This window comes from Cydia pomonella, chromosome 3 (assembly GCF_033807575.1).
Source record: "Cydia pomonella isolate Wapato2018A chromosome 3, ilCydPomo1, whole genome shotgun sequence".
In the NCBI taxonomy this organism is placed as follows: Eukaryota; Metazoa; Arthropoda; class Insecta; order Lepidoptera; family Tortricidae; genus Cydia; species Cydia pomonella.
In genome coordinates this window covers 20,131,950-20,189,442 of record NC_084705.1, presented here as the reverse complement: position 1 = coordinate 20,189,442, position 57,493 = coordinate 20,131,950, and the positions used below count along the sequence as shown (strand labels likewise).

Genomic DNA, 57,493 nt, shown 5'->3' with positions numbered 1-57,493 from the left:
CTTGAAGTTAGCACATCAGATTACATTTATGACGTATAAGAAAAAATAACCGGTCAAATTTGAGTCGGGCGCACGAAGGGTTCTGTATTACCATTACGCAAGAAACGGCAAAAAAAATCACGTTTGTTGTATGGGAGCCCCACTTAAATATTCATTTTATTTAGTTCTTAGTATTTGTTATTATAGCAGCAACACAAATACATTTTACAGCAACAGAAAATTTCAACTGTCTAGCTATAACGGTTCATGCGTTACAGCCTGGGGACCGTCAGACGGACGGACTGACCGACAGTGGAGTCTTAGTTACACGGTCCCGTTTTTGGGTACCAAATCTTAATAAGTTTTCAAAATGTATCCCCTTAATTACTTAAGAATGTGTTGAAAGTTTGAATCAATGCAAAGCCGCTACTGATATTATAAAATTAGTATTTTAATAAATATTTTGCACCTACTAAAGATGTAAAAGGTTCAAGATAAGATTCAACGCGGACGAAGTCGCGGGCAACATATCGTTGTCTAAGTACCCACAACATCACAATTGAGCTTACCGTGGGACGTCAATTTGTGTAATATTGACCTATAATATTTATTTATTATTATTTATATCAAAGTAATATCACAGGTGTGGTCAATTGTGGTTCCAGAAGAAGTACCTTGTCATACCTCATTGACGTGCTTTTGTGTTCCCCACTGACTGGCGGTTTCCATTTCCAATTAGTCACTATCCTCGCATGAAGGAAGGAAGACACCCCTAGTTTATATAGAGCGCGCGCAGACAGCGCGACCAGTGGGCTGAACGCAGCCGCGCACATCACATCGTCAATAGTGGTACAATTATATTAATAATAAATAACAGTAATACAATAATCAAGTGAGCAAGATGATTCATAAACTGCTGCTGCTTTGCGCAGTAGTGGCTTATGCGCTGGCGCATCAACACCACGAAAATTCAGGTTATTATTGAATAAATTAAAAAAAAAAACTGATCACCAGAGGGCCAGCTGCAAACATTGAAAAATATAAAATCGTTATTTGTCTGTCGCTCGTATATGCGAAGAACGTTAGAATAAGGCAGATAATAATTTTTGATTTTTCGATATTGGTGGTAGGCTTTATGTACCCGGCCGTAACTTACACCCTTCAGCTTCCTCAGTCTCCGAATCGAGGGTTTACGTGCTCTAACTGTATTTCACATTTTGTTTTAGGAACCCTAGCTTCAAAAACCTGAAGTGGTAATTAATATTGGAGCTGATCTAGAACCCCATAAAATTAAAAGTTGTCTCAAGTAACCGTACCGCGTTGTTAACCGTAGTATAGGTAAAAAACTTAAGTAAGTCACCTGTTGTATGTAGTTGTGACGTGTTCGAATAGACAATACATGTTTAAAAGACACACACAAACAAAACAAATGTCTATTCGAACACGTCACAACTACATACAACAGGTGACTTACTTAAGTTTTTTTACCTATAGTTATATTTACTAATTGTAATTATTATGAGGCAGTTGTCCATACATGATTTTAATACAATTCTAAAATTCAAATTTAAATTCTATAATGAACTGTCGCCTGCGGTATTTCCGGACCGATACGACCTACAAGAAAAGAGCGTACTCCCATCCTAAATGCCGGCAACGCACTTGCAACCCATCTGGTGTGGTGTGGTGGGCGGCGGTAATCGCTTACCATCAGGTGATCAGTCTGCTCGTTTGCCTCCTCTAAAAAAAATTGTTTTGAGTGTTATGCAAAATGGGTTTCTTACCCGATAAGGGAAAGGGTCTTCATTATACTGCTAAGCTATGCTCTATGGTCATATGCGGGTATGTTATCTTATGTTATGATTTTCGGGGGCCCTTCCGAATACACTTCAACCCATAGCAATATTTTCGATAATTACCCCCTTAGGAAAGATACGTCAACTACTCAAGAGCTTTTTCTACCATCTCCCTATATATGCCGGATGATGGGGCATTTTAAATTCCTTTGGTTCCAGATAGCTCGCTCCAAAGTCCTTCATTCTTTGTCTGGCGAGGGCGTGACATTCACACATTAGGTGTTTTACTGTCTCTTCCTCGTCGCCACACATTCGACAATCGGTGTTGTTATAGTGTCCCATCTTGGTCACTTGGCCAGTAAACACCCCTGTTTTAATTTGGAGTTGTCTTTTGCCAAGTTTTTTTTTGCAATTTCACCCGAATGTTAGTGTCAATGTCATGTGTTATATACCGCTCCGTAGTATCATAACTGGGCACTGAGCCGATATTAGTGAATGAGGTGTATCCGTATTTTTATAATACGGGTGATAATTGGGGTACTTTAGTCTTCTTCTCCTAATCTTTTTTCCCATCATCAGGGGTCAGCTCTCCTTGTCTGTCTTTTCCATTTTTGTCTATCCTGCGCTGTTGCTGCGTCCATCTCGGCCTCCCTCAGATCTCCCTGGTCCGTCGTCAGCCAGGTGGCGGGGGGTCTTCCGCGGAGACGCGTCGTGGTGGGAAGGCTTAACGCTTCGTTTACCATGTGGTCTGTAGGGCGGCGGAGTATAGCGGCCATACCATCGCAAGCGACGTTCCTTGAGCTTTTCAATGATGGTATTAGGGTACTTTAGTGTTTCGTAATTAGTCACCTAGAAAAGAAACCCTTATAGATTCGCCATGTCCGTCGTCCGTCCGTGGCCTTGTTCCGTGATCGTTAGTGCTAGAAAGCTGGAATTTGGCATGAATACATATATCATGCATAAAAACTACAAAAATATGTTTTAGGGTACCTCCCATATAAAATGTTTTTTTAATTTTATTTATTTTGTGCTTTGATCCAATAGTGTGGGGCAAGTGTGGGGAATCTCGTTGGATATATCTTTTCTTTTCAAAACGAATAAGGATCTCCAAAAATTATTTTGTGATAAAGTTAATATTTTCGGAAATAATCCCCCCAAAAGGTCGGAAAATCGGTCAAGCGCGAGTTCGTTTTACTCGCGCACCGAGGGTTCCGTACACACTTTGAATTATCTCGTGTAACTATAAAGGCGAAAGACTTTTGATCAGAAGTATAATTGTGTACAGCTACAGCGTCATGTAAAGGCGAATTGTCTAACTAATTTGCGCGATGTGACGCATGTATGTAGGTTTTCGAAGATGAATCTCTAACATGTGAACCGATTTCAAAAATTGATCGTTTATTTAAAAAAAAGTTGTCTTTAATGTACCTACCTAATCTCATAGAAATTTCAAGTGAAATAAACAAACGTAAAGTTGATGAAAAATTCAATTTTTTTTTGTAAATAAATAAATAAAGTTATCAAGACAGAGGTCTGATTATATTTTTTCTCCAATATGCTCGGAAATGTTCACCTTGTTGTAGCAAAAGCAGTACGGGAAGTTCTTCGTTATGGTCAAACTCAAATTAAAAAAAATCAAACGATTATTGTCGTGTTTTAGCGGACGGGAAAGTTTTTACCGTATTGTTTTTTACTTTTTAAAAACATGTATCCACTAAGACAAACGCAAACAGCCAATTAATACAGCCGCAGGCTGCGTCTACACGACCCGGTCAGCGTCATTTCAAGCTATAGGATAGAGTCGTGTCGTGTAAGATCGTGCGAATATTGCTAAATCAAAGACTATATAACTTTTATTGCCTGCGGAAAAAAAAAGTACAGTCAGCGATAAAAGTATGTACCAAAAATGAAATTGTCGCCAAAAAATTATGTTAATATTATGTAAGTTTATCTTCGTTAAACTTCGGAAATAAAGGGGAATGGTATTTTTTTTTTTCACATTTTCCTTCATATTTTTTTTTTCCACTACTAAAAAAATTATCTCCCCCTCTTCATACTGGGCATTTCCCATAGTTAAAATAAAAAATAATAATTTCAATCAATGTGCCTGCCAACGGAATACTTTCAATGTGTCTGGGTTAGCGTTTTTCATAACTATTCCAAAATTCAAATCGATAGATTAAGTGGTACTCGAGATATTTAGCGATGTGACAGACATACAGACGGACGGACGGAAAGAGTCTCAACATAAGGGTTCCTTTTGTACCTTTTCGGTACGGAACCCTAAAAACCTGTTTTTTCCCATGGGTCCTCTAACCATGGGTCCAAAAATATGAAAAAAACCGTAAAACAAAAGCTTAAAGGGATCTCTAACGCCAATGACCATCAACCTGAATCCCTTAGTTTTCTAATGTTTTTTGTAGCTTATCGTATTAACAGCAACCATATTTACTTTAAAGTCCACTGTCTTCGTGATATTTGGCATCAAAGTTAAACAATTTTAGGCCAAAAAAACTGGTTAACTGGCCATAACTTTTGTGTCAATTAGTTTAATATCTCTGACCATCAGTTTTTAGAGACGTCAAAGACGAACCCAAATGTGTAGATTTCGTACATTTAAAATCCGGCACAGCAATCTAGTAACGAAAAAAGTGTTCATTTCATTCAAAATCCGGCAGACTAGACTGGAGATAAAAGATTGAAGAACCCATAGCTATTTGTCTTATAATTCTATCTAAAGTGCAAATGAAGAAGTAACGACTCAAAACTAGTCAAAAATCGATGAAAACCGCGGGGAACCCCTTAATAAATACTTTCAATTAAAACTAAAGCGAACATGATCGGTCCAGCCGTTTGTGAATTATTGCAAAAAAATCTTCTATTCTTAGCAAAAAGACACAAACCGCTGCGAAGCTCGAAGGTACTCCCTTAGTCCCTTAAGCTTGTAATGTACATGATACTTAATCATAGCCCCCGTTTGGCCTGTTCTGAAAGAATGGTAACTACGATAGTTGGGTTAGGTAGACGATAATCTGTTCTTAATTTAACGGCCTGCGTACTACTTGTTAAAATTATGAAAAACTTTACGTTATCATTAAATTCAATATGACAAAAGATGTTATATAATTGTACGTTATTCCAAAATATAATATTATAAAAGTCATTATAAAACATGATAGTCTACATAATACTTAAAAATTATATTACAATTGGCATCATATCAATGACAGCTTAGATGAAATCACAATAAAACAAAATAAACGTAGGTATTATTATTCATTTTTGTTTATTATTTTCTTAATATTTTATTTACATTTTTAATTTATTATTATCTTATAATAATACATGTATTGAATGGTATTATAACAAATGTATGCTAGTTTTTTTACAATTATATTAAGCATTACACACCCGGCATTAAGTACTTCTGCCATCTCTACATTGTTGTTTTTTATGCAACAAAAGTTATACTCGTATGATAACTAAATTAGAAGTTGTGTTGTGTTAATATATTATTATATATATATATACATAACAGTTCAGATATATTTTTGTATACTCGCTACACTTAGTACCTTCTTTAGAGGTTAAACAATAAATCTTTGTTTTCATTATTTACCTACAAGTGTTTAAACAATGGGCAGTCTTATTATTATTTTATATGATTTATTGATATTGGATTAGGTATTATACCTATACAGGGTGTTTATTAGTCACCTGCAATAATTTACGGGGTCATACTGAGCAACTTTTACTATGGGACCAGTTCCAAAATCGCGAAAAAATTTTAGCTGCGTAACCTTGACATTTTCTATGGGAGAGTAAATTTATTTTCACAATTTCTGAGTTGGTCCCATAGTAAAAGATGTTCAGTATGACCTATATAATCAGCCCGTAAATTATTGCGGGTGACTAAATAAACAACCTGTATATTTCGAATTTCCATTCCCTTGTTCAATGTTATGCAATATTTTCCAGCCTCTTCTAAGACCGAGCCCGCGTGTCCCACCAAGCCCCCGGCCCCCGGCCCCGTGACCGTGACGCCAGCGGGTGCGGTCCGCGGCTCGTGGATGGACTCGCGGCTCGGGCGCCGCTTCCAGGCCTACCGCGGCATCCGCTACGCGCAACCGCCAGTCGGAGAGCTACGATTCCAGGTTTGTTCTCCTGCGGTAGTGGTAGTCAGTGTAGATTTACAACCTTTTTGATGGCTGGCAACTCAGACCTCTGGCCGGTGTTCCGCAGGGTGGCGTGTTGGCTCCTCTTCTTTTTTATAAATTCAATTGAGTAATATCTCATCCTCATACCACCTTTATGCCGATGACCTTCAAATTTACTCTCAAGGTACCATTAGCGATCTACATATGATTACCAACTCCGTAAATCGTGACTTTGGGCTACAGTTTGGATTGGAGTAGGCGTTACGGACTTCTAAATTCTTCTTATCTTGTATTTGTAGGTAGTTCCAAATCTATTTCTTCGATTGATTTTTCTGTGCTTCCTTCCATAAGATTTGATGATGTCCACATTCCATTCTAAAAACAGGTAAAAATCTCGGGTTCATAATAGACTGCACTTTATCTTGGATTCCTCAGATTAGCGAGGTAAGCAGGAGGATGTTTGCCTCAATGCATGGGTTCGCCGACTTCGTAACTTCTTGCCTTTTGCCACCAAAATTGCGCTATCATAATCTCTTCTTATGGTAGACTTTCTTAATGAAAGACAAATACTAATTCTTATGCCTATATTAGATTATGCCGACACCTCTTATCTGGATCGCAATGAAGACCAGCTTAATAAACTTGAATGCCTTTGTATCAGATTATGTGTGGCCTGCGTAAATTTGGCCACATTTCTAACTTTCGTGCCCAGCCCAAGTGACTGTCTTCGACGTAATTTTCACTTTATAGCTCTTCTCTATAGCATTTTTACAGCCCCGCTACTCCTTCATACCTTAAAGCGTTTTAGTTATCTTTCCTCCGTCAGACCTTCACTGAAATACCTACTCGTTCCCCTTCCTGCTACGAAATGTTGTAATGACTCATTCACGTTTCGAGCTATTCGGCTGTGGAATAGCCTACCGTTAGACATCAGGTGTGCTAAAACTCTTCATAGCTTTAAAAACCTTCGGACGAATAATTACTTGTCTCTTCCGTAGTGCGCCGCTGTGCATATATCTGATTTAATTTGTACTGTGTAATCTTCTTATTCCTGTAATTTATTCGTACACTACCTGTTTCTAAAGTTATATGTTCTTTATTTCCTGGTACCTTAAGGTAGTCTGCTCACAGCGATAAGACCGCCTGTGGCTACCTTTATTTACATAATTATATTATTGATTTTTTTTTGGTGCAATAAAGTGTAGATATTTACTTTCCTTACTTACTTACTTACTTACCTCTATCGCCGGCTGAATAGCTGCCAGGTGTCAAGAAACGTAGTAACATAAAAAATACTATAGATGGTATAGTAATCTTCAAATTAATACTACTTTTTTCTGGGGCTAGCGCTCCGTCTAATTTTCTTGGTAAACTCCGTTATTAATTCAGTTGAAATAAAATAGGTAGGCTAAGTATGCAGGTAACGTAGTCCTTATAGATTGTTTATAGAAAATCTTTATATGTAGATAAATAACAATTCGCCTAACCGATAAGAATACTTTTATTATTCACTTTTTTCCTACAATGACGTCACGCATGAGACACCTATCCACTACTTATCCTATTCTATTCTTCACATACTGTAGCGTATGGGAGTAGACTGCTTAACAATACGCAAGGTGTGGATTTTTTGTTGTTGTAAGACTGTGTCACCATCAATGACTTTACAATGTACAAAATAAAAACTGTAAGATGGGATTATACGCAATACATACCTAGGCATAATGCCCAGGAAGAACACTCGCCAATAACCCCGTCAATCCCCTTTTCCTTTGCCATGAAACCCCTCTTATAATTTAACCTTGCTTTCGCAGCCCCCAGTCGATATGACGACATACCTATCAGAAGTAGATGCCAGCGCAGACGGACCGGCATGCCCATTGCCCGTCGAACCCGGCGAGTACTACGTCGACGAGGACTGTCTCCGGATCAATGTATACACTCCAGAGAACAACAGGTAATAAAGAACACTATCTTCTTACCAAAGGTTCGTGCCTTTCTTTATAGAACATAGTTTATTAGGGTTCCGTACCAAAAAGTTACAAAAGGAACCCTTATGATGCGAGTCTGTCCGTCCGTCTGTCTGTTACATCGTTAAATATCTCGAGTGAAATAAAGAGAAGAGATTTCAAATTTGGAATAGTTATGAGAAATGCTAACGCAGACACATTGAAAGTATTTTTTTTTTATAACTATGAGAAATGTTCAATATAAACCTTTATAAAAATTTCAAAGTCTAGTGACTAGGTCAAGTGGGGTATCATTTGAATGAGCTCATATTGGCCATTTCAGAATAAAAAATTTTTGTGATGGAAAAAAATTGATTTATGAAGGAAAATGTGAAAAATAAATACCGCCCCCCCCCCCCCCCTCTCTTTATCTCCGAAGTTTACCGAAGACTTTTTTACATAATATTAATATTGCAATAAATTTTACAGAAAAATATCTATAAGACCTCAATCTTGATAACTTTTTTATAATTAACAATAAACATTCCCGAATTTAGTTTGCAATTTTACTAACTTTACGTGTGTTTGAAATTTCTATGAGATTACATTAAAAACACCTTTTTTCAAATAAAAGAATAATGTTTGAAATCGGTTCTCATGATAGAAAATCCAACATACACGTGCATTACAGGGCACACAATAGTTAGACAATTTGCCGCTAGATGGCGCTGTACACAATTATAATTAGTATATCTGATCAAAAGTCTTACGCCTTTATAGTTACACGAGATAATTCAAAGTTTGTACGGAACTCTCGGTGTGCGAGTAAAACGGAACTCGCGCTTGACCGGTTTTTTATGGATTCATTGAAGCGATTATTCCGCTAGCTAGGCTAGGCCATAGCTTTCCTGAGTTGAACTGTTAATCTGGTTGTGCCTGTTTCCAGTTCCTGTAAGCTACCAGTCATATTTTTCATCCACCCGGGAGGCTTCTACTCGATGACGGGACGCTCCGACCTCTTTGGGCCTGACTACCTGCTTGATAGAGACATCGTCTTGGTTACCATCAACTACCGACTGGCCTCTCTTGGTAACCACAATATTTATTAACAATTTATTTATGGTCAATAAATTTAATGTATTGTGTATTTGTGGCAAGAACTCATTGCATTGCTGAATTTTGAGGCCTCAGACCAAAAGAAGTACCTACCTGAATAAAAGAAAGAAGTACCTGTATAAAGGTAAGGCAAGGTAAGATGTCTTAAGGTATCTTAGGGGTAAACGCACGCATTGTTAAGAGGATAGTGGACGACCGCTTCCATATACCTACAAAAGTAGACCTTCTTTTTCCTCTCTGGATATAGACATTATGGAAAATATTTTTACACAATGTATTGTAATATTAACCATAGCTTTGCCCCTTCGTGCAAGTCTTACAATAATAAAAAAAAAACAAATGAAGGGGAATGCTGTGCTCAATCGAACAAAAAAGTGAAGCGCGAAGAGTTCTACATTCAACTTGGAATACCTGGCTGGCTAGGGGCACGTCCCGGAATTTCGATGTTTTTTGGCTGAACTGTAAGAGGATAGTTTGTTCCTCGATAACTTTAGTAAATTTGTTGTAATTTAATTGTAAGTTGAGGGCATTATATTTTGTTAACTATATTTTATTTAAAGTTCTGTCTAACATGAGCACGATCGGGGTTATGGAGCTAGATCGTCTAAAAGGCCCAAAATCTATTTGTGCAGGGTCTTGTTATACAGTTCACCTCTCCGGCAAAAAAGTATGCGTAGTCACGTCTTAGTGTAGGTACGGTCAAGGAAACTGATTCTTCAGCAATTTACGGTTCAAGTAAATTTGGTTGTTAATACTTATGATAAGAACTGTCCAATGTAAAATGAACCATAAACTGCTCAAGAATCAATTTCCTTGACCGTACATAGATAGATTAGGTGGACAGTTATCTGGTTAATTGTGGAGGGTATGCGGGAAACGGCAGCCATTTTCATTTTTTAACCGACTTCAAGATTTCAAAAGGAGGAGGTTATCAATTCGGGGTTATCAATGTTTGTTACTTCATAACTCGGTCATTTCTGAACCGATTTTGAAAATTATTTTTTTGCTTAAATTTATATAATATAGTTTGGTCCCGTTTTTGTCAAAACTCAGTTCTGCTGATGGGACCCATGGGGAATCGAGGGAACTCTTCAAATGTGAAGAGCATACCTACATATAGTGATTATTGTATTTTCATTAACAAATCAAGCATTTACATTTAAAAGTGACATTTGATGAAGTGGAACTGCTGATGATGATCAGAATGGAACTCCTTCAACGACGCATAGTTCACGTTTGGCGATTTGTCCTTTTCGCTGTGTTTGTAAAGCAAATTAGATTTTTAAGACAAATTTTTGTCAAGTTTGAGTTTTGACGATGGGGTCCATGTGGCATCTAGGGAACTCCTCAAATGTTAAAGGCAGATATATAGTGATCTTAGTATTTTCATCATCAAATCAAGCATTTACATTTGTAGAAGTGACATTTGATAAAGCGGCACTGCTGAATGGAACTCTTCAACGCCGCATAGGTAGTTTGGCACTTTGTTCTCTTCGCATGTTTGTGAAGCAGTTAGGTTTTCAAGATACATTTTTGTCAAGCTTGAGTTTTGATGATGGATTCCATGAGGAATTGAGGGTACTTCTCAACTCTTTTAAGCAAACTTATAGCCATTTTTAGGGTTCCGTACCCAGAAGGTAAAACGGGACCCTATTACTAAGACTCCGCTGTCCGTCCGTCCGTCTGTCACCAGGCTGTATCTCATGAACCGAGATAGCTAGACAGTTGAAATTTTCACAGATGATGTATTTCTGTTGCCGCTGTAACAACAAATACTAAAAAGTACGGAACCCTCGATGGGCGAGTCCGACTCGCACTTGTCCGGTTTTAATATTATTTCATGCATGGTGTGAAATAATTTGTTTTAAATATAGTCGAATACCCTATTGCGGGTATTTTACCAGTCTTTTTAATTTAATTTAATGAAATACAAAATCAACAATAATCTTTCTTTCACAGGTCTCCCTCATTGAAGTCGGTTTTTATTCTTAAAAATTATATTCCATCGCATCGAAAATGAAATAGATGTCTATGAATCTACTCTATATAGTTTTTGCCGAACCGCGAGTTCTTAGTTCGGGGCGACCTACTAGTATAAATAACTATTTTCTATAATGTTAATATCCAAAGCGGAAAATGGAGACTAAGATTATGTGGAGAAGCGGTCACTTAACTTCGCCCCCTTTTGTCTTAACTTTAAACTATTGGTCGGTGGGCCCTGGCCTCATAGGGATGATATGGTTTTTCCATTTCAAACCCTTATTTTTTCAGGTTTCCTGAGCACTGGCGACGCAGTAGCACCTGGCAACAACGGTTACAAGGACCAAGTGTCGGCGCTTCGTTGGGTAAAACGAAATATTGCTGCGTTCGGCGGTGACCCGGGAAAGGTCACCATCGCTGGATGCAGTGCTGGATCCATTAGTGTCATGTTACACATGATTTCTTCAATGTCTAAGGGTACCTGCCTCTTATTGATATTATTTTATCCAAGCAAACAAAAGTTGAGTCAGTCGTTAGATTAGAGATCTCCAAGAGACGCCGATCCAATGTAGGTAATCTCTGAGTTAAATCCTCTCATTTGGCTGATAACAAAACATCTAATTAATATTTTTCTATGATGTTTCCAGGATTGTTCCATCGAGGTATTGCCATGTCCGCCTCCCCCATGGGTAAGGTACCACTACCCTCGCACCAAATGCATTTAGCGCAAAAGCAGGCAGAGATCCTCAATTGTCCTACCAACTCTTCGCGAGCCATTGTCGACTGTCTGAAAACCAAGTCCTGGCAGGAAATAGGCAACTCACTTGAAGGATTCTGGGATGTAAGTTCACGTGTTATTATCCTAATCCCAACGGTTCTATTGAATTGCTTAGTTCAGTATACTACTATCAATACCTACTTTTTTATTTGTTGTTTCATTCCAGGAATCCGCCTACGATGCCATAAGTTTCTGGAACCCTGTAGTGGAACCGGACGTAGGCCAGCCACGCTTCCTCGCCGTGCAGCCAGATGAGGCAGTACGCAAGGGTCACATGCACGCAGTGCCGCTGCTCATCAGCCAAACTGAGGACGAGTTTTACTGGAAGGCATTCAGTAAGTTACACTTACATTAAAGACTCTAGCAGTTAACTTAATGGACTGATAATGTCATATTTTGCAAAAGAAGTACCTAAAGCATAAAAACCTAGCCTAGGCCAACGAAACCTTTCAACCCGATTTTCGCCATTACCATAGCGAGATAAGCTTATATCTACCTATAGCTAACTGCGGCAACATTATTATTTCTCAACAGGTGTCACAAGAAACAAAACACGGCTTGATCGTATGAATGCTGAATGGGAGACAATAGCGCCGATTTCCTTTGCTCTCCCCGAGAAGAACTCCGCAGCGGCCAGCCGCCGTCTCAAGGAGGCGTACCTAAACGGAAAACCAGTTGCAGACACCCCTGAGAGTAATAAAGCACTTGGGAAGTTGTATGGGGACAGCTGGATTGGACTTAATGTGCACAGGTATGCGTAGTATAAACTTATGATTGGTCTTACGTTATAAGATTTATGTGCTTAATATAGTAACATTAGTGAAATTTCACAGGCTTTTGGTTATGTATTCGATTGATAGCCGCTCGAGACAGAGGAGTTAACATTCTTGGACCTCGTCTGGGCGTATTGAATCATTTAAAATTAAGATTCAGTGCATGTGACCTACGATATATTTTTTTATATTATGGTATGGGACCATATTACATAAATAGACCTATTCCCACAGTAAGCTGAATTAGCCTTGTGTTTTGGGTAAAAGACGACGATATATAGATATAGATTTAGATAAATTAATACATAGAAAACATCCATAACTTCACAAATATCGGGACCTCCTGCTTCGTAGGCAGGGTCACTACCGACTACCGAATTAATAGGCTAAAGCCGTTAATTTTAATGATAGTGTGTATATTTTAATAAAATGTTTTGTTGCAGGATGGCGAACTTGATGTGTCGGCACTCACCGCAGCCCGTATGGTACAGCGTCTTCAGTTACATTGGCAACAACAGCTTCTACGAGGATCCGCTCACTGGCAAGCCAGCCGGTGAGTTCTCAAGCCATGGGAGACGGGTTTATACATCATTTCATGTTCATTCAAGAAGGGATTTATGAAGCATGATGCCGAACGATAACTGTACATATAATGCACGAGTTTGGTGCGAATGGCTAGACAGTCCCCCTCTTCTTTGAACTAGAAATCAAAAAGAAATAATTAGGTACTTACGCACGCTATGTGCATGCGAGCGCTACGCATTTAGCGTGGTGAAAACGCACAGGGTGGGAACAATTAAATGCATTCTTACTATGTGTACCTACAGCTGCCAAGTGTCAGATAACTGATGTGTTCTCTATGTTCCCAACACTCCCAACCAACCCAACACGGCGGCACGGCGCATGAAGCTGCGTATGAAAGCAGTTTTCCCGCTTAACCATACCATACACATGTATAGTTTTAGTTAATCCCAATGTTAATTACAGGCGCGGCGCACCACGATGACTTGATCTACCTGTTCTCCATGAGGTACTTCCGAACTCCCATCAAGGCGCGCTCGCCGCCGCCGCCCGCGCCGCAGGACCATGTCATAGTGGAACGGATGACCGCCATCTGGTACACCTTCGCCAAACATGGGTAAGCACATTGTACGGATGTTTATTACTACATGTCATTGCCGTAATTGTTTTGAGTATTGCTACCAACACTACTAATAATAAATTTTATTATGCGAATGTACGCATGTATATAATATTATGGAGCGAGCATGGAACTCGTAATATAAAGCATGACAAGTATGTATTTTTTTGTGGATTCATACTCGTATTTTTATAGTGAGTTACACTGTTATCGTTCTACTTAAGTACTTAGTTTTTTTTAATACCACGTCAGTCACTTGTGGCAAACAAGCGTAAGCGATCACCGTAGCCTATGGACGCCTGCAACTCCCGTGCTGTTACATGCTCGTTGCCGACCCTTTAAAAATGTAGGTTGTACAGTACCCTTTTTGGGGTTCCATTTTTATTCCCCGTACGCGAAAAGAGATGTTTTTTTTTTCACTTCAATCCTAAAATTGGGGTATCGTTGAATAGGTATTTTAAAACGAATACGGGTCTTAAAATAAATAAAAGAAGGTCCCCCGCCCCCTTTAACTTTTGAACTATTGGTCCAAGAAATATGGAAAAAATCGCGAAAGTAAAGCTTAGTAAAGACTTTCAAGGAAAACTACCTATAGCGAATCTTATCGGTTATGCTGTTTTTGAGTATTTGCAAAAAGTCTATTTTTCGAAACGAAAAAGTCTAACGAAACCCTACACTGAGCATGGCCCGACATGCTCTTGGCCGGTTTTTAACAATTTCCTTATAATTAAATTAAAGTAAATAAATATCATTTGTTTTCAAGCAACTAAGGCCCATACCCTACAAACTAACATACATACAACAATAAAAATCTTAAAATTATTTTGCCGACGCAGTTTTCGGTTGCGCCACCTGTTCCGGTGCGGGATTCGGCACATTCCCACGAAACCGCCGAAATATCACACCTTTCGGTCAGAAGTCTGCGCGCGCGATGGTTTCCAGAAGCGGCCGCGGCACGCGCACCACAAACGAGCTGAAGTGCACGTAATGCCGCGATCGCAGCTGGAATACTTTCAGCTCGTAACGGATCTTCTTGCGGATATATTCCACCACATCTTCTGCTGTGGCGGAAACATACAGGCGCGATACATATAGCACCGATTTCGGTGTGGCAACCCTCAGGCCAGAAGCAATATCCGGCTCTGCAGTGCCACACTGGCTCTTGCGAGGCGCCTTGCGCAGCCTTCTTTCTTTCGACGCCTGTGTGAATCCTTTATAATATAATACCACTAACATAATTATGTTTCATATAGCTTATTGTAAGGTAAAACATTTGATTATCTACCCACAGCGACCCGAACCCTCGTAAAGGCGAGTTGCCGGAGCTGTCCTCGCTGCATTGGCCCGCCATGAAGCCTGAGGACAGGAAGTACCTGAAGGTGGACCGACAGTTCTCCGTACACCAGAAGCTGCACGAGAACCAGCTGAAAGTCTGGGACGAGCTCTACCCCATGCAGTTTTAAATTCTAATAAAATTGACTGACACGAACTGAGGCAGTGCCCTGTGCCTAAATCTTTATGAATAAATAATTATTATGTAGGTATTATGATTGTTTTAATGTGTGTACCTACAGAACCTACCTAGTTTTATTTTGTTATTTAATTATAACATTGCTGCGTCCTTGCAAATGCTTTGTCTTGTCTTGAACCTTGTAGACCGCGGGTCAGGAGCATATATCGTCAGTCAGCGCCTCCCGGCCGATACTTTATCAGATGATTGCAATTAAAAACAGCCTTGCGAACAAACACAAAATGCTTTTTACTCTTAAAGGAATATTTTAACCATATGCCGCATATTTATTAAATTTAGTATAATGTAGTACACATCAGATTAAGTTTAACTGGCTGAATACACTGTTCTTTGAAATGTATTTGACAACATCCACTTGATTGTATTCTAGCAAATAAATGATTTGATATTTTGATAGTTTAGATGCTATCATGAATTAAAAAAATAATCAGCCGTTTGTATCGCGGTGAGACCGTCAGTTGATGACATGAACATGTAAAAAAAAAGTTTTCAGTCATCGCCTCTCGAGTGATAATGTGTTAAATAATAGTTTAGATGCTATTTAAAATATAACAAACCGCCAGCCGGTTGTATCGCGGTGGAAAAACCGTCAGCTGGTTACATGGACATTACCACTTATGTCCGCATAATTCGTAATCCGTTTATTGAAATGCCTTATGAAATGCTACATGCAAAGTTTCATGATTTTGTTATCACTGTCATAAAAAGGTAAAGCGCTTATTTTTTACATGTTCATGCGACCAGTTGACGTTCTTTCCACCGCGTTACAACCGGCTGACGATTTTTTAAATCACAATATCATCTGACAAAGTATCAAACGGGAGGCGATGACTGCTTTTTAGGGTTCTGTACAAAAAGGTACAAAAGGGACCCTTATGGTGCGACTCTGTCCGTCCGTCCGTCTGTCTGTCTGTCACATCGCTAAATATCTCGAGAACCACTTAAGCTATCGATTTGAAATTTGGAATGGTTATGAAAAACACTAACCCAGACATTAAAAGTATTATTTTAATATTTATTTTTAATAAAAAATGGAAAATGGCCAATATAAAGAGGGGGCAAAATTATGGAATTTTCACATAATATTTAACATTACAATAATCACATCACGCAAAATAGGCGCAAATTATGACGTCGAGTTGCGGAAACCAAGCCCGCGAATACCAATACCAAACATTACAATAAATTTTACAGGAAATATATAATCAAACCTCTATCTTGGTAACTTTTTTTTTAATTAACAAAAAACCTTTTCAGTTACCGATTTCAGTTTGCAATTTAACCAACTTTACGTGTGTTTATTACACCTGAAATTTCTACGAGATTACATAAATACACGTTTTTTTCAAATAAAATATACGTACGTATATTGTACGGAACCCTCGGTGCGCGAGTAAAACGAACTCGCTCTTGACCGGTTTTTTTACGTGTTTCGGTGGCTGTAATTCCTCTACCCACCAACGGAGCGACGTCCATCCGGGTTCATTATATATAATATATATATTATATAGCCGTTAACCACTAACCAGTTATCGCCCGGGAGGCGATTGATCATAGAAATCTGTTCCTGGCTCGCGGTCTATTAAAGTGGAGGCGCTAATCTCCGCACCAATTTACGCCTAATGCCATATAAAGGCGACTTCGGTATCAATCGTCCTAACGTCCCCATTATTATAGCGGAACGGTAGATTTTAATAGTTTTACAAGTTTAACAGGCTAATTCGAACCCTACTAATACCTACAATAACTACCTACTAATGGTTAAATGATGAACGGCCGACCCTACTTAAGACAAATTCTACCATTTAATTATACTTACTTTCATACTTAACTTACGGAAATGCTAATGTAAACGCGAACAAAAACAAATGCAAATTCAAAGTACATATTAAACCTTAGTCCTATGGAAATAATGCTCACTTGTGTATAACGTTGTCGGTTCAAGTACGGCTTTATAGCTCTGCATGTATACAGAACCATACTCCATGGAAATAAGAGTGTTTTTCGTTATTACTCATTTAAATTGCTGATTGGAAATGGCTCTTCACGCGCGGGGGCGCATGCGTGCTGGTATTTGCTTCTCCATCCCCCGAGCTTTAGTGATGCGAATAATTATCATTCCATTAATCGATAAACAAAAATAATATTACTAAATGTCACACTGTTTAGGCATTTTTGGTATAAGAAGGTAAAACTCAGATTAAGAGGCCTAGAAAATTAGTTATTTAATGCCGACCTGTCAAAAAGTAAAGCCTAAATATGACTCTCTCTCTCCATCTATTTAAAGAAAAATACATTATTGAAACGGAACAATTTATTATTTTTAGGCATCTTATTAGATAAAAATTGCTCTTCGACACCACAAACACAGGAAAAATGTTGTAAAATTAATCGCTTTGTCTATGTCCTTAGGAAATTAGCCTCTGCTGTCAATAAAACTACCGCTCTTACTGCCTATCATGGTTACGTAGCCTCAGTTATCAGATACGTTCTTCTTTTATGGGGAAACGCAAAAGATATTGAGCAACTCTTCATTTCTCAAAAAAATGCGTTAGAGCAGTATGTAACGTACCACAACTAACACCTTGTAAAGACCTATTCAAGAGCCTAAAAGTTTTAACACTGTCGTCTGTATGAATTTTAGAAGCATGTAAATTTGTTAGGCTGCACCCTGAATTGTTCATGAAGTTGAGAAGTGTGTATAACTTCAATACCAGATATCCCAACAGGCTTGTAGTTACAAGGAAATATAACAGTAAACTTTTAGTAAAAATTTTTATCTAACGGCTATAAAAATTTATAACCACTTACCAAATGACATTAATGAACTAACCTTTGCAAAGTTTGTACCAATAATGCAATTATTGGAAAAAGCTTTTTATTCAGTTCAGGAATTCTTCCACGGCATATAAGTTTTTTTTTTACCATTAACAAACATTGTACATACATCCCGACATATGTAGGTAACAATATATATGTATATTTTTAATAGTTGCTATGTTTCACTTTTATTTTCGATGATGAATGATTGATGATCCATATGATATTATGTAAATAGTTGTAAAGTCAAAGTCAAAGTCAAAATATTCTTTTATTCAAATAGGCCTAGCAACAAGCACTTTTAAATCGTCAATAATGTATATATGTAATGTAGCTTAATAAAAATAAAAAAGATAATTTGCATGCCTATTACATTATTGGCGAAATGTGCTGAACTCGTGAAAAATTATAAACACAAAGTCTCTGTACCACATTTCTAGCAAATATTTTTTTATTTTATTTTTTCTAATTCATCATTTTCGCTATTACAACAACAATCGAGTGAAAGAGAGATAGGTACTGCAATATAGTCTGTCAAGCCATTTCCGTCAGAAGAAAAAGCGACAAATTTAAAAAATATAGGCGCGAAGGGTAATCTTCCCATAGAAAATCTGAATTTCGCGCCTTTTTCTACTGACAAAGTTGTTCGAAACCCTTGTGACAACATGATATACCTATTTTTTTAACACTCCAGTTGCTAGTAACTTAGATACTTACTTTCTAAGCTTTTATTCGAATGGTACCGAAAAGTACCTATTAGAGTCAAACTAAGATAAGTTGGTACTGGCAGCGATTTTAATAGCCCAGACGGTGCACGAGTTATTTTGAACGTCAATCTTCTATGAAATTTTGACGTTTACTTGACACTTGCACCGTCTGGCCTATCAAAATCGCTTGGTTGTCGTTGAGATTCAAGATGGCGAAGACGTCTCGAGAATATTTTTTATTGTTTTGCTCATTCATGTAGTTTATAGTGTTATATTGATAGCTTATTATGCAGTGAACTATCGTGGAAGTATGCAGCTAATGAAAGACTAATCTTGAAACGCGTTTAACCATATTTTAATCAACACCCGGCAATCCAACGTGGCTTTTAGTAAAATCCAGCTATCTCTTTACTAAAAGCAACTACCGAACGCCATGCTCTACGAGCACACTTAAAACTTACAACGTAACTTGACATTGGCAAAATCATCATAGATTTGATGGAACTGATGGAAGCCATATTTTAAAAGAAGAAGAAGAAAATCCCTTCCAACTTATCTTGGTCTGACGCTATCAACTTTTGTTTTGCTTAACCTAATATGATAAGATAAAGATAGTTTATTATTCCAGTAGGTATATTACAATGCGCTTATAAACGTCATAAAGCTACACCGGCTCTAACCATACACCTCTGACCCGAGAAGATTTAAATTACTACTACTACGTTTTACTAGGTAAATAACTTCGAGGTAGGTACCTATTTTTTATGAGGAGTGGGTAGCAATAAGCGAAGTTAATCCAAAAAAAAAGTGAAATGTTGTCGAAATATCTATCGAGCTTTTTACAGCACTATAGGCCTCCCCAATGAGAAAGGCCTGGCGCCTCGGCGACCATGACAGTCGCGCGCGCCCCTCGTTCAACGTAATCAAACAAACAATTTCTTTCTACCAAATACGATTTTAACCATCATATACTTGTGAATTTTAAGTGAGTAGTCGTCATAAAATATAGAACTTGTTTTTCTTTATTGTACATATTTAATTTGAAGTAATATCTTGACAAATTACAAATAATGTAATTCTTTGTCAATTGAACGACTTCTAGTGCGTTTTGTTATTGCACTGTATAAAATGATATTAAATGAATTGTCAATTTCGATTAAGTAAATGAAAATATGCGACTTATTACTGTAATGAAAGGGTCTGAAAATTGAATTTGTTGCTGGCTAGAAATAGTAGTTTTTATTGTTTTTCCATGTGTTTCACAGCGGACGGTTTGGCTTCACGGCCATATTTTATTCAAGCTGGCGAAGGCATGGTGGAAGGAACCAGATACTGGAGGTGAGTCATTGATATTCGGTCGGTCTTGGTTATTATTTAAAAAATATGCGTAATTTAATATTTCAAACCTGCGGCCATTAAATAGACAGCTTGCAAAGTGTTTTGATTAGTGACAAGTTTAAGTAGACTTGATGCTTTAAGGCTTCTACAGGCTGTGACACAGACATTGCAACAAATGGCATGCAATTTTACATAATTATTGGCTAAAGCGCTTCACACACCTTACTTGATTCAGTAACTGACGACAAGGACGCAGCAAAACGTTAGACACCGTTGAGAGAGATATCTGCATCTCACTTATTGCTGCGTCTTTTTCGTCAGTTACTGAAGTAAGGTGTGTGAATGTGAAGAGATTAAGTAGGATCAACGAATTAAATCGATCGACCAAATGCCGCAATGTATTGCATGCAAATCACATGCGATTATTTATTTATTTATTTAGACTTTATTGCACAAAATATATACAACAATGTACAAATGGTGGACTTAATGCCAAATGGCATTCTCTACCAGTCAACCATAGGGCCAAACAGAGATATCTAGAATTGGTGCAGAGAAAGAAATAAATTCAATAAATAAATAAATAAATATTATAGGACATTATTACACAAATTGACTAAGTCCCACAGTAAGCTCAATAAGGCTTGTGTTGAGGGTACTAAGACAAAGATATATATAATATATAAATATTTATAAATACTTAAATACATAGAAAACACCCATGACTCAGGAACAAATATCCATGCTCATCACACGAATAAATGCCCTTACCAGGATTTGAACCCGGGACCATCAGCTTCGTAGGCAGGGTCACTACCCACTAGGCCAAACCGGTCGTCAATGAATTAAAAAAACAAACCATACTTATAAACTACATAAATAAATAATAACAGTATATAAACTACCACATATTCATAGAATATATACCATAAATATAAAAATGATGGATATTATCAGTGACGTGAGGCTGTAACTACGGAAACGGAGAATAATAAATGGTACAAGGTTTTTTATGATGAAGATGTTGATTTTTTTTATCAAGCTTAGCTTACATAGGTACTTACTATTATAATCAAATAATTTCCTCATAAATAAAAATACTTACATTGCAATAAGCGGGCTCTGCTGATATTATACGCTGTAAATATTATACGAAGTTATACATTAGAGGGAGCAGGCGATATTGGTATCTCGTTCTGACGTATAGCTGCGTGAGCTTCGTCCCTTAGGCTGACCTACATTGACCCATTATGTTACTAGGCATTATTTGTAGATCGCTTTTTATGTTTGTATGCTGCATTTTGGTTAACCCATTCATGGCCACGAACCACGAAGCGTACACAACACGCCGGGCCACCATACAAACCGTTTTCAGCTAAAACGTGTGACTCAGCTTATGGGTCTCGGGGCCTGGCGCGAACGTCAAAGAAATTGCCGCTTATGAATCCGGTCCGTTGGACAATATTATGCAACATTTTTACTAACCAACTGTTCATATTAAAATATATATATATTTACTAATTTATTGATATTTGTAAGAAACTAAGAATGAACATTTTAAAGCCTGATCAGAAATAGATGATCATTGTCAAGAGGGTGCTGTTATTTTCATATAATTATAGGGTTCAGAAAAATATGAAAAAAAAGTTCTAATAAAATTCTGCATCTTAGCGCGTGATTATGTATATTTCTAGTCAGCCTTTACTTTTTAACCATAAACCAGGAGCATAAAGTCGCCAACGGATAAATCGTGACTAAATATAATTTCCCATGTTACTCTAAAATACATCCTAATAGAGGGGATCATTTCTTGAGTTTATGTCAGAAATACCACGTTAAAGATAAAACCGCCGCTAAATCCGCCGCCGCCCAGGTGCATCCATTGTTTATTGTCCAAGTGTCTCCGATAATCTTACATGTGGCCGGTCATGAACTTTGTTTTGGTAAACGTCATTATAATATAAACAATAGAGCACTTAAAATGTATTATAGTACTTATTACCACGAAAATGTTTAGAAAAAATCTTTTCTTTTAAATATTTCTCACACACTATTGCGATAATACAATATACCATTTAGTTGGTGACTGTTTAAGCCGCCCTGTTTTTATAATGAAACAAAAAAAATTGGCATGGTAATGTTTGGTCCTTAGAAATGTTGCTTGCTACCATCCAAAAAGTAATCCATTGTAAAAAGGTACAATTTGCAACGAGTTTCGTCATGAAATAAGCTTTAAAACCAAGTTATAAAGTTTATTTTTGCGTGCTATGAAGATATGTGTAGTTTTTACAATTAGCGCCAGGCCACGGTGACCCATACCTTGAGTCATGTCAATAACTTCAGGCATAAATATATTTTTGATATTTTTGAAATGTAGATTTATCCATTTGCTTGGGACACTTATGTATCTCGAATTTCTGAATATTTACTATATTACACTTCCAGTAAACCAAACTTGAATATTCTAGACCCTGTTTCACTAAAAAAAAACATGTTTACAATTATGTTTTTCAACATGCCTTATAAAGATGGTTGTTAGCTCAAATTATACTTATATTATTTCGTCATATTACGTTTTGTTTATGTTTAAATCAGAATTTATTCACGACTCACATGTGAGTCACGGGCCCTGCGCGACTGTTTGAACATGACCCATACGCTGAGTCACGGGCCCTGAATGGGTTAAGTACCTTTTGCATAAAATAATTTGAGGCAATACAAAACATGCATAATTATAATAATACAGTACCGGCGGGCGCGCGCGAAGGCTGCGCGGCAGCACGCATGTGGCGTGCGGCATGCAGCGTGTTGGTGTGCCCCGATGCTGATGCCGCTTGGACCCGCATCTCTGATACTGCGCCACCAGACACTGTTTGGCACTCTCTACGCAACTGCGTTGCATATCAAGTGCGTATACATCTGCTCTTTCATTCTTTGATTTATCCTACTAGTTACCCACAAAGCGTACAAGTAACCACAGATCATATAAAAGCCTTTATCTCTGTCTCCCATTAATACATTAGGTATAATATAATAGGTACTTTGGTTTCTTCATTAATTTGTGACTTCTATTCATACGTCGTTTTCAGGCTGGTGTATGGCAGAACTTGCTAGCAAAAGGCATAGATGATGTAATCCAACCTGCGGCGTTTAAATTGGCTATAGTATTGAGACACACGCCTACAGATCTCACCGTACGCCTGCTGGCAGATTTATTACGCCTGCATCCACAATCTGTAAGTATTTCCACTCATTAAATTATATTATCTCGCGCCTTTATTTTTTAGGCTGGCTGGAGCTAGATAAATAACAGACAGACAACCCCAAGGACTAAACTGTTTAGGCGTTTTATTGTTTCGGCGAAATCTGAGCAGATACATCGTCATCATCATTCATCATACAAGGAGATTATCTGGGGGCACTGTAATGCCCCCGCCAAGACGAGCAAAGCAAAGCGCAAGGGCACTAACTACCTTTTCTCGAAGCGCTTAGTCGTTTTTTGAACCCTCATAAATTGGGTTTGGATTATACCAGCTAAACAAAATTCTCGGGATACAATGTCAATAGTGGACTTATTAAGCATAAGAAATTTCAATTACATAGCTCTCATACTTTTGATTTTGTTCATATCTAAAAAAACCCCAATTTCGTCACTGACTCACTCATTCACTCACTCGCTGATGATCATCAAAACCCTTAGAGTATTTCCTGAAGTCGTATGAAGCTGAAGCTTGGTATGTAGGATAGTATTAGTACACAAAATACAGAAAATCAAAAACTTGAAATTTTTAGTCCCTGAGAGGGTGAAAATGGGGGTGGAATTTTATATGGGGAATCAATAACCGCTGAACCGATTTCGTTGAAATATGGTATGTAGATAGTTTTTGTTATTGGACTTGATGACTATTCTAAGGATATAGAATAGTTGAGCCATAAGGCTCGCACTCTCAAAAAGTTATCAGATCTCTTTTAGAGCCAAGCTTCTAACTCTACAAACTCAAACATCACAAACTCTACACCCTATACCTTAGTCAAAATATGTGGCTTGGCCGATTCGTTACTACAAGAAGTATTGTATAATAAAATTTAATGAATAGTGAATAAATTTTTCACCTTGCTCCCATGTGAGGGTAGTGAAACAGCTAAGCCATATATGTTGACTAAGGTTGAGTTAGAACCTTGGCTCTACAAGAGATCTGATAACTTTTTGACAGTGCGAACCTTATGGTTTCGTCTTGAAAACGTTTTACATGAAAATGTTTTTGATGGGATACACTTTTCACAAAATTCTCAATACAATTTAAACTCTTAATTCATAACATGTTTTGGTTGGTATTGTGAATATCATATATATTTATCAATCTTTCTATGTCTCCAGCAAGACCTGACCTCATACGTGTTGGCGCTGCTAACAGACGACGAGGCGGCATGGTGTGGAGCGTGTGGTGCGGGTTCTCCAGGCGGCGGCACGCCGGGCCCGGCGCCGCTGAGAGACCTGCAGCTATTTGGTGATTGCGAGCTTTCCATCCTCGCAGCCAGCCGTGAAGAGTACGAGGCCCATGCTAAGCTGGTCCGCGCAGAGTACGCAGCAATGAGCAATAAGAACTACGTGGAACTAAGGATTAAGGTAACTAAAAAATATCTACTTACCGACCTTAGGCAACTAAATCTGGGACAGTGTCTTAAGAGGGGCGTAAAGCCAGGAAATTAGATAAGAACAAACGATTAGGCGCATCGCGTGATACTTGCTACGAAAAATTTTAGGATCTGCGCGAGTTTTGACGTTTTTCGTCATTATCTCTGGAAGTGTATAGTAGAATTCCCTAAAATAATTAATGTTAAACAAAAGCCATTGATTATTTAGTGCTACATGAGCAGCACATTGAGATGGTCGATCGTCCTGCATTTCCAAAAGATGTCATCTTATAAACTGTTACATTGATTAGAACGTCAATACTATCAAGATATAGTTGCTTTTTAAACGACATTGTTGCTTTTACAAGTCTCTAGTCCTTAAGTCCTTAACACGGGAGCCGACCGCTCGCATAAAAGAAACAATGGTCAAAATTCATTTTAGAAAATCAATACTCGTATACTATACTTCTGTTTAAAGTTTTGCTAGTCAAATCCCTCGGCTATATCATTAGCTATTTTATACTAAAACTATACTGCTATGGTAACAGTAACAATGTAATTATTGTGTAATTAACGATATAAAATTGAAAATAAATTCGCTTTCGTGATTTTTTGTATCGAGCCAACTTGGCTCGTTTCCGAGTGGATTGTTTCATGGTATTTGCCCTCTAAGAAAACGTGTCACAATTCAATATAAAAACTGCAATTTTGCGTTAGTTCCTTCTTAAATTGACAACCGAACCACTTCACTGCAATATTTAATACATTATATTTTATGGGTGCGTAAAATGTGAATCTAGTATATGCATAAGTTTTGTTTAGTTCTGTTAAAACATTCAAATGGTACGAGGCAATGAAAAAACGTAATAAAAGAAGTTTAATTGATATGTTTCTAGTGGACGTATTACATATGTCATTCGCACTAGTGTCATCCAAAGAGCATACATTATAATCACTACGTTTTAGTGTCATCCGTCATTATTTGTAACTTTAACTCAAACTGTTTGTCTCTGTTTACAGGTCCTAAACCAGTTCTCACAGATCCCTAAGCTATATCACACACCAGAATTCGAGTTTCTTGAGCCACTTGCGCGTGAAAATATTGAACGAGAAATTTGCACTCTACGTGAACACCTGCTTACAGGTCAACAAGAGTAAACTCGAATGAAGACCAACATGAGGCACATAATGTCTTGAATTAGTCCAAGCTAGCAAACAATAGATGCTAATATTTACGATTGGAAGGCATGACATGCCGGATTACTGCGTTAGACACATTTCGTTGCGCTTAAGGCTATGTTCGTGAAAACGTATCTTTTTTATTGATCAAGTCAATCAGACAAGTAGTGACGCAATTAATGTTCAATAATACTGAAAATAAAACTTATACAATATTCCATGCTATGCTATACAAGAAATGCGACAGAAGAACAAAGTTGTGAAATCGCGTATGAAGCTAAGACTGGCTCATCATAGGTTACCAGAGGTTTCCAAGTCAATACTTTTTGATCTGAGGGCCATGATCATGGAAGACGCTTTCTTTTCACGGGTCAGATTGATGGACTTAGGTACTTTTCGGAATGCAAATTGGCAGGTTAGCGAGCCAGATGCGGCCCCTTCGGCCTAGTTTGGAGACCCATTGGTATTGATCCAGTATATACCAAAGTAAAGCCCGACCAGAAATATATGGGTGCTGTTATTCTCACGTGTAGGGTCACAGTCCAGTTTAGTATGAAAAATTGACTTCCAATGAAAATTCGCAATATGGCGCGTGATCATACATATATTACTGGTCAGGCTTTATATACCACAGATTTCCTGTATTTATAACATTTCAAATTTAAGAAATTACAATTTGTTGAATTGCATACTTACATCATCATGGCTAAATAATGTATTACACCTTAATTAAATGTTCTCATTTTCAACGTACTTTTAATAAGTTAACTGACTTTAAAATTGCCTTGATTTGTTGCAAAAAAGATGTTCAGCTGCCACTGCTGCGCCCTAGATGTAAATCAGTTGATAAATTCGTACCTAATTTATAGATTGTTCTTAATAGCATAATATACATTTAACAAACAGTTGTTTTCAATATACATAATTTTATTTTAGTTGTAGTGTATCATATTTTCATTTCCTCCTCTTCTTACCTTCTCCTCTTTTTCACCCTGTTTGTCCAATCGAGATAACAGGGTGGGATGGAGCGATAATTGTAATGAGACAACGTATCGCAGCCGACATGTCGGATGCTAAATAGTAAATAAATGCGACCGATATTACTTCAACATTTCATTTCATGCGGTTTTACTAGCAATACTTTGTTAAAAGTTTGGAAATAAGATATTATTTTTATTTACAATTCTTATTTTAGAAATTAAGGGCTTATTTTACAATAAAATTAGGAAACAATCTTTTATTGATTCTTACAAAAAAAAAATATAGTGACCGGTTGAAAATTTCGTGAAACGAAATGTTCAATTCATGTCCATGTTGGGCGCGGAGTTTAGAGACATGGCCAACGAAAAATCGCAAGCCAAATTGTGTTACGTGTAGAGGCACTACCAAGGCACGCGAGGAATGACATCATTATTGCTTGATAATGATAAGCTATATTCTACACTTTCTAGAGAATATACATTATTGATTAAATTTAAGTAGAAACCTATACAAAGAAACAATCTAAATTTTACGATTGTTTTTTTTTTACATTCTCGTAAAAGGCCCTCTACACTCGTACGTGAATCACAGCGTGGCGTCGATTACGCAGATTGTTCACGCCTTGTTCCCCGTTTTTTGTCGGTTTTCCTGCTCGCATCAAAGGAGGCGCGAAGCGCGACCATGCAAGAATCCACATTACACACTATTTTGGCTCATCAGTGGCAAGATAAATATTAATTAATTATATTATGTGCTATGCTATCCCCAACGCTGTTTTTGCTGTACATCAATGACATGTTGTCTATCGGCGACAGTCATTGTTATGTGGACGACAGTACTGGGGATGCCTATTACACAGGCCGTGCCAACATCCCTCGTTCTGAGGTGCTGGAGAGCTGTGAAAAGCTTATGTCCGATATTGAGAGCACTCTATCCAGTTTCAGTGTGGGGTCGGGACAATCTAGTCCGATTCAACCTCACCAAGACACAAGTTTGCGCGTTTACCTCTAAGAAAACCCCATTCACTGTGGTCCCACAGTTCCAAGGCACAGCTCTTACCATGTTAGGGAGTATTGGGATCCTTGGTGTCGACATTTCCAGTGACGTCCAATTTCGTAGCCACCTGGAAGGGAATGCTAAGCTTGCATCCAAAAATCTCGGTGTGCTCAATAATGCGAGGCGATACTTTACTCCGGGGCAAAGACTGCTACACGTGGAGTACTGCTGTCACCTTTGGGCAGGAGCACCTGGATGCCGGCTTGGATCCTTCGACTCAGTCCAAAGGCGCGCTTTACGAATCGTCGACGATCCCATACTCACAAGCGGCATTGAACCTTTAAGTCTAAGGAGAGACTTTGCCCCCTTGTGTGTGTTCTACCGCTTGTACAATGGGCTTTGCTTTGAAGAATTATTTGACATGATGCCAACGGCCACTTTCTATCACCGCATCACTCGCCGTCGGCAGGGTGTTCATCCTCATACCCTAGAGCCTAAATGGTCGTGCACTGTTCGGTTGAAGAGGAATTTCCTCCCGCGGACGTTCCGGCTGTGGAATGAGCTCCCTGCCGAGGTTTTCCCGAGGGTATACAGTATGGGGTTCTGCAAAAAAGGAGTGTACAGGTTTTTAAAGGGTCGGCACCGCGCGCATATAACACCTCTGGAGTTGCAAGTGTCCATAAGCTACGGTGACTGCTTACCATCAGGCGGGCCGTATGCTTGTTTGCCACCGACGTGGTATAAAAATAATGATTATATTATATCTAGCGGTTATTACGGTTTTACTACATTTCAAATATTGTTAACGATGTGCTGATATTGCGTGAACCGGAATACGATAATCAAGCCCGACATCGGGACTGATTTCGGACCCGATATCGGGAAGTTTGGATGTAATTGGCGCCTTAAGTGCCAATTAAATCCACACTATATCAGGCCTGATCAAGGCCTGATACACACAATTTTTGAAACGATATGCTAACAATATTTGAAATGTAAAAAATACTTTGTCTCTAATTGCCAAATTTATTCAACGTTTGATATTTCTGCATATGAACCATTTTTTACATTTCAAATATTGTAAACGATGAGCTGATATTTGGTGAAACGGAAAAATATCTTTTTTCGGACCCGAAATCGGGCCAATCGGGAAAAATCTTTGATATCTTTGTTAATGAACCATTTTCTTACATTTCAAATACTGTAAAACGATGTGCTGATATTTAGTGATACGGAAAAATACTCTTGCACGGGCCTGATTTTTGCGGTTATAGCTTGGTTATAGCCCTGGCCTGATAAAGTGTGGATGTAATTGGCACTTTACCAATATAATTATTTCTTCATAAATAATAGCCTTGACCAAAGGCCAGTCCAGACGGAATGATCAAATCAACCGATTTGTTTAGAAAATAAATTGGTGTCAATCTCCAAATTTAGAATTATGGTGATTATTGAGCGCTCTAAATTTAAAAAATGCCACCAGACTTCGACACCTCCATTTTATCGGTAATATCGGTCATAATTGGCGGTCAAAATGGTCGTTTGCGTCCGCACCACCTGATTTGATCAGAAAATTTAATCAGATTGGCGAAAAAAAATTAGCCTTAATCTAATACAAATATTAAACTTGACTGTATGAGTCTACTTAAACCTTCTATCCGAAATTCTTGATAGAACAAAACGCAGATACGCATACGCTCTGCGTAGTAAAAAAAAAGAAATCAATATGGCGATATCTTGCTAATTTTTTGGTCTGCCAAAGGGAATTTAATAAAATGTGTATTGCCTAACGTAACAGTACTTGTATGGAAAACAGTAATTGATTCCGCGTTAAGAGTTTTCATGTCTCAGCGCAGAATCCCAATACATTAACCAAGTGATAACTACAGGTAAACAAAATGTGGAAGGGGTCATTGATCGAAGAATTTTTTAGGGCTCCATTGGATCGGCGGCGACGGCGACGTGGGAAGGCTCGTGAGTTATGTTTGTTGATCTATGTGGATGTTCGCAGGGATTAGCGATGTCGTGGCGTGGACGGGACGACCGCAGTGACCGGAGCTCGCGGTGGGAGACTCAGGATCGGCCGGACCCGTGGGCGAAGCGTGGACGTTCGCCCGTGTGGGAGATGCGCCGCGATTCTCCTGATCGCTCGCGAGGGTCTCCTCGTCACCATCGCGACCGCTATGAACGGTACGACCGCACCGGGGACCGTGACCGTGACCGGCGCGACCGCACCGACCGCGGTGACCGCGGCGACCGTGGCGACCGTTACGAACGGGACGAGCGACGCGGGCGCTCGCGGGACCGGCACGAACGTGCTCGTTCGCGCTCGCGCTCTCGATCGCGACGACACTCGCCGCGCCGCCATGAGCGGGAACGCGACTGCGACATTCCAGCGCCACCTTCTCCGCCAAAGATCAGTGCACCTGAACCGCCCATCTCACGATCGCGTAGCCGCTCCGCCAGCCGCGAACTCGACAGTGTCAACTCTACATATGACAACAAGGACGAACAAGCCGTCAATGCCTCCCCAGGAGACTGGTTTTGTAAATGTGGCTCATATAATTTTAAAAGGCGCCAAATATGCTACAGACGCAACTGCAATGGAAAGCGATCAGAAGGGACAGTTTATGGGGCTGATGCCGAGAGGCATGGCTTGACAGAAGGCATGGGTATCACAAAAAGACTTTTGTTTAGAAGATTAGATGCTTTAACAACTGAAGAGAAAATATTAGAGGCATTGAAAGAGAGATGCTCAAAGGCTGTTTTAGATTCTATAGCAGGTATCACAATAGGGAGAGAAACTTTGACTGGAGCTTCAAAGTGCCTCGCATATATAAATTTTAATTCTATAGCAGACTCCACTGCTGCTCATTCTGAACTGATGACTCTTTCGCCTCCACTTGAGATTGATAGCCGGGAAGTATTGATATCGTTTTACAATGAGCCCCAGAAGATTCCGAAACCTGCTCCAAATCCAGTCGACTATTCTAGTTATTATTCTCAAATGACCACATACAACAACAGTTCAGCTTTGTCTGAAGCAGACAGAGTTAATGCTGCAGCAGCAGTTGCCCAGTCAGCTATCACGGCAGCTCAGGCTCGGCAGCTCACATGGACTCCATCAGTCCCTACATTTGTTATGTCAGGTGCACAAGCTGTAACCAATATCAAGGCTCCCACAGGTGATGGAACGACAGTGTATAATGCACCCGATGTGAGGACATTCATGTATGATGAGACATCTGGGTACTACTATGATCCTTCTTCAGGTCTGTACTATGATGGAACCACACAGTACTTTTACAATAGCCAAATTAATCAATATATGTATTGGGATGCCACTAGTTCTACTTATATTGCAGCTACACAAGCCTCACAAAATACTGATCAGCCTAAGCTGCCTAGTCCACCAGCAGTCACCATGGATAACACTATTACTAAAGAGCCGGAGGAGAAAAAGAAAAAAGATAAAGAGGACAAAGTAAAAGTTGCTAAGAAGATAGCCAAAGATATGGAAAGATGGGCTCGAACTTTGAATCAAAAGAAAGAAAATGCAAAGAGTAACTATGTTATGGATCAGCCTCAAGACACAGGGCCTAGCAAGGGCTCTGCTGACATTGGCTTTTCAGTGCTTGGAGCTGGGCCGTCATTAACACATGTAAGGGAAATATCCCCACCCCCAACTGTAGTCCCAGCTGCTCCTGATGAGTTTTTGATTAAGAGAGTAGCAGAACCAACATTTGACAATGATGATGGAATTATTGACTGGACAAAATTAACATGCTTACTGTGTAAAAGAAAGTTCCCTTCTGCAGAGGTCCTTACAAAGCACAAGACTCTTTCAGACTTACATAAGCAGAATCTTGCAGCGCATAGGAAACAGTCTGATTCAGCACCGCAGATGAATGGGTATAGAGACCGTGCAGCTGAGCGCCGAATGAAGTTTGGAGAGGATGAGACACCAGTCAGAAAGAGGTATGAGCCACCTGAGCCCCTTCCACCCGCCATACAAGCCGCTCCACCACCATCCGTTGTTGATACCATTGGAGGAAAAATGCTTCAGAAGATGGGTTGGTCAGCTGGACGGGGTTTGGGCAAAACTGAACAGGGACGGATAGCTCCTATTGAGGCAGAGCAGAGGCCAAGCTTGGCAGGTCTTGGGCAGAAGAGAGGCATTTACACACCCACTCCTGGGGAGACATATCGCGACACTGTGAAAAAGCTTATGATTGCGCGGTACAAGGAAGTCGTCGGTCAAGAGGAGGGAAATTAGGTGGGTTATCTTTGTTTTATTTATTACTACTAATATCTCTTTTACAGATTCAGGATTTGAGGTTAGTGCACTAATTATATATTGTTATTTATTATTTTATATACTTACACCTCTTCCTTGGGTATTAATATCTTGACGTCAAAGATATACAACATGCTTATAAGGTACCCGAAAGATTTTAACAGTGTATTCCTGATCATATTTAAAGACTAAAATGTCCTATGAACTTTTCTGGAATTCACCTTGTTTTAGAGTTAATACCAATTAAAAAATATATATTGTTACTAGTGCAAAACACCTTTTTATTTTATTTTATTCGGGAAACCAACAGCTGTAACTGATTAAGTAACTAAGTTAGACAAAAATTTATCAGAAATGCCAATTACCGGTTTTCACAGACAGGATACAAAGAAATGATTAGAGGCTAGCAACAAAATGAAACATATCCTAATCTTCTGCAGGCATGGGAGCAGAATATATACAGGGTGATTTCTGGGTCGTGATCCAGAACCACTTTTTCTGAATCTATAAATGATTTACACTATCATTCGGTAGTATTTGATTGAAAGATAATTAGTTCGATTTTTATTATTTTTCAAGTAAAATTAATCTTATACGAAGTAATCATGGTCACCCTATGACTTTTGACATACGCTGTATAGATAGATAGATAGATAGATAAATCATTTATTTGGCAGCTGCAAAAACACACAATATAAAGTTTAAATCATCATAAAGAACACAAATTATTACAGGAACAAAATAAAAATAGCACAAAAGAAAATTGAGACAACAAAATAGGCATAATTAATAAACAATAAAATAAAATAAAAGTACCTACCTACATACTGTGTGCGTTGCAGCAGGACAAAAGGGTCACGGCTCAGTGATACTCTTCACTCTTTCGAGTAAAGCACTGGTTTTCTGCCGGAACCCAGGTCACAGCAGATGTATAAAATGAGGGTATGTGTGTGTTACATGTTTATAATATATAAGTCGTATGTGATAAAAAATAAGTCAGCAAGGGTGTGAACAGTGTGTCTGCCTGCCATCTCCACCATGTTAGATTCTGAAATCTGCGACCAAAAAGCCGTATGGAATACCAGCGGTTTGTTTATCGAGGAGAATCTTTTTAAAACTATGTTTAAATGATTTTTTGGACTTCAGCTCTCTCAAAGGCGGGGGTATATCATTCCAGCATTTGGTCGCAAGATAACGGAAACAACCGGTAAAGGCAATTGTCCTATGAGGATGTACTTCTAAAAGGCAACGTCGAGTAGATCTTGTGCCGTGTCGAGTGTGAAAAGAAGAAATATTAATTTTCGAGTGAAGATACATGGGTGACTTGCAATTTATAACACCGAAGAGATGTATGGAAAGCGACAAGTCGTCACATTGAGTAGGGTGACCAAAATGTATGCAAACATGTTTTTTTCTACTTGTCATCTGAAAAATAATCATAATTATTGGTGATAATAAATAATGAGCAACATCATTAGACTCATCTTTGAATTCTGTGTGATGTCTTGTTCTCTTGCTCCACGACCCCGAAATCACCCTGTATAAAAAAAACATGCCGTACGGAGGGTCCCAATCTTCAAAGTGCGGTAGCGACCCCTGTATTTAAAAATTACATTGCTTTTTAAATATTGGTAGATTTTACATTAAGCGGGTGCCCCGTAGAAACATAACTTTTACCAATAAGTACCACCCTAATAAATATCCTTATTTATCTTATCAATAAAAACTTTTAAACCTTTTTAACCGACTTCAAGAAGGATAAAATAAAATATTATCCTATTTTAATTATACGCGTTACCAACTTTGTTTGTTTGAAGTCGGTGTCAAGCCAAATTTTGAAGCATACCATGATTTTCTTGTTATTTGATAAGGATGTGGCCTATATCAGTATGTATCAATACGTTGAATTGTCTTACATGACAGCAATGAACATACTTTCTGTAGGTAGGTACCTAAGAACACACGGTCGAACCTTCTTGGAGCAGTCCGTACCATGTTTGTCCAATGCGTTTATTTGCCGTCCTAATTTTTAAAGAACTATTTTTACTAATTTTCGAACTGCACGCAAGTGTGGAATTGAGACCGAGTTATTTCCAAAAATATAAAACAATTCAAGGACCGTCTTCAGGGCTTAAACTTTTTATCTACATGCAAAATTTCACCTAAATCGATTCAGATGTTTAGCCATGAGAAGGTAACAAAAAGACAGACAAAATTAATTCCACTTTTATAATACCTATTACCACAGTGGTAAGGTGATTTATAGACATAAAGCTGATTATTTTTTGCCAGGTGTTGCTACTATTTGGTTTGGCACCGACTTCAAACATTTCAGTTGGTAACGCATATACTTAAAAAAGGATAATATTTTAATTTATCCTTTTTGAAGTCGGTTTACTTCTTATATACTACGTCGGTGGCAAACAAGCGTACGGCCCGCCTGATGGTAAGCAGTCTCCGTAGCCTATGTACGCCTGCAACTCCAGAGGAGTTACATGCGTGTTGCCGACCGTAACCCCGCCCCCCCTCGTTGAGCTCTGGCAACCTTACTCACCGACAGGAACACAACACTATGAGTAGGGTCTAGTGTTATTTTATTTGGCTGCTGTTTTCTGTAAGGTGGAGGTACTTCCCCAGTTGGGCTCTGCTCTAGATCTGGAATGACATCCACTGGCTGTGCCCTACCACACAAAGCGAGATTAAATTCACAATGCCCATACCTCTCTTTTGGACGTAGTTTAAGGACATACCCGGGTCCGGGTTTTTTTTGTAAAGAGTTTTTATTTCCCATTTTTAGTTTTAAGGCATTGTTAAGAGCTTATGACCTTATGAGTGACGCGTGACGTATGAATGAAAAACACAATCATGTTTAAAACTAAATTCGTTAACTTTAATTAATAATCAGGATTTTCCTTGAGTCCATCTGGGACCTCAATTCCTCATGGATCCCATCATCAGACAGATCAGAACCAAATTAAAATGGGACCAACTTGGAGGTAACTCCTTTCAAACAAAAAAAGAATTACTCCAATTGGGTCACGGGTGTCGGAGTAATCGGTGAACGTACATAAAAAAAATAGCCACAACCGAATACCTACAGAACCTCCTCCTTCTATGAAATTGAAGTCGGTTAAAAAGTGACAAGTTACACTTTGCATACACTAGATTTAAAAAAAAAGTTCCAATAGTGAATATTACGCGAAACTCTGCGTAGGGGGCACCTCTACCACAATCCATCACAACCTGAGGGTCTACCGTGAAACAATAAAATCGAAATTTCGTTATCTAACCTCTCTATCACTCTTGCATATTCGAGTGATGAAGAGGCAGACAACTACATTTCGATTTTCGCGTTTCCCGGTAGGCCCTTTGTAAACAAGCCGCCTTGATGGATCAATGTCATATTTTACTATCTGTAAAAACTTCTCAAATAACCGTCTAAGGCACAGTATGTATAAGTTACTCGATGGTTTATGAAAGGTGCTAGTGCTGCACTCTGGCGGCAGAACATTGCAGTAATACTCCCTATTCATTTTTAGGGTTCCGTATCCAGAGGGTCAAACGGGACCCTATTACTGTGACTTCGCTGTCCGTCCGTCCGTCTGTCAACAGGCTGTATCTCATGATCCGTGATAGCTAGACAGTTGAAATATTCACAGATGATGTATTTCTGTTGCCGCTATAACAACAAATACTAAAAACAGAATAAAATAAATATTTCAGGGGGGCTCCCATACAACAAACATATTTTTGCCGTTTTTATAAATAATGGTACGGAACCCTTCGTGCGGAGTGCGACTCTCACTTGCCCGGTTTTATAAGTGATAGTTTTACCAGTAACATTTACTTTTTGTGTACAAATACATTCAAACATCAAAAACGAAAACTCTTTTTGGCAAAGTTGACTTAAACTCATGTAACCATTCTCCCTTCTTTTGACCTTAGAAATGCGTGGTTAAAATCTTTCGGGATCCTTGTGAGCACTCTGTATTTATTCCGATATTTTTCCTATCTTAAGTATAAAGTGTAATATACCGCTGCAGTTCTGTAGCCATAGGGATTTTTATATTAGCAAATTGCTAAACTGATTTTCTTAATCTAATTCGTGTAGGGTATGCCTCATTGAGCCCAAAAATATTTCTAATCTTTGAAGACGGCAAGTGTTCCGCGTCTTTCGAATCTCTACCAATGTTATGGTTTGTTAAATTAAATTTACCTATTTCTTTTTTTATTTGCACACGCTTTAAACCATTTTCTTGCTCATAGGTTGTTAAAGAAAAATCTTTATTTTTATTTTGTTTGTTTATTTGAAGGCATATTCAACACGAATTTTGCTAATTTAAACGCCTTGTGACTATGCTACTATATATAACATTTGCACTTAAACACTTTCCTCCGAGTTGTTTCATTGACTATTTAACTAGTTTGCCAACTGGCTCTGGTCGGCTAAGTGTAGTAGTTCAGGGGTTTCGAACCTTACTTTGAGCTCTTCTTCATATTTGTTGGTAGTAAAAATCATGTAAAATGGTTTCTTTATACCCTTACCATATCCCCCCTTCACCGATAGGAACCCCTGCATGTAGTTGATTGAGCGCGAACAATTTTCCAGGTGTTATTTCTATTTATCCTACTGACTATTATATGTATATTTGGGGTTCATGTTTCGGTACATACACGTATCATATCATTGTCTTCTATATTAGTACTGCACTTTATATTAAGTGGATACATCGACAGTAAGTTTTGTTTATAGGGAACGAGAAGGACGCAATTCTAATTCAGTTATTTAGACCTCCCATAAACTGTGCAGGATATTAATTTGGATACTTTAAATACAATCAGAAAAATGCCTTATTATTTCGAATAACCAACATTTATTGAAGTTGAAATTTCGCTTACCTAATTGATGTATCCCCTTCATATTTGGCACTGAACAAATGAGTTAATTTTCATATCAATTTATTTTACAGTGGTTATTGCCTCCATTCTTAAAAATATATAATTCTCCCGTCATTGTCTACAAATATTTGAATTAAGTAAAATGCACAAAGAGCAAAACAGTTTTGACGAAGGCTGGGTAACACTCACACTTGGCTCTCATTTTGGTAACTAAAAAGTAGTTTATAATCTTTAAAACATTTTTACCGATATGCATAATTCGAAACAGTTGATTGTCTATTAATACATATGTCCAAATTTCATGAATTTCGGTTCACAATTGACACTTAGTAAAAAGGGGTTCTTATTAGACTAATATTGGGCGGTACAGGGTTTGTGTGAAGATGTTTATTAACAGCTCTTGAGTGCAATATTGATTCTCACTGAAACCTCTCAAGTCGGATTTCCAAATGGACGGACGAGTCGCGGTGTTGTTGATTGTTCTCTAATTGTGTGATTCTGATTTAAACGCTAGATGGCGAGCCGCGACGTATGGCGTGCCCGCGCACCGCGGTGAGTAAAGTCTATTTGCTTACTTGTCTAACGCATCTCTTTCCACAGGCTCGACAGCATACTTCTTATGTCTTAGTTTGTATAATAATCTATATACCTTGTCTTGACCCTAGAATGAAATGTCTAACCCCCTTATTCATAAACGTCTACTAAAGTTGACAAGCCGCTAATAATCGTTGGTCCCTTTCCATCATACCAATACGTCGGACAGGGACAAACGATTATTAGGGGCTTGTCAACTTTAGTAGACGTTTATGAATAAGGGGGTTAGTCATTATCATCAGTGCCTTCATCATGGCTGTACCTACTCTAAAATTGTGAGTTGTGAGGATTTGGATATGGTTAAAAAGTGACTATCGAGGCGTAGAGTAATAGGGTAAGGTCCCTACGTTAAAAGTAAATGCCCCGATCACATCTATTCCATTAGTATTCCAGTCCAGTGATTGAATCCAGCACTGAACTGGATCTAATCGTTTACATTTTCATCATCCAGTGAATTTATGGAGACTGTTACCAAAAAAACAATACGTTTTCACTATTTACTTTTAATCCAGCACTGGATAGACGGTACATTATTCCAGTGGTGCTGGATTGGGCGAGCGGCAATCAAAAGTACACCATTATTTCAGTCACGGGATTGGAATGCTTACTGGGATGATTATATTCCAGCGCCGGTTCATATTATTCCAGCAGCATTCCAGCGCAGAATTCGATCACTGGACTGGAATACTACTCGAATAAATTGTGAACCATGCATAATTAATATATTGTTGGATTGTGCACTTGGTAGCTACGATAGATAATTTATATTTGAGTTTTGATAAATAAAGTACAAGTCTTATTCCTTTAGAAAAGCACATTATTCTGCGAACACGACAATGTTTTTTGATATTCCTTTTGAGTCATTTAAGGGACGAGGCATATATTAAAAAAAATCTCCCGCGACTTACCCTTACCCTTTAGATTAGATACCTATACCCTTTAGATTAGAAGATTCATACCTTTTAGAAATTTAAAAAATTACTAAAACATAAACAAAAAAAATAGATTCTATTCAATTGTAAATATTTTTGGTATACAATGACTTGAGACATTTAGTTCAAGAATAAATTAAGTCAAGCACGTGACGCGATTTAAAAGAAATAGTTATTCGGTTGTTGCTGTTGCTGTAAAATTACAATCCAACACAGGTATAGGTAGAATATTGCATCGACAAGGAATATAGATTATTTGAAGCCACTGTTAGTTCTGGGATATTTGGGTTCTATAATATAGTTTGTGTTCCTGTGATTGTGTATGTTCTAGTCTTTAAATTAGGTTCTAGCTTAAAACTAGGTATAATAGTCGGAGGACGAAGCGAGCAGCGACGGAGCATAAGACTCTGGAAAAAACATTACTGTGATATGTAACTGTGATATTTAGTGGTGCAAAAACGGTGCAAGTGTGAAGCCTTTACTGACGACTTTGACCATTTACCTTACAGAACCGGCGCAGCGCCAGGACCCGCCAATCCTTGTTTAGAGCAGGTTTATTTATTTGTACAACGTTGTACAATCGTGATTTAGCTCGGATACCAGGCTAGCGAGCTGCTGGCTTTTTGGCAGTAGTATGGCATCAAAAGATATGCCATTACAAACTTACTTATTTGTGTTTTTCAAATCTGTTGAATCCTTGATGCTATTCTTCTGTCTTTTACAAAATAAAGATAACCTTCGCAAGCTGGATTAAACTTCATTCCAATTTAATTCTTAATTGATGTAGTTTTAATCATGGAATATAGTTACGTTGGAAAAACAAAAGCATAACTCTTCTTTGGCAATAGAGCGATTACTAGCGAAGGTTATCTTTTCGCTTGTTTAAGTGGGACGTAGATATATTATATAACTTCCAAATTTTATGAAATATTTTTTTAGCGTCTTATTATAACTATAATGTTTAAGTTGTGTTATGTAAATGTAAACGGCAGTGAATCTTTTCTGTATGTTCCACGAATATGTGTGTAGAGGACTAGTGCAGTTAAATTACCTGTTACGACGGTTTTGTTACTTTGCATACCTCTGCTATAAACACTTTAAATAGTAATAGCTATTATTTTTAATATTTGACCTTAATACTCAGTAAATTAAAAGTTAATGTTCACACGAAAACATATTTAAAAAAATATATAGGTACTTAAAGACGTAAAACACTGCTTATACATAGCATTTATCAACAAAGTATAATTTAAAAAAATCTTTGTTATTCAAAAATCTTTGATTTTTATCAATAAACCGAATTTCATAGTTAAATAATAAGTCAAACATTAACTATTTAATGCATTCATAATTGAAATGTTAATGTTGTTAAATTAACTATGTACATTTGTCACATTCACCATTACCTAATAATAGTAATAATACACCAGTAATTCTTACTTAGTTTTAATCTTGCTTTGTATTAATAAAGTTGAACTGTGTTTAGATTACCAAGTAAATTATTAGAATTAGAATATAGAATCAAATCGGTACTGATAAATTAATGAACTTTTTACGCAATGTACGTTAACTCCAACGATAGTTATTCATCTTAATTTGATTATTAAACGCTACTCTGGTTAAGTTTATTTTAAACATAAGGCTTCTAATTATGTTTTACTTCATAGTTTTGTATATATATTCGTAAATCGTTTGCATTGTTGTTCTAAAAGTGGCGCTAGCATCGGGTTGCCTTAAGCACTCCTAGCGGATAGTAATTGTACTAAATGAACTGCAAATTTAAATCATAGCCGGTAAGGCTTCTAACGCGCTATAGATAGATTAAAATAGACCATGTACAAATATATAAATTATACAACATTTCGTTATGCAATTGTTTTATTTACGGGGTGTGGGAAGAATAGCCCAAGTTTTACTCTCAGCACTGTATGGAATTTCCGCGAAAAGAAACTACAGAGTAATTAAAAAAAAGAACTAAGTTGATACAGTTACAGACAGATAATTATAATAACCTTAATTTAATTTAACGGATCTTTCCACGCGATAATGTCCTACGGTGTCCTTTGTGTTTAGTGCGAGTTCATACATTTGCTACTTGTGTTCTTAGAGCATTTAACCAACCGGTGACTCCTTGTCTGTACAAAACCGTCTGCCGATTTTTGCGGGGGAGGGGTACGTCAAATCGTACAAATAGCCATGTCAGATAAATGTCAGTCCATACAATGTATATGACCGTTGGCCGAAGTTTTCGACAGAGGGGTAAGCTCTTAAAGGCGACTCCGGTTGGTTGAATGCTCTAAGCTTGTGTTAAGAGCTAGAACCAAAGCAGAGCATTCATTCTTGATCTTTTGGTGTAAACAAAAGTTCGTTTTCAGTGAGTGTCAGGATGGCGGGTGTACATCAGCAAATGAAGCTGCGGTATACATCAGGAGTTAGTGCTAGTAATGTGCCAAATGTGCGCCAAAATTGGAGCAATGTGCTCTTTAAACTCCAGAGATATTTAAGAAAATAATGACGCCCGCCATCCTGACGTCTGGTTGGCGGGTGCATTTCCAGTTCTAGCTAATGGCTGCCTACTCAAGGGTGAAAGTACTGCCTAAGGTTAGTGCTCGCAATGTGCTTCCACATGTATGAAGCACAATCAAATTCAGAGAGCGGTTAAAGAGTAATATGGAATTGAATAAGTATATATATATATATATATATATATATATAGACACGCCTGCTTATTTGAAATGGCGATATCACATCTTTATTACAGGCAGTTCAGGCACACACAGAACATGCAGGCGCTTTACACAAGTGATTAATAACATGATACTGGATACTAAACGCGTCTTAAGCCGATTTTTTTATTTTTATTAACAGAGTCATGTTATTGGTCTAAACCCCCTTTTATTAATAGGATGGGAATGAATCCTTCCCACCTATGACGGCCGAGGTTTATTCCTATCTTTTTTATCATACATATGTCGATTTTGATAGTTGTTATATTGGGAGCGTGCACGACTGTCACGCAACCTAGTGTCCGCAAGTCTAGGGGAAAACGTCAATTCACTACATCTTATAAAACTACTCCAAAAATAAAAACTACTGAACGGATTTTAATACGACTTTCAACTATCAATAAAGTGATTCTTGAGGAAGACTTAAGTATATAACTTGTTAAGGTTTTGTGTAAATTCTTTGAAATATACTTAACGATGTTGTCGGAAAAAATCACGCTGGCTAGGAGCTTTAATCGAAAACGCTGCCTAATCCGTTTGAGCTATAACAACACAATGTATGGTGGGGTTGTTTCTCATTCGTAGGTCTACAAAAAAGTCCGCGATGTTAAATGTCTATCTTTTAAGGATAACTTACTATATCCATTCTTAACTTCTAGAAAAAGATCACGTAATATGTGGCATTTGCAAAGCTATTTACATGGATACATTATTAACAATTATCAAAATAAATACGTTAGTTATATTAAGCATTTCATACAGATTACAATGGTCCCTTACACCATACAATTTAAATTAATATTTCAGGAGTAATCGTAAATCAAAGTTTCATTTCGAGCCATATAATTGTACGAAATGTTAAAGACGCTATCCGCAGTTAGTTCAAATTTTTACCACCTTATGCGCTGGGATCGCTTTACTTACCCCCACCATGCACTTCGCACGGTCCCAATTGAACAGTTAAAATTCCAATTCGTGAAATAAAAATAAAAATCATATAATGTACCTAAATAATTGACACCATAAATGTAAAAGATTTTACTGGTTCCATCATAACTACTACATTATAACAAGTATATTGGCTAGCTCTGGTGACAGTCAGAATGGCGGGTGTACCTAAATAAATAAATAAAAAACTTATCATATTTTTGTACCTAATTTGTACTATTTAGTATCTCCATTAATTTTTTTTTTACCTCACGGTACTTAAAGTTATCACCAAGAAACAGTACATCCGCTATTCTGACAGTCAGAATTGCGGGTGTACTTTATTGATGAATATACTTCTTTGTGGGATATTGATGATGTCCTTTTTTTGTAAAAAAAGTACAAAGTAAGTACCCCTATATATATATACTATGACTACGTCTAGTTGCTCCGTGAGCTGTACACCTCGCGATAAGATCAATAAGCTTAAAACATGTAAAAACAATAAAAAATAATTAGGTAATAACAAAAACTAGTTCTTTAAGGTTTAAGGTTTAAAAAATAGAAAAAAAAAACTAAATATTGAGGGTTCCCCATACTTAGAACTGAAACTCAAAAAAACATTTTTCATCAAACCCATACGTGTGGGCTATCTATGGATAGGTCTTTAAAAATGATATTGAGGTTTCTAATATCTTTTTTTTCTAAACTGAATAGTTTGCGCGAGAGACACTTCCAAAGTGGTAAAAAGTGTGTGTGTCCCCCCCCCCCCCCCCGTAACATCTAAAATAACAGAATGAAAAAGTCTAAAAAAAATATATGATATACATTGCCATGCAAACTTCCACCGAAAATTGGTTCGAACTAGATCTAGTAAGTAGTTTTTTTTTTAATACGTCATAAAAATTAACAACCCAACAAGGCCTAGTTTATCCTCTGGGTTGGAAGGTCTGATGGCAGTCGCTTTCGTAAAAACTAATGCCTACGCCAAATCTTGGGATTAGTTGTCAAGCGGACCCCAGGCTCCCATGAGCCGTGGCAAATGCCGGGACAACGCGAGGAAGAAGAAGACGTCATAAAAATTAAAAAAAAATTTTTTTTCATCAAACCCATACGTGTGGGTATCTAGGGATAGGTCTTCAAAAATGATATTTAGGTTTCTAATATCATTTTTTTCTGCCGGTAGGCGAGTGGCAGCGCGTCATAGCGACCCAGGTGACCCTTTCATCTGCAACAGTACGCGCAGCGCGACCACGGCCAGGTGTCGGCGCTAAAGGGCCACAAGCGCTACTACCGGCACGATTTAAACGACGAAGCGAAACAGGAACGAAGAGATGCACGTGTAATATTATCCATTTTTAGGGTTCCGTAGCCTAATGGCAAAAAACGGAACCCTTATAGATTCGTCATGTCCGTCTGTCTGTCCGATTCTGTCACAGCCACTTTTTTCCGAAACTATAAAAGCTATACTGTTCAAACTTGGTAAGTAGATGTATTCTATGAACCGCATTATGATGTTTACACAAAAATAGAAAAAAAAAACAATAAATTTTGGGGGTTCCCCATACTTAGAACTGAAACTCAAAAAATCTTTTTTTATCAAACCCATACGTGTGGGGTATCTATGGATAGGTCTTTAAAAATGATATTTAGGTTTCTAATATCATTTTTTTTGTAAACTGAATAGTTTGCGCGAGAGACACTTCCAAAGTGAAAAAATGTGTCCCCCCCCCCCCCCTGTAACTTCTAAAATAACAGAATGAAAAATCTAAAAAAAATATATGATATACATTACCATGCAAACTTCCACCGGAAATTGGTTTGAACCAGATCTAGTAAGTAGTTTTTTTTAATACGTCATAAATGGTACGGAACCCTTCATGGGCGAGTCCGACTCGCACTTGACCGCTTTTATTTAAATTGATAAAAGAGAACTACTATAGGATTTGTTGTATTATTTATTAATCACAATCACGTGCTAAGTTTTACCCCGTAACTTTGGTAATTAAATTAGGCTTCCGGCCCGATTCGAAGAATGAGATACGATAACGATAAGTTTTTATTTAGATATCGTTTGTATGTAGTATAATTGACAGAAGCAGCTCGATTCGAGCAACCAATGTTTTTTTTAATACTACGTAGGTGGCAAACAAGCATACGGCCCGCCTGATGGTAAGCAGTCTCCGTAGCCTATGTACGCCTGCAAGTCCAGAGGAGTTACATGCGCGTTGCCAACGCTAAACGGCCCCCCCTCCCACACCCCTCGTTACCCCCTTTAGGAACCTGACGTTAGAAATATCGTAGATAGATCTTATTGGGATGACAGCGGAATCGAACTAAACGTCAATTTTGACATGTCGTTTAGTTATTGATCTTTTAAAGATCTTTCCAAGATCATAAACGTGTCTTAATCATTCTTCGAATCGGATCGTTCCGGGTCCGAAGTACTTTCCGTAAAATGATTAGCTTCCCCTGTACGTGGAATAACCATAGGGACTGAGCAGCAGTGGGATGTGGTAATGTTCGTTTTCTTTCACTTCGAAGACAATCTGGAAAATAATAGTTTAGTCAAATTTAACAAAAAAATAAGTACTTTATGAAGTAGTTCAGTCGTGCTGGATTTACTGATGTTTTAGATATCGATATAACTTTTTAGGTTATTCCCACTAGTTACCACTTACCATCAAGTTGTTACCAGTGGTAACTAAAAAATCCCAGTACCTACCACCAAAGATCAATACTAATAAAAACAGTAGAAATAGTAGAATATAAATATAGAGTGCTTTTATAAATAATTATTAATAAGACGATTAGAGCTTCAGTAAACTGCCTTAAAAGTGATCAAAACTATATAAAATAAAACCGGCCAAGAGCATGTCGGGCAATGCTCAGAGTAGGGTTCCGTAGTTACTCTTCCGTCACAATAAGCTAAACTGGAGCTTAAAGTATGGTAGATTGTTAACCAAGGGATGAACTGTGGGTGTACGTCTTTTTACTATGGAGGGGAAACTTTTTGCGATAACTCAAAAACAGCTAAACTGATCATATCCGCTATAGTTTTCATTTAATGTCTTTCTTAAGCTCTACTTCCAAGATTTTTTTCATATTTTTTGGACCTATGGTTCAAAAGTCAGAGGGGGGGGGGGGGGACACTTTTTTTTTTTTCTTTCGGAGCAATTATCTCCGAATATATTCACTTTATCAAGAAATATTTGTTGAAGACCCCTATTAGTTTTGAAAGACCTTTCAAACGATATCCCACACTGTAGGGTTGAAGCAAAAAAAAAAATTCACCCCCACTTAACGTGTAGGGGAGGTACCCTAAAAAAAATTAAATTTTTAGATTTTATTGTACGACTTTGTCGGCTTTATTGATTTATATATCCATCCAAATTTCAGCTTTCTAGCACTAACGGCCACGGAGCAAAGCCTCGGACAGACAGACAGACAGACGGACATGGCGAAACTATAAGGATTGCTAGTTGACTACGGAACCCTAAAAAGTTATCAAGATAGAGGTCTGAATATATTATTCTTGTAAAATTTAAAGTAATGTTAGTAATAGTCATAAATTAATTTTTTTTTTTTTTTTAAGATGTTTGTTTGGGTTCAACCCTATAATGTGGGGTGTCGTTGGATAGGTCTTTGAAAACGAATACGGGTCTTCCAAAACCATATTTTGATACACGAAATATGTTCGGAAATAATCGCTCTGAAAGAAAAAAAAGAATAGATTTCCCCCTCTACTTCCCCTAACTTCTGAACCATGGGTCCAAAAATATGAAAAAAATCGTGAAAGTAAAGCACAGTAAAATCTTTTAAAACTATAGCGGACCTGATCGGTCAAGCGGTATCTTGACGAACGGGTAACTACGGAACCCTACACTGAGCAGGGCCCAACATGCTCTTGGCCGGTTTTTTTTATATTTGGTCAACAGGTGACTAAACAAAAAAAAAATTGTTATGAGGAATAATTACGAAAGAACGACGTTTTCTTAAATCGACCTTTTTTGTCTCTTCGTTAACTTAAACATCCTGTAGCTCCTAAAGTACTGATCGTAGTATATAAACATAACTAAATTTGTAGGAAATTTTGTATTAAAACTTTTGTCCGAAGTAATTATAATGCTATTTGTACAGATATTCAAGATATGAGCAAAAAATCTGCAAAAAAAGGTATCTTCCCCCCCGAGAACTTTCAATATCTTTATCTGGACACGTTATAACTAAGGTCACTGTGGGCAAGACCGTCTACAAGGCAAGTCCGTCAACACATTATAACTTTTGAATTAGAAAGAGTTTGCCGCTTTGGCGTCGAGTTTATTAGTCAGTTTTTCGCGCTAGTTCCCTCACTCTAAAACAGATGGCGCTGTGACAACGAACTTCAGAGCAATCCGCGTAAACAAGTCATTACGTGTATGGAACTCGAAGTGATAGTGCGACTGTCTCTGCAAATAAAATTGTTAAAAATAGTTTGTGACACAATTTTGAACCGAAATTGACTACGTAAGTAATATAAGACCCGACAATCTTTATTATGTGTTTAAATTATCAGATATTGGCTTAGTTTTGTAATTATACGTTTTATCATTCATCACATTAAAATTTTGCTAAGTTGGAAAGTCCGTCTACTATGCACCAGGCAAGTCCGTCATATGCCGGACTTTCCTTGAATCAGAGGTTACCAACTGTTAAATGGCTTCAATATTTTTTATTACGATTTTATAAGGTTACTACAGATACGCATCTTTACGACATTGCGCATGATGTTTGTGTTTTGTGTTTATTAACAATTTTAATTTCGATACTACTAAAGAAATGTGTTCCTCATCCTCAGCACTATGTAACCGAAAATACAAATAAGAAAATACCTATTAAGTAAATAAATAATGGCCGCAAACTAAGCATAGCTTAGCTTTTACTATTGGTGCTAGGCGACGACATATATAAACTTATATAGATAAATACATAAAAAACAAACATGACTGGAGGAACAAATATCTGTGTAGATTATACAAGCAAATGCCCCTACCGGGATTCGGATGATCATCGCCTTCATATGTTATATTATTATACCTATGACACATATTATTACCCTTTTTACTCCTCTTTATAGAATACGGTTGTACAGTCATGTTTTCTTGACAGTTTTGAAGATTAAAATCATTGCAGCCATATCAGTCCGTACGTATTTTTTATTTCGGAACATTTATTGTACTTATCGTTGTTTAGGCGTTTTGCCTACACCGTGATACAAGGTTACGCGCCACGCCAACGCTATACCGCGCGTGCCACGCCGCTATGTGACGTGGGTTCTTCGCCTTACTTATCCTGAAAATTTACGTATGTAGGGTACCTACTTGTGTTCTGGAGTTTGATTTGCCAATCACTATTTGATTTAAACTTAAACGGTGTTCGTAGTTTAAAATTGCTACTACTATGAGTTTATTTATGTAACCCTCTTTGATCTCCGTAAATTTAAAACAACGAGTAAATTTAACACGACTATTAGTATTTTATTTGAGAAGTCCAAAAAATAAGTACTTATAATTATTTTCCAAAAAAGGTTTACCACCCCATTTACGTAATATATGCCGGACTTACCTTTTAATAAGAAAAATTGTGTTTATTTCGAATCTAAACCCTATATTAACAAGTTTAGAGTACACTTTTCATTGTCTTGTTTCGTTCTTTGTAAGGATTCGAATACGAACACATAAGTACCCATAGTATGGCTGATATCGTTACTAGACGGACTTACCTTAAACTACACGGGAAGTCCGTCTACTCGCCGAATTTTTAAAAATACTATTGTTTTTGCTTAATTTATGTATATAATGATCTGTCACTATAGCCTTACTATTATTTATGAAATTCTTCATCGTATGTGATTACAAGCGGTCACGTAAGTGAATAATTAACGGAGCTAGAATACTCCAATGTAAAAAATAAATAAAGTATGCCGGTCTTGCCCACAGTCACCTTATATCAATTTTCAAAACTACACGAATTATTTCTCCTGATTTTATTAATTTTCTTGAGCTACTTTTATTAAGCCAGACTTTAGGCTATACAAAAGAGAATTGATTGATTGTAAAGTCGAAGAAAAAACGTGCCCCTTAGTTTGACATCCAAAACATGTTTTGCGGTCACTGAATTGTCAAATGTCAACTTTTGACAATCAGATTTACCGCAGAATGTATGGAGCTGTACAGCGCCATCTCGTTTACCTGTCAACTTCGAAGCACGAAATTGTCTTAGATTATACGCATCTTAATCAATGTAAGTATCTTTAGCTATACGTAGGTGGCGCCGATATCAATGTCACTATCATTAATTACCTAGTGAAGATGTCGAGAACAAATTAGCTAGGTAATATTATTTAATAAAATGCTAACCTACAAAGTATAAATCCATACTCAGTTTGTTTTTGTATCAATACATACCTCTACATAAGGATAAAGCGTTTCTTTCCCGTTCTTCGTGTAATAATCTCCCACGTTGAATTTCAATTTGTATGTGCCTGCACTCATGGAATCCTTGGTAAAGGGAAACTGGATTCTTCCATCGCCTGTTGTCACGGTGTTGTGCCACGATACCCACGAATCTCCCTTTTGCTTGAATAACTCTGTGAAGAGTTGCACCGCTGGTCTTCCCGTGGACGTATCGAGAACGTGCGACGACAGAACAGGCCGCGACATAGCGGTGTGCTTTCGTGAAAGGTTAGAATAATAATGCCATGTGCCGAGATGCGCGATGCGCACACGGGTCAAACCGCTGACACTCGCTGTGGTTTTAAGATAATATTATCATTATGTGGGATTCAGATAGTAGAGTTCGTCTGATAAATTAATTTGTAGTATTAATTCTTTGAAGGCTCAATAAGTAAATACTGAAGTAGTTATGAGTAGGTAGTCGTAATACACACTCGTAATTAGTCTAATGAACTCTAATGGAAAGTATTGTAAAACGCTCAATGATCTTTGATGCACATGCCTTCTAAGCATATTTTAATGAGGTCAGTTGTGATCATTACTTGAAATCATAATGAAATAGGTACCTATAAGTATATACTCGTAACTTAATAACAGACATTACCATACAAATTCAGATACGAACATGATATACTAACGTTAACGATAAGTAACAGTAGCTAGGTACAAATACCTGTCCTATTAAGTATATTTAGGTAAGCACATAGGCATCTATATCTGTTTTATTTTAAAGTAAGGAACGTTCACCTGTACCCCTAGTGTAAATTTATTCGATGGCGTAACGTGACGTACGCGTTTGCGTTAAGTCTCATTTTGTATGCGATTTTGAGTTTCCAAAACGTTCCGCTTGGCGCGCTGTTTCTAAATCCCATACAAAATGAGATGACGTACGTCACGTCCAAGCCATCGAATAAATTTACACTTGGGCTCCAGAGGATCATAAATAAAATAACCTAGTTTTACTTTATAGGTATAACAAACTTCAGGTTTGATTACTTATAATAATTGTACCTAGTTAAATATATATCGTTTAAGTTATGATTTTTACTTAATATTCTTGAATTCTTTTGGCACTGTTTTTGATGTAAACATTGGGATGCAGTACGCCAGTCCTGTGCTTATAGACTGTGTTCTCTGTGTCTGAACCGATCTTGACCAGCTTGCCTCTGAGCTGGTCTGATTCTTCACTAAAATTTGGTATTTTGGGATCCCCGTGCTTCGTGTAGTCTATCTGCCACATCGGCATATTAATTGGCTCCTTATAGTTGAAATTATCGTATTTCTTTCCGTCTAGATTAAGTATTTCTTCGGAGTTTGAAATTTTTTCCCGAGATTTTGCGATGTTACTTATCTCGTTTCTATCCTTATACTTGATTTTGTGTGGAAAGTATTTCTTAATATTTTTATGACCAGGAACGCCCCTTCGTTGTGCTCCCTTGTCTACGTCTTTCGGCCACCCGGTTTTAGGTGTGTCAATGCGCCGCTCTTTGTTATGTTTATGTTTATCAGTGAAGTAACCCGTGTTTTCCACTGCCAGATACTGGGATAGTTCATCGCTGTTGACGACTGGGAATTGAGTCTGTTGTTCGGTCGTTGTGGTTCCATTTTGAAGGTTTCGCTGCTTTTCATTTAGCAGTCTTATGGTTTTTTGAATCAAACTTCTTAGCGCGTCGTCTTTAGTGATGAGTTTGCATGGGATGGAAGGGAAATTCTTGCATAGCACGTTCCGCATGATATCTTCTGTTTTCGCCTTGGGAGCGTGGAAATCCGAAACCATTTTGGACATGAGCGCGTTATTTCTTATCATCATTCCATAGTTGCGTGCGATGGATAGGCAAACAAGCAAACATAGTTTGGACAAACTTTGCTTCATTATTACGAGTCTATAAATAAGATTGATTACATAAATATTATTTTCTCATTGAGTTCTCCTGTTAGTTCGATCAAAGTACCTTCTAGTAGGTACTAGATGCACAATTATTGTATTTTATTTAGATACTAGTTTGGATCACACATATAGAAAGGAACCGAGCGTAGGTGAATAGTCCCGAATGGATATGGTCGATAAGTGTGTAGACACTTAATTAATATTGTCACTCACTCTGGTAGCAAGAGTTAGGTTCTTGGCCTAATAGCTAATAACATGGTAATGCTTACTTGTGATTTTTTACCGTTTTGCCTCAACGTGTGGTAGCTACATATTTAGATTCACATTGCACATACACAGAGTCCACTACAGTACTTTGACTAACGGAAGTCTGATGCAAAACTTTGCGGTTGTTAAATTTTCATCGAACATTTTTTCGTTACCAATGTGATTTGGTGTACCTAGGCTTATAGGCTATAGCGTCTTGCCCTATTGAAAAAAAGTAAGTCCTACATGTAGGTATGTTATTTGGTCTACGCTAGCTGAGGAGTATTCGCTAGTAGGTAAATACCGTAAATATTACTGTACCTAAGCTACATAAAGTTGATCTAAACACCTAATGATCTAAATGCATAGTTATCGTCGCAGAAGTTAAGCTACTGCAACTAATTGTTTAATTTTACACGAGCCAGTTGTTAGTAAACTTACGACACGTGACCTTACCGAAATACCGGAAGCGTTTCTTGGTGTTTTATAGCCCTACAATCATACTTAGCTCGCTACTAATTCCGATCCGAAGGTAAGTCATTAGCAATCTCCCAACGATGTTATAAGTAAATAAAATAAACTGGCTTCTAGGCGCCAATGGCGCTGTCAAATGTACCTAAAGCTGTTCATTTATTTAAAACTGAATATTTTATGTATTTAGTGTAAAATTGCAAGTGTAATTAATTGGTTTAAATCGTTGTTGTAAATACATGAATAATAATAAGAAACACTGAAAAAAGTTACTATACAAATTATGGTTGATAATACAACGCCATCTAGTATAAACATAACTAAACGTGTTTAGCGCCATCTCGTGTTGAATAGCAAACCTAGTATCAACTAAGTGTTTTTGTTAAAACGATCTACTGTACGCTAGATGGGGCTCCACACCTAAATGTGAACGACGAATCAAAGTATGGGCAAGTATGGGGTTGACAGGCAACCGACGTTGGTTGATGCGGTTAGCGACCACCTATAATTGCATCCTTTTTGATTTGTCGCTAAATATTGTCATTATTTTATTATTATAATCCGGAAAAGGACGCGCGAGAGCCGCACGGGGCACGTCAGGTATGCCCTAAAAAACGGCCAAGTGAGAGTCGGACTCGCCCATGAAGGGTTACCATTTATGACATATTTAAAAAAAACTACTTACTTTTCGGTGGAAGTTTGCATGGTAATGAACATCATATATTTTTTTTTAGTTTATCATTCTCTTATTTTAGAAGTTACAGGGGGGGGGGGGACACATTGTACTGCTTTGAAAGTGTCTCTCGCGCAAACTATTCAGTTTAGAAAAAAATGATATTAGAAAACTCAATATTATTTTTGAAGACCTATCCATAGATAACCCAAACGTATGGGTTTGATGAAAAAAAAAAATTTGAGTTTCAGTTCTAAGTATGGGGAACCCCCAAATTTTTTTTTCTATTTTTGTATGAAAATCTTAATGCGGTTCATAGAATACATCTACTTACCAAGTTTGAACCGTATAGTCTTATAGTTTCGGAAAAAAGTGGCTGTGACATAACCGGACAGACTAGAATCTATAAGGCTTCCGTTTTTTGCCATTTGGCTACGGAACCCTAAAAAGCGATAAAACTGATATGAGGTGGTTGCGGGGTAAGTGTAACTGGCCTACAAACTGGGGCTTGTTTACACATTGATTGGTGTTTAGTGCGAGTTCATACATTTGCCACTAAACGCAAGCAGTATATATATGAACTCGCAATAAAAACTAATCAATATGTAAACAGGCCCCAATGTGAAGGCCAGCCACGCTTGCTTGTATTGACTTTAGGTATAGTTTAGCATTTTATTTCTTTCACCAACCGAAACCGAAAAGTTTACCTGATACCAATGATTGGCTTCTTCTTCTTCCTCGCGTAGGCCCGGCATTTTGCTACGGCTCATGGGGAGCCTGGGGTCCACTTGGCAACTAATCCCGAGAATTGGCGTAGGCACTAGTTTTTACGAAAGCGACTGCCATCTGACCTTCCAACCCAGAGGGTAAACTAGGCCTTATTGGGATTAGTCCGGTTTCCTCACGATGTTTTCCTTCACCGAAAAGCGACTGGTAAATATCAAATGATATTTCGTACCAAAGTTCCGAAAAACTTGGCTTGGTTTGAAGCCGCGACCTCCGGATTGCAAGTCGCACGCTCTTACCTCTAGGCCACCAGCGCTATACCACTAATTAGCTATAGAGCTAAAAGGTGTAGGTACTATGAATACCTGGGTGCTTTAGAAACTTGCCATTTTCCTTCTCTAGGCAGAAGGCGAGACTACAGTCTACTAACTAGGTCAAAATAAGATAACTGTATATAAATTATCATACCTATTACTATTTAATACATTATATGTACAAAACAATACATGTAGCTAACAATACAATGCAATGCTATGTTTTACAATATATGTAGCTAATGTTTTGATATTTAAGCCTTATATTGTTAACTAGGTTATGCCCCGTGACTTCGTATGCATGTATAATGATGATTTCTGAGACAAAAACTATACTAAACTATTCTTCCCGGGACTGACACTATCTCCATACCAAACGTCTAATTAAATCGACCCAGTGGTTTAAGCACGGAGAGTTAACAGGCAGAAAGAACTACCTTCGTAGCCTACCTACTACTACCTACCTATAATAATTAGTTAGGTATTAGGGATTCTATACTCAAATGCTGCAACTGTGCTCAAATGGGGCTTTAATAATAATCTACAGTATACCTACCACAAAACAAATGCTGAAGCGCTCATCTCCGATACCTGTAAGTACAGATAGATATCCTAAAACATTTCTGTTACCTAACCAATGCTGGAGCCGCCAGTAGAAACTAACCTAACCTAACGGTGGAGTAGACAAAAGCCAATAAGTCCGGCTTTTGTCTACTCCACCGTTAGGGGCAGAGTGGGCAGACGATGCACATGCTTAGATACCTACTTACCCACTTTTTTGGAACGACACGTGAAAGTCAAAAGTATGTACATTAAGTACACTCCATTAAGCAGTGGCAGAGCACGCCCTGGATACAGGCACGTCGCACTATCTTCGATTTGACAAGGCGAGGTTACTGGTAGGTACGAGAAAAATGTTACGTACCACGTAAAATACGTAAAGCGATCGAGATTGGGCGGCGCCCTAATTTCAATCGAGACAGCGGCTCGGCTGTGCCGCCAGCATGGAAGTCTGTGATCCTTAAGCAGAAAGCCAGTGAGTGTGGTGACAGTATAGTGGACATAGTGAGTTCGTGCTGTTTGTCGCTACAAGTGTTGGGTGACCCAAACACCACACCACTATGCCCGCCTATTATTATTAATTATTATTATTAAAGCCTTTTTTTATTTCCATATCGTTTTTTGTTACATTGTGTTGGTTTTGATTCTAATCAAATTTGATTTGCTTTTAGTTCATTTTACATTATGGACCCCTGTCGGGTATAGGCCTCCTCCATGTTTTTCCATTTGGCTCGGTCTTTGGCCTTGATTGGCCAATTTTCGCCGGCTATATCTATAATGTCCTTCGACCATCTTGTTTTGGGTTTTCCTGATTTTCTCTTCCCATGTGGTCCTGGCCACTTTGTGATTTTGCTGGTCCATCTTCCATCTGTCATCCTGGCTATGTGGCCAGCCCATCTCCATTTCTGCTTGAGTATAAACTCAAGTGCATCTATGACCTTTGTTTTGGATCTGATATGTTTACTATTAACCTTCTCCTTTAGTTTTATTTTTAGGATGCTCCTTTCCATAGCTCTTTGACAGGTTCTTATTTTTAGTTTGGTTTTATTTGTGTGCACCCAGGTTTGGCTGCCATATGTGAGGCAAGGTAAGATGCACGTGTTCATCACTGTTTTTTTCATATTTAGGCTGTAGTTTCCCTTTAGGAGCTCTTTGAAACTCCAAAACTTTCTCCAGCTGATATTAATTCTGCGATCTATCTCTTCACTATTGCTGTCGGTACTAAATGATATCCGTTTACCCAAGTAGATGTAGTGATCTACATATTCAAGTTCTTTGTTTTGTATGAAGATTTTTGTTTGTTCCCTGTTAGTCATAATTTTTGTTTTAGTATGGTTCATTTCTAATCCAACTTTATAACTTTCCTTGTTTAGGTCGTTTAACATTTGTTGTAGATTTTTAGTATTCTCTGAAAAGATTGCTATGTCATCAGCAAATCTCAAATGGCTAAGATGTTTATCGAATATTTTTATTCCAGTTTTTTCCCAGTCTAGTTGGCGAAATATGTTTTCTAGTACCGCTATAAATAATTTAGGTGAAATGCCCGCCTATTACGACAGCGCAAGATCGCCCCCAACCGGTTCTATCAGCGCGCGCGCAGCGTGCGACGCGGCGCGGAGCAGTACGCGATTCACGGCCGTCGTGAACGCTGCTCGCACTGTTAGTCCTTGAGAAAGGAGACCTAAGCTCTCCGAGACATGTCGCGCGAGTGACTAAAAATACGTGAGTGTAATCCATATAATTATTTTAACACTCCATTAAGATTCATCATCTGCTCTTAGTTACACTTAATGGAATGTAATTCTACACAAAAATTTAAATTATCTAGTTAAGAGGGAGCTAAGCAAAGCAAAATTGTAGTTTATATTTTGAATTTTTACATGACAAAAAAGACAAAATGCGATGAAAAAACTCGGAAACTAGACTACCTATATTTGCGAGGGCAGATTCTGAGCAAAACCTGAAAAGACTAAAGTTGACCCGATAGAAAAAAGACACGAAAACACGTCTCATTTTCATTTATTTACAATTGTTGGCGAGGTCTGAGATTAATAATTGTTTCAGTTTAGGTTCTATTCTAAGTCAAGTTTGGTTCAGTGGTTATTGTTTCCCTATACAAACTCCCACCTTCCTTTTCAGTTTTAAGGGATATTTTTTGGGATAAAAACTATCCTATGTTATTCCCCGGGAGTCAACAGTATCTCTATACTTACAAAATTTCATCTAAATCGGTTCAGCGGTTATTTACGCCCCAAATTAGGTAAATTAAGTTGAACCGTATATTATGCTTCAACTTATACCTATCATATCACTGCTGCGAGCTGCGAGTATGAAAAAAATAATTTCACATTCACAGTTATCATAGAGATTTTTCCATACAAAAAGACAAGTGCCATAGACAATACGAGTATCTGAATTTATTAAGGACACAACTCAAAATTTGCATCCGATTACTTTGCCTCATATGGTTAAAATGCATCTTTCTCATTCGTTTTTGGACAATCAAGAGGGCATTTACCAGTTGGTGTGATGGGAATGATATTATTTATTGGATGAAGTGGCAGCCTCACGACAGTAAGCGTAGATTACAATTAAAACACTTCACATTACAAAGTATTAATGCATGATGTGCTATGTGCGTTTATCATTAGTCATTAATTTAAAAATAAATTTTAACTGCATCCGTTAACAGTTTGCTGGCACTGCATTCTCTATCAACATTATACATTAAACAGCAGAATGCACAATCAAATGCTGGATCCGCCATATTCCGGGTATATTGGATCATCCGAAAGTCGGAAAATGAAATCTAAATGACATTATTAGACATATTATATTTCGGATGTCAGTATACGTTCGAATAGGCCTGTACCTATAAATATTTGCAAATATATATTTTAAGTAAGTAATCCGCAATCTTATTTAATCCCCCGTTATATTTTAAGGAAATCATCAATTTATCTACTTATATTTCTTTACATTTAAATGTAAAGCAAAGGAATTAGTAAATAAACAGTGGCCTGGTTAACACGGCGAGGGTGCCGGGTCCGATCGGCGATACTTGTGGCACTCCCGCTTACAATCTGCCAGGCTAGTCGTGGTGGAGTCGGACTCTTGTTGCTGCGCTTCGGGCTCTACGTCGTACATAGTTAACTTGATTATAATACTACTGTTACAAGTAGGTAGGTAAATATAGATACTGCGTGTGTTTTTGATTATCAGTATTATCACCCCCCGTTGTCTGTTATCAGTACAAAATTTGATACTCAAGCCGTAGTCATTTAGGTGTGGGCAGGCTGTATGTGCTGGTGTATGTGTGTGTAAAAATGTGTATGTCTGGGTTTTAGCATGTTTTCAGGGAAGTGGACTTGTCGATTTTAATCATGTTATCGATAATCTGTACACAGCGGAACGGAATAGCGATTAATTGATGCTTCGATATTTTCTCTAAATATTAACATTATAGATATGCTAATGGATAATGGATACTTTATGATATAAAGAACAAAACTTTCAGAACAAATTTTTGATGGTTTTGGTCGGTGTAATATGGATTTCCGCCGTTGATTATTGTAATATCGAACTTACAAAATCATACTGGTTAATAAGAATATATTTAAAGTTGTGTTATAGTTAAAAAAAATGAGGTTCTAAGTTTGACCCGTGTGTTTATATGTTTTTGCAACCATTTGATGCGGTTTTCAGAAAAGTGTTTGTAACATTCTGGAAAAGGTTTATTAGTATACATGGATGGTTTGTAATTGGACCCGGTAGGTGGCGTTGCGGTATATCGTCAAATTTGATTTGCTGAAACAGCTTTAGATGAAATTTTGTGTGTATATTTTTAACGGGTTCTTGGTCGATTTGGAAACACCATTGGCCCCGTAGG

At 37.8% G+C, this 57,493-nt stretch overlaps 4 protein-coding genes across 6 annotated transcripts; 3 read left to right on the top strand and 1 right to left on the bottom strand.

The window, feature by feature from the left end:
- The first annotated feature begins 772 nt into the window (after positions 1-772).
- On the top strand, positions 773-15,213 carry LOC133516245 (carboxylic ester hydrolase-like). Its single transcript, XM_061849078.1, has 11 exons — positions 773-953; positions 5,754-5,929; positions 7,747-7,889; positions 8,828-8,970; positions 11,269-11,454; positions 11,625-11,818; positions 11,922-12,090; positions 12,290-12,506; positions 12,972-13,081; positions 13,516-13,666; positions 14,961-15,213. Exons 1-11 carry the CDS (start codon positions 881-883, stop codon positions 15,130-15,132), a joined length of 1,734 nt encoding a protein of 577 aa, XP_061705062.1. The 5' UTR covers positions 773-880; the 3' UTR covers positions 15,133-15,213.
- A 4,312-nt stretch (positions 15,214-19,525) lies between these two features.
- On the top strand, positions 19,526-26,814 carry LOC133516247 (uncharacterized). Its single transcript, XM_061849081.1, has 6 exons — positions 19,526-19,712; positions 19,993-20,065; positions 22,812-22,972; positions 23,155-23,301; positions 24,444-24,692; positions 25,721-26,814. Exons 3-6 carry the CDS (start codon positions 22,850-22,852, stop codon positions 25,856-25,858), a joined length of 657 nt encoding a protein of 218 aa, XP_061705065.1. The 5' UTR covers positions 19,526-19,712; positions 19,993-20,065; positions 22,812-22,849; the 3' UTR covers positions 25,859-26,814.
- A 2,728-nt stretch (positions 26,815-29,542) lies between these two features.
- LOC133516243 (RNA-binding protein 5-like) lies at positions 29,543-40,446 on the top strand. Of its 3 annotated transcripts, XM_061849076.1 has the most exons (4): positions 29,543-29,745; positions 29,868-32,132; positions 37,567-37,604; positions 39,088-40,446. In XM_061849076.1, the coding sequence occupies exon 2, from the start codon at positions 29,877-29,879 to the stop codon at positions 32,130-32,132; it is 2,256 nt and encodes a 751-aa protein (XP_061705060.1). In that variant the 5' UTR covers positions 29,543-29,745; positions 29,868-29,876; the 3' UTR covers positions 37,567-37,604; positions 39,088-40,446. The 3 variants fall into 3 exon arrangements, with proteins under 3 accessions (XP_061705060.1, XP_061705059.1, XP_061705058.1); XM_061849074.1 differs by having other exon boundaries at positions 29,544-32,132; XM_061849075.1 differs by having other exon boundaries at positions 29,543-32,132; positions 37,567-40,446.
- A 3,727-nt stretch (positions 40,447-44,173) lies between these two features.
- LOC133516242 (uncharacterized) lies at positions 44,174-51,088 on the bottom strand. The gene is made up of 3 exons (XM_061849072.1): positions 49,862-51,088; positions 48,678-48,897; positions 44,174-44,780 (listed from the first exon to the last, which is right to left on the bottom strand). The coding sequence occupies exons 1-3, from the start codon at positions 50,596-50,598 to the stop codon at positions 44,694-44,696; spliced, it is 1,044 nt and encodes a 347-aa protein (XP_061705056.1). The 5' UTR covers positions 50,599-51,088; the 3' UTR covers positions 44,174-44,693.
- Positions 51,089-57,493: the final 6,405 nt, after the last annotated feature.

Bases quoted from the DNA above. Each gene is read 5' to 3' on its own strand.
- LOC133516245 (XM_061849078.1), top strand. From the start codon at position 881: ATGATTCATAAACTGCTGCTGCTTTGCGCAGTAGTGGCTTATGCGCTG. The intron at 12,507-12,971 runs GTATGCGTAGTA...GTTTTGTTGCAG, and splicing joins ATTGGACTTAATGTGCACAG to GATGGCGAACTTGATGTGTC. The intron at 13,082-13,515 runs GTGAGTTCTCAA...TGTTAATTACAG, and splicing joins GCTCACTGGCAAGCCAGCCG to GCGCGGCGCACCACGATGAC.
- LOC133516247 (XM_061849081.1), top strand. From the start codon at position 22,850: ATGTGGCGTGCGGCATGCAGCGTGTTGGTGTGCCCCGATGCTGATGCC. The intron at 22,973-23,154 runs GTGCGTATACAT...CGTCGTTTTCAG, and splicing joins GCAACTGCGTTGCATATCAA to GCTGGTGTATGGCAGAACTT. The intron at 24,693-25,720 runs GTAACTAAAAAA...CTCTGTTTACAG, and splicing joins ACGTGGAACTAAGGATTAAG to GTCCTAAACCAGTTCTCACA.
- LOC133516243 (XM_061849075.1), top strand. From the start codon at position 29,838: ATGTTTGTTGATCTATGTGGATGTTCGCAGGGATTAGCGATGTCGTGG.
- LOC133516242 (XM_061849072.1), bottom strand. From the start codon at position 50,598: ATGAAGCAAAGTTTGTCCAAACTATGTTTGCTTGTTTGCCTATCCATC. The intron at 48,898-49,861 runs AGAGAACACAGT...GCACGTTCTCGA, and splicing joins GTCAAGATCGGTTCAGACAC to TACGTCCACGGGAAGACCAG. The intron at 44,781-48,677 runs GTATGTATTGAT...ATTATTTTCCAG, and splicing joins CGCTTTATCCTTATGTAGAG to ATTGTCTTCGAAGTGAAAGA.